The sequence below is a fragment of the Rana temporaria genome, chromosome 6, assembly GCF_905171775.1.
Source record: "Rana temporaria chromosome 6, aRanTem1.1, whole genome shotgun sequence".
In the NCBI taxonomy this organism is placed as follows: domain Eukaryota; kingdom Metazoa; phylum Chordata; class Amphibia; order Anura; family Ranidae; genus Rana; species Rana temporaria.
Genome location: NC_053494.1, coordinates 72,236,817 through 72,308,905, shown reverse-complemented (window position 1 = coordinate 72,308,905; position 72,089 = coordinate 72,236,817). Strand labels below are relative to the sequence as shown.

General features: G+C 46.5%; 3 long non-coding RNA genes across 3 annotated transcripts; all 3 read right to left on the bottom strand.

Moving 5' to 3' along the window:
- Window positions 1–10,310: 10,310 nt before the first annotated feature.
- Window positions 10,311–12,594, bottom strand: LOC120944476. Its single transcript, XR_005750388.1, has 4 exons — window positions 12,457–12,594; window positions 12,236–12,365; window positions 10,753–10,987; window positions 10,311–10,541 (listed from the first exon to the last, which is right to left on the bottom strand). It is a non-coding gene; the product is annotated as an uncharacterized LOC120944476 (long non-coding RNA).
- A 13,345-nt stretch (window positions 12,595–25,939) lies between these two features.
- LOC120944479 lies at window positions 25,940–28,731 on the bottom strand. The gene is made up of 3 exons (XR_005750391.1): window positions 28,491–28,731; window positions 27,117–27,194; window positions 25,940–26,001 (listed from the first exon to the last, which is right to left on the bottom strand). It is a non-coding gene; the product is annotated as an uncharacterized LOC120944479 (long non-coding RNA).
- An 8,676-nt stretch (window positions 28,732–37,407) lies between these two features.
- On the bottom strand, window positions 37,408–40,133 carry LOC120944475. Its single transcript, XR_005750387.1, has 4 exons — window positions 40,022–40,133; window positions 39,792–39,862; window positions 39,594–39,699; window positions 37,408–37,534 (listed from the first exon to the last, which is right to left on the bottom strand). It is a non-coding gene; the product is annotated as an uncharacterized LOC120944475 (long non-coding RNA).
- Between the last annotated feature and the right edge of the window lie 31,956 nt (window positions 40,134–72,089).

Sequence of the window (72,089 nt, the reverse complement as noted above, 5' to 3'; positions counted from 1 at the left end):
TCCAGCGCTGCTATGCCTCCTGGGATATGTGTGTCATCAATCCCAGGAGGCTGGCCTCAACATCGCAGCCGTGGATGAACATCTTGGGGGGCGGGAGGGAGGGCAGTGCCGCCCATAGAGGTGGTGTCCTTCCTCTTCTCCCTCTCCAACTCCTCCCCCGTCCTAGCACCGCCCCCGTCCGTCCGTCACCGCCGCCCTCCACCTAAGCCGCACCCCCCCCGCCGTCTGTCTCCGGTGCACGGAGATACAGATCATCAGACAGACAGAGCGGATCTCACTCTGTCTGATAGATCTGTATGTGAGAGCACCGAATGTAGTACAGCCCCGCCTCCCTGTACATAGAAACATCGCTCTGCACTGTGTGTTACAAGTCTAGTGCAGGGAGGCGGGGCTGTACTACGATCACTGTACTCACATACAGATCTACACAGACCGAGATGCGCTCTGTATGCCTGATCATCTGTACCTCCCCCACTCTGCACTGGGCACTAATGTCACCGCACTGATGGGCACTAATGTCACCACACTGATGTCACCGCACTGATGGGCACTAATGTCACCGCACTGATGGGCACTAATTGTCACCGCACTGATGTCACCGCACTGATGGGCACTAATTGTCACCGCACTGATGGGCACTAATTGTCACCGCACTGATGGGCACTAATGTCACCGCACTGATGGGCACTAATGTCACCGCACTGATGGGCACTAATTGTCACCGCACTGATGGGCACTAATGTCACCGCACTGATGGGCACTAATTGTCACCGCACTGATGGGCACTAATGTCACCGCACTGATGGGCACTGTCACCGCACTGATGGGCACTAATGTCACCGCACTGATGGGCACTAATGTCACCGCACTGATGGGCACTAATTGTCACCGCACTGATGGGCACTAATGTCACCGCACTGATGGGCACTAATGTCACCGCACTGATGGGCACTAATTGTCACCGCACTGATGGGCACTAATTGTCACCGCACTGATGGGCACTAATTGTCACCGCACTGATGGGCACTAATGTCACCCCACTGATGGGCACTAATGTTGTCACCGCACTGATGGGCACTAATGTTGTCACCGCACTGATGGGCACTAATAATGTTGTCACCGCACTGATGGGCACTAATAATGTTGTCACCGCACTGATGGGCACTAATGTTGTCACCGCACTGATGGGCGCTAATAATGTTGTCACCGCACTGATGGGCACTAATGTTGTCACCGCACTGATGGGCACTAATGTTGTCACCGCACTGATGGGCACTAATAATGTTGTCACCACACTGATGGGCACTAATGTTGTCACCGCACTGATGGGCACTAATAATGTTGTCACCGCACTGATGGGCACTAATGTTGTCACCGCACTGATGGGCACTAATGTTGTCACCGCACTGATGGGCACTAATAATGTTGTCACCGCACTGATGGGCACTAATAATGTTGTCACCGCACTGATGGGCACTAATGTTGTCACCGCACTGATGGGCACTAATGTTGTCACCGCACTGATGGGCACTAATAATGTTACCGCACTGATGGGCACTAATAATGTTGTCACCGCACTGATGGGCACTAATAATGTTGTCACCGCACTGATGGGCACTAATGTTGTCACCGCACTGATGGGCACTAATAATGTTGTCACCGCACTGATGGGCACTAATAATGTTGTCACCGCACTGATGGGCACTAATAGTGTTGTCACCGCACTGATGGGCACTAATAATGTTGTCACCGCACTGATGGGCACTAATGTTGTCACCGCACTGATGGGCACTAATAATGTTGTCACCGCACTGATATAAGGCACTGGTGCCACTGCACAGATAATCAACTGGTGTCACCGCACTAATGGGCACTGATAATGCACTGGTGGGCACTGACATTTGGGTCTGGTTGTGGTTCTGGGGCCGATGCGGGGTGCTGTGCCGGGGATGATGCGGTGGGCTGGGGCTGATGCGGGGTGCTGTGCCGGGGATGATGCGGTGGGCAATGTTATGGTGGCAATGTGCTGTGCTGGGGGAAGAAGGAAGCAGGAGTAACTCAGCACAGCACAGGGATGGTGGGAACCCCTCATAATGGGCACAGCGGGTGTACAGACCGAGGAACTCAGCACAGGGATGGTGGGAACCTCTCATAATGGGCACAGCAGGTGTACAGACCTGGGAACTCAGTGCAGGGATGGTGGGAACCTCTCATAATGGGCACAGCTGGTGTACAGACCCAGGAACTCAGCACAGGGATGGTGGGAACCTCTCATAATGGGCACAGCAGGTGTACAGACCCGGGAACTCAGTGCAGGGATGGTGGGAACCCCTCATAATGGGCACAGCTGGTGTACAGACCCGGGAACTCAGTACAGGGATGGAGGGAATCCCTCATAATGGAGCACAGCGGGTGTACAGACCCGGGAACTCAGTGCAGGGATGGTGGGAATCCCTCATGAAGGGTTCCCACCATCCCTGTTCTGTGCTGACTTCCTGTGCCTGTACTCCTGCTGTGCCCATTATGAGCGTACGAATCCGAATTGAGTTTCGGGCACAAAATACGAAATAACGGCTAATAATGCGAAACGGAACTAAACAAAATGAATTTATTGACAGTGCACATGTCTGGTATATGTATACACACCACATATATAACAAGAGATATATATCATCTTGTTATGTAGATATATCTGCACAGGAACAAATTATTTCGTATATTTACTGGTTCCTGGAAAAAGGAGGGGAGGAGAGGTTTGCATAGATAAGGGACGGCAACTTTCTCTGACACTCCCGTTGCTATTGAAACCTGATCTGAAACCATTACACTGCTTGTACAGCACTGAGCATGTGCGAGGCTGAAATCCAGGAAGTCATACAGTCTGGCTTCATGATGCCCACACTTAAGATGGCCCCAGTCAATTTCTGTTTTATAAAGTGTCTAAATGCTGTAACAACCTAACAAAACGGACCTTAGTTTACAGACTAACTGTGGTAGAATACAATAAGCTTGTGTATTACAGGGGTTTTCATATTTAAAACGTATTTATTTTTTAAATTGTGGCCGGAACTCCGCTTTAAGTCAATATACAGTAAAAGGAGAGTATGCTCAGCAGTTGGTTACACATATGGACTCAGTAGCAGAAGTGTTGGCATGGCCGATCCTCCCTATAGGCTCACTATGCAAGCCGATTAGGGCCCCGCAAAGCTGCGAAGGGCCCCCCAAATTACTAGAGGCCCCGCCTGGTAAGAAGTCATTTTCGCCCTCTCACCCCACTTCTCAACTCGTGGCTGCATGGGAGAAGAGGCAAGAAGTCAGCACCCCTTGCTTCTCAATTTAATGTAAGATGTCATTTCCGACAGCAGAACACAGCCTTCCCCCACTTCTCAACTTTCTTTAATGTGACATGTCACTGTCGTCAGCGCCTCCCGCTTCTCATTTTTAATGTTGTTATATCCTCTGTGTTGTGAGAGACACAAGACTCTGGTCTGGAACAATGGAGGTTTATTCAGTACAGGATGTACACTGCAACATGCATCTCAGGACAGTACAGGTTATCTGCTTCCTACATGTGATCTCTCTAAGATGGCTACTATACCCCTTAACCCTTGTCATCACTGCTGGGTGGAGCCAGCCTTAAAGTGCCAGTACATGTGTAACCCTTCAGGTATAACACCTTCCATCCATCCCTAAAAAAAAAAAACACAACAAAACAATAACAGGCACAAAACATTAACTGATAACTGTCCAATAACAGTCCTCCAAACATAGGAGAATTACGGGACTTCAAGCTTCCAGGAACAGTTGCTGGGTTAATATGTCATCGGATCACTTCCGTCGGCCCGGTCGAAAGTCTCGTAACCGCTCTTGCAACTGAAACCGGTCAGGAGGGCGACAGTGTCGTTGAGGCCGGGCATCCAGCGATTCGGGACCGGAGGAAACAGGGCTGGCCGGAATGGTTAGCGGCAGGGCCAAGAAGGGATCCCCCAGCTCAGAGGGTAAACAGACCTCCGGACCAAAGCTGGAGGGCTCTGTTGGAGCTGAGTTCAAAAGTTCAGAGTCCCCACAATCATCAGTCTCTGTGCATCCTGATTCGCTGGGAGCAGATCCTTGAGATACTGGTCGTTCAGCCAGCATCAGGGATTCAGGCAGTTGAGAACGAGGACGCAGTTGGTCCGCATGACGTCTGCAAATGGAACCATCTTCCAGGCAGACCTTGTACATCTTGGGTCCCAAAGTCTCTGCAATGACAGCAGGAAGCCAACGGGTGTTGGAAGCCCCATAAGATCGGGCCCATACCTTTTGTTGGGCTGTGAATCGGGGGAGCTCATTGTATTTGACCATCTTGTCTTGGGACTGTAGTACATGTTCCTGGACTGTTTGAGGGCGGAGCATATCCAAAACAGTCCATGGCTGCCGCCCCAGAAGGAGTTCTGCTGGAGTTTTTCCAGTGGTTGCATGTGGTGTGTTTCTGTAAGCAGAAAGGAAGGAGTCTAGCTGCTGGGGTGACAGGAACTGTTGTTTACTTGCAGCCACTGTAGCTTTGAAATAGCGTTTAAAAGTCTGCACAAACTGCTCTGCTTGACCATTTGTAGCCGGGTGGTAAGGTGCGGTCAACTTGTGCTTGATGTTGTGGGCAGTCAGGAAACGCTGAAACTCCTGACTGGTGAATTGTGCACCGTTGTCTGTGACGATTTCTCTGGGGTATCCAAACGTAGCAGCGAGATGTAACAGTATGGAAACCGTTGCCTTAGTCATTGGCTGAGTAACAGGAATGACCTCAGGCCACTTTGAATGGGCATCCAGTATGATCAAGAAGGTGTGTCCTCTGATCGGGCCTGCAAAGTCTAAGTGTAGGCGAAACCAAGGAACCGTGGGCCAAGTCCAGGGCTGGACGCACCCTCGAGGAGGGTCTCTTGCCATTTGTGCACATCCAGCACAAGCATTCACATATGTTGTGATATCTGAGTCTAGGTTTGGCCACCACACATAGCCTCTGGCCTTTTGTTTCATACGTGTGCCCCCGGGATGACCAGTATGTAGCAAGTCCAGAATGTGTCTCGGGAGGGTCTGTGGAATGATCACTCGGTCTCCCCATAAAACACAGTTGCCAGCCACAGTTAATTCCATACGCCTACGGAAATAAGGTTCATACTCCTGTGTGACAATTGCAGGCCAACCGGAAAGTACCCAGGAGAGTATTGTTTTCAGAAAGGTATCCTTGGTTGTATGGGCTGCTATCTCCACAGAAGACAAGGACATGCTGGTGTAACGACAACTCTTCACCAGTGGAGAAGAGTCCATAACAAATGTGCCATGTCATTTTGCTTAGGGCCCCAGGGAGGGCAGGATCGGCACTGAGTGTTGGCCACAAGAACAACCTAGTTAGGGTGTAACAAAGAGGTGATCCGGTGTATACTTGTTGTTTTTCCATGTAGGAAATTTGGCCAAAGATAGAGAAATGCAGCAGCTTTGGTAATGGATAAAATCCTGTGTTAAGCTTAGAAGGATTGTAAAAACAGACAATTGTACCACACTTTATAAAAATAATGATTGATATTCCTCTTTCAGGCCTCTAATCTTTTTGATTCATGTATCCCTTTTTTTACAATCTCATTGGGCGCAATCAAGCCCACACAGAGCCATGCCCCACCCTCGCCGGATGTGCAGGAAGTGGAAAATGCCACCACATCAGGTCAGTGTCATACAGCACAGCTTCAGGTAATACATGTTTTTTTTCCCAAATTTCAGGAGGAGTTCGAGCTGTTGGGGGCAGATTGGACACCTACAGTGCCCATGTCCTAATTGGGGAGATCATGTCCTGCAGGGCAGAAATAGAGGACACAAACATCGCCTTAGAGAAGCTTATAAAGAAAAACCAAAAGGTGGACCAAAAACTAAAGAATCTCATTGATGTGCTGGGGAGGGTTTAAAAAAAAAATAGATGTATACAAGTATTTCAAAGCAAAATATATTTTTCTTGACAAAAAAAATAATTAAAGAATTTCTATTAAGATATTTTTTGAAAAAATAAAAATTACACATTTTAAGTGTGATACAATAAATATTTTTGGATACTCAACAATGTGTGACTTCTTATTATATCAATGCTGCCTAAAAGAACACATCTAGATTTGTGGTGTTTACATTGCCAATGATGAGTATTTAGTACAGGAAAATAAACATGACACTATGATAACGTAGGAGACAGCTAGAATGAACTCAAATTAGAAAATAATCAAACAAAGAAAAGTACTAGAACAGGGGCAGAAAAATTGGGCCTTAGGCACTGGTGGCGGTGTCACAACACTGCAACCCCTCACAGATAATGTAATTGGAGCTCAGCAAAGAGCCACATGCAAAGTATTGCATCAAAAATTGTTATTATATACCCCTGTTAATCAGGGGCAGGAAAATTGGGCCTTAGACACAACACTGCAACCCCTCACAGATACTGTAATTGGAGCGCAGCAAAGAGCCACTTGCAAAGTATTGCATCAAAAATTGTTATTAGATGCCCCTGTTAAACAGGGGCAGACAAATTGGGCCTTAGACACAACACTGCAACCCCTCACAGATACTGTAATTGGAGCGCAGCAAAGAGCCACATGAAAAGTATTGCATCAAAAATTGTTATTAGATGCCCCTGTTAAACAGGGGCAGACAAATTGGGCCTTAGACACAACACAACACTGCAACCCCTCACAGATACTGAAGTTGGAGCGCAGCAAAGAGCCACATACAAAGTACTGCATCAAAAAAATTTTATTAGACGCCCCTGTTAAACGGGCAGAAAAATTGGGCCTTAGGCACAACACAACACTGAGCGCAGCAAAGCGCAACATGCAAAGTATTGCTTCAAAAATTTTATTAGACGCCCCTGTTAAACAGGGGCAGAAAAATTGGGCCTTAGGCACTGGTGGCGGAGCCCAGAAACGAAAATTTTCTTACTAGCTATCAGCAAGATCAGTGAGGAGGAAAAGGATATTCAGTCAGCAGCATAACAGGACAGTCACTCAGCATCAGCATAGGCAGTCTCCAAGGGATCTGTCATTTAAAAAAAATATTCAGTTACATCAGCATCAGGTGCTTGGTAGCTGGTGTTGATCCAAGCCTGATTCATTTTTATGAAGGTCAGTCGATCAACGGAGTCAGTGGAGAGGCGCACCCTGTGATCGGTCACAAAGCCTCCAGCAGCACTGAATGTGCGTTCTGAAAGAACGCTGGATGCAGGACAACCCAGTAGCTTAATTGCGTACTGTGCAAGCTTTGGCCAGTGATCCATCCTCAAGACCCAGTAAGCCAGAGGATTTTCGGTGGGGAAGGTGTCCAAGTCTGATCTTGCCCCTAGGTATTCACGCACCATGTAAACCAAATGCTGGCAATGGTTTTGCTGGAACCGGTCATACCTTGGGGCTGCGGACTAAAAAATTGTCTGAACACATCGGTCAGATGGCCAACTTCTCCACCGCTCCTTCTGTGACTCACCGAAGCCTCAGCAACACGTTGTCCAGGAACAGGATTTGGTAATCCCCCAGGTTCTGGGAACACGTTGCACAGACCCTTCTGCAAGGCCTCCCAAAGATGTTTCATCTTCTGCTCCCTCTGCGACGGCAAGATAAGCTCCGCAACCTTACTCTTGTAACGTGGATCAAGGAGAGTTGCCAGCCAGTAATGATTCCTCTCCTTGATACCACGAACACGAGGATCCTTATGCAGGCTTTGTAGGATCAAGGAGGCCATGCAGCGTAGGTTTGCTGAGGCATTCGGAGCACAGTCCTCTGGGTCACTGAGGATGACAGGATCCGCAGCCACCTCATCCCAGCCATGTAAAAGTCCATGGGTTCCTTGGGACTGTAAGTGATCCCTTGAAGACTGCTGCTGCTGATGCTGAGTGCTAGGCTCCACCTCCATGCTGCTGATACAATCATCCTCCTTCTCCTCCTCCACCTCGTCCTCCTCGTCCTCTTCCTGTGTGCTAGGCAAGCATGCAGGACCACTGTCTGGATAAAGGGGGCCTTGAGAGGTAAGGAAGTCCTCCTCGATCTTCCTTCCTCTGTTCTGCCTCAAGGGCCCTGTCCATTATTCCACGTAGCGTGTGCTCCAACAGGTGAATAAGAGGGACAGTCTCACTGATGCATGCACTGTCACTGCTCACCATCCTCGTGGCCTCCTCAAATGGTGACAGGACAGTGCATGCATCCCTGATCAAGGCTAGGGATGAGCCAAATATACCCGCATTCGGTTTGCACCAGAACTTTCGAACGGACCGATCGTTCGTGCCAACATTTAGAACCCCATTGAAGTCTATGGGACTCGAACGTTCGAATTCAAAAGTGCTCATTTTAAAGACCAATATTGTTGGAAAACATCTTTGAGAACCCGGGTCTTGCCCCAGGGAACATGTATCAATGGAAAAAAAAGTTTTACAAACTGTAGTTTTTTCTGGAGCAGCGATTTTAATGATGCTTAAAGTGAAAAAACAAAAATTCCTTTAAATATCGTACCTGCTGGGTGTCTATAGTAGTGGCACGCGTTTAGAAATGTCCCTGCACAACATGAAAAAAGTAATTTAATACTGCTTGCGGCTTTAATGTAATGTTTGGTCCCTGCAATATGGATAAAAATCATTGAAGAATATAGCATGAGTTTCCCCGCCACCACTCCCCCAGGTCATTACAAGACCCAGTGCCGATCCTGACCTCCCTGGGGCCCTAAGCAAAATGACATGGCACATTAAAAATGAGAAGCGGGGGGCGCTGACGACAGTGACATGTTGCATTAAAGAAAGTTGAGAAGCGGGAGGAGGGAGTGTTCTTCTGCTGTCGGAAATTACTCAGCCAGCGAGTTTAGAAGCAGGGTGAGGGGGCGAAAATACCTGAAGGGTTATACCTGAAGGGTTACACATGTACTGGCACTTTAAGGCTGGCTCCACCCAGCAGTGATGACAAGGGTTAAGGGGTATAGTAGCCATCTTAGAGAGATCACATGTAGGAAGCAGATAACCTGTACTGTCCTGAGATGCATGTTGCAGTGTACATCCTGTACTGAATAAACCTCCATTGTTCCAGACCAGAGTCTTGTGTCTCTCACAACACAGAGGATATAACAACATTAAAAATGAGAAGCGGGAGGCGCTGACGACAGTGACATGTCACATTAAAGAAAGTTGAGAAGTGGGGGAAGGCTGTGTTCTGCTGTCGGAAATGACATCTTACATTAAATTGAGAAGCAAGGGGTGCTGACTTCTTGCCTCTTCTCCCATGCAGCCACGAGTTGAGAAGTGGGGTGAGAGGGCGAAAATGACTTCTTACCAGGCGGGGCCTCTAGTAATTTGGGGGGCCCTTCGCAGCTTTGCGGGGCCCTAAGCAGCTTTCATAGTGAGCCTATAGGGAGGATCGGCCCTGACAAGACCCTTTGGCCCTATATACTTTGATAATGTAATTGGAGCTCAGCAAAGAGCCACATGCAAATAATTGCATCCAAAAAACAGCACACGTGCAGTAAGAGCGACTGCGTTTATGTACAATTAAATAGCCCACGTGCAGTAACAGCAACTGTGTTTATGTGCAATTAAATAGCACACGTGCAGTAAGAGCGACTGCGTTTATGGGCAAAAAAACAGCACACGTGCAGTAAGAGCAACTGCGTTTATGGGCAAAAAAACAGCACACGTACAGTAAGAGCGATTGCGTTTATGTGCAATTAAATAGCCCACGTGCAGTAACAGCAACTGCGTTTTTTGTGCAAATAAATAGCCCAGGTGCAGTAACAGCAACTGCGTTTACGTGCAAATAAATAGCACCCGTGCAGTAACAGCTAATGCGCTTATGTGCAATTAAATAGCACACGTGCAGTAACAGCAACTGCGTTTATGTGCAATTAAATAGCACACGTGCAGTAACAGCAACTGCGTGTATGTTCAATTAAATAGCACACGTGCACTAACAGCAACTGCGTTTATGTGCAATTAAAAAGCACACGTGCAGTAACAGCTAATGTGTTTATGTGCAATTAAATAGCACACGTGCACTAACAGCAACTGCGTTTATGTGCAATTAAATAGCACACGTCCACTAACACTGAGTACTATGTTTAGGTGTAAACTAAACAGCATACAGGCAATACAACACGTTAGAGTACTGCAGCTAGCACAATCTACTGCCTAACAAATAGGAATAGCTGATCTAGCTAGAAAGGACTAGACACTGAAGTGGAGAGAATGGGGCTGCTCACCCCGAAAAATATAACAAAAAGAGTTTTCCCAGATGGGGTTGTTGCGCAGCTCTGATAGAGAAAGGTGTAAACCATGTAGTAAAAAATATATATTTTATTTGATTCACATGTAAAAAATGGGAACAAGGAGGGATGGCGCAATGGATGGAACATGAGTTATAGCAGGTACACAAACAGCGTTTACATGAATGTATAAAACGGTACACAAATGGTGTTTATACGATCAAAAATATGCATCATAATATAAACAATTCTAACGAACGTTTTGACCTGTTAAAGGTCTTCTTCAGAGAAATTTTGTGTAGCTGAAAGGGAACAGATAGTGGTTAGACATCTCATGATTGTAATTTTAAATATTAGAAAATACATTATTACGTTTTAAGTTTGTGTCTGCTAATACAAAGGGCCTGGATATGGAGAAGCAGTAAGCTACAATACAATATAGGCAGTTCATATGTGTTTAATACAGAACAATAATATTAAATGTATTTTTTGGGGGATTTGTAGTCCCCTTACCTTGATGCGGTGTCACAGGTGAGTCCTGCGGGCCGGACGCTTAGATCAAATGGCCCACCCAAGAGCGCCCCCCATCCCAGGGAGTGTGGCAGCCAGCCACGCCGTGTGGAGCGCCTCGCTCGACACCACAAGAGGTCACCCCCAAAATAGGTAGGGCGGGTGGTGGAAGGACCGTGCGAAAGCCCGGGAGGGATGGGGGAGATTGGAGGTGATGGGAAGGAAAACTTAAAAAAGCCTGAAAGCAAGATAATACGGTGGTATTATGGACTGTATCTTTATACACATGCATAACAGGTAATTGAATGATATGAACATTGGTCCTTGAGGATGGGTGGGTAAGAGAACAGGACACAGATAGGACCGACATGAACTGTCGGTAACAGGGAAAAAGGCCAAGGGATGCCGGTATAAAGATTATAAAGCAGTGTGTCTCTAAAGAAAGGGTGCGTAGGTCTCCCTATGGCACGGAAAAAAGACAGAAAAGAAGGGGAATGGGGAAAAAGGGAAAGAGGGAAGAGAGGAGGAAAGGAAAAGGGGAGGGGAAGTGGAGGGAGGAAATGGAGAATGGGAGAAAGAAAAGGAAAGAGAAGGAAGGAAAGGAAAAGAAAAAAGGGGGAGTGGGGTAAAGATGCTGGGAAAATCCAGAAAAAGAAAAAGAAAAAGAAAAAAGGAGGGAAGAAAAAGGAGAGGGAGGAAGGAAGCAATGAGGGAATAAGGAAGGGAGGCTAAGGAAATTAAAGGGGAAAGGAAGGAAGGAAAGAAGAAAAGGAGGGGATGGGGGAGGGGAGATGGCAAGGGAGTGAAGGGAGAAGGGAAGCTGGGGATGAATGGAGAGTGAGAAAAAGTGAAAAAAGATGTGTGAACAAAGGTGCTAAGTGCAAAGTGAAAGAGGTAGTGACAGCAAAAACCAATTGAATAAAAAGAGTGTGGGAGTGATGAGTGAATGAGTGAAGGCGGGGAAAAAAGGAGAAAAAAAAAAAAAGAGAGACAGGGGGGGAAAATGAGAATAAGAGTGGGGGGTGTGCAAGAAGTGAGAGGGAAAGGAAGAAGAGTGAGGGTGGATAACAGAAGTGAAGAAACAAGGAAAGTGAAAAAAGGAAAAGGAGGAGTGAGGGGAGGTGTTGAAAGAGGGGGAGGGGGGGTAGGTGTGAAAGCGGCAAAGGGAAGCAAAAAGAGGGTGAGGAAGAAGGAAAGGGAGAATGTGAAGGGGGGAAAAAAAGGGAAGAAAAGGGAAAAAAGGAAAAACAAAAAATGAAATGAAAACGTGTGGAGACATATGAAGGAGGAAAAGGTGATTGGAAGGGGGGGATGGGATGTGAAAAGTGAGGATGGGTGCTGTGATGTTAGAGGGATGATAGGAAATTGGTGATATGAGTGTAAAAGGGTGAAGCTGCAAAAGAAGGGGGGGGTGATGGGACAGGAGCATGAGTGATGAAAGATGGGAAAGGCGATAAACGTAGGGAGAGGATCGGGAGAGTAGTACCTTTAAAATGTAGAGAGATGTTGGAGAATTTGAAAACAAATTCGCAGGCTTCCTAGGCATGGATCACAATGTTGGATCAGAATGCTGCTGGTGTAAAAGTAGCAACAGCAAGCAGACAATGTGGTTTTCTCTGTAAGGGGAGATAATATAGTATTGCATTGAGAGAAAGCCTGGCCAAAAACGGCAGGGAGAGGTTGGGAAATTGTGCAGCCTAATCTTACCCACAGCGCAGGATGAGCGGTGTGCCGTGTATGAAGGTGCCAATGTGATCCTAACAGTGAGCCATAGAGAGCATAGCTATATATGGTGCACCTGGCCTAATTAGGGGGTGGGAGAGGAATCAATCTGGATCTGATTGATCACGGTCCGCCCCTAGGCCCCATTGATCCAAAAATTAACCATCACCCTCCCAGGGCAATCAATGTACCCTACACATACCTGGTGAGTGGCCAGGACTAAGGCGGCGGTGGCCTCCTCGGCGTGTGCGCGCGCCTGCGGCGTGGACTCCGCCCGTCGCCCCCACACTACCGTGTGATCGAGTGACGTCATCGCATGCACGCGAGCCAGCCGCGCACGCGCGATGCAAGCCACTGGGTGTGGAGGCGGTGCACACATGCCACCAGCAGGGGGAGAGTGCATTCCCCATACATGAGGCGACTGCGCGCTGTCGCCATCATGCGGGGAAATGCTATAGCGCAAGTGATCGCGCTAATCTCTCACCCTGCTGGGTGGTGGACGGGAGAATCCAGGGAGCGGCGGCTGGGAACACACCTGGGGGAGGGAGAGCGTCAAAGAGGGGCCAGTGGAGGCGCCGTTCAAACTACACAGCAATGACACAATACAACAAGGAAGAGGGATCATTATAGAAAAAAAGCCACACAGAAATATTTACATATATACATGAGAGCCATACACAGATCATCAAGGGAATGCAGTTCCACTTATTGTTATGCAAATTCATATAGGCAGTAGTGGCCAGCTGAAACATACATGTTTTTGGTCCAGAACCATGGCCATCATATAATTACCCTGTAAACCTGTGTACTACAGGTGTGAGGATTGTATATGGTATTCTTCTAAAAGAACATGGGATGTGGCAAATGACTGATAGCGGGGGGCAAGTGGCAGTAGTTTACATGGAGAATTGGTGATCCCTACCATGGTATATGGGGGCCACATATCCGAGTGCGGGGAAGAGACCATATTTGAAACTTTTGGTATATTCGTTAAACCACCGACAGAGTATTCACATTTTAAACATTCTGAGGGGGGTCTGGGAACTAGTATAGTGGTGTAGTTCTAGATGTTGTCAAAATTGATTGTAAAAATTAATTGTGAAAATCAATTTCTACAAAAATTGAAGTTAAACACAAACAGTACAGTGGAATTGAATCTGAAAAATGGCAATTTTTAAAGGTTATGGGGAGAAAAACGCAGGTATGAATTACTGCGTTTTCCCGGATACAAATCCCTTAAGAAAGGGAGCATAAGAGACTGACTCATTAAGACCTGGCAAGGTGGTAGCTTGCAGTCGAAAAAACCATCGCTGCTCGTATTGCAACAAGGTTTTGTTCCAATCTCCGCCTCTATCCGGAATATGGATTCTGTAGAGCGCGGTGAAAGTCACCTTTGGTACTGTATAGTTGTGTTGAAAAACTGCATGTCTCCCAATGGGGAGGTGAAAATTGCCTATTTTCATACTGTAGGTGTGTTTGGCTATCCTTCGCCAGACCTCCTGTTTTGTCTTCCCAATGTAGAAAGCACCATGTTCGCATTCCATGAGGTAGACAATGCCCTTGGTTTGACAGTTGACAAATTGGGAGGGTTTGAAGACATCCCCATTTGGAAGTCGAAAGTTTTTTTTTATTTTCTAATGAGTGGGCAGTGGGAACAATGCCCACAAAGAAAGGTGCCTGATACGGGGCAGCGTGTAGTCTTTTTGGCAGCATCCCTATATTCACTTTGTACCAGACGGTCATGGAGCGAACTGGCACGTTTGAAAGTAACAGAGGGATGGCCTGCAATCAAAGCTCAAATGAGGATTCATACCCCTGCATGAGGTTGGCCCATTCATTGCCCTGATATTGGCTCATATCTCACTCCTCCTTTTCCTTTTTTCCTTTTTTCACTTTCCTTGTTTCTTCACTTCTGTTATCCACCCTCACTCTTCTTCCTTTCCCTCTCACTTCTTGCACACCCCCCACTCTTATCCTCATTTTCCCCCCCTTTCTCTCTTTTTTTTTTTCTCCTTTTTTCCCCGCCTTCACTCATTCACTCATCACTCCCACACTCTTTTTATTCAATTGGTTTTGCTGTCACTACCTCTTTCACTTTGCACTTAGCACCTTTGTTCACACATCTTTTTTCACTTTTTCTCACTCTCCATTCATCCCCAGCTTCCCTTCTCCCTTCACTCCCTTGCCATCTCCCCTCCCCCATCCCCTCCTTTTCTTCTTTCCTTCCTTCCTTTCCCCTTTAATTTCCTTAGCCTCCCTTCCTTATTCCCTCATTGCTTCCTTCCTCCCTCTCCTTTTTCTTCCCTCCTTTTTTCTTTTTCTTTTTCTGGATTTTCCCAGCATCTTTACCCCACTCCCCCTTTTTTCTTTTCCTTTCCTTCCTTCTCTTTCCTTTTCTTTCTCCCATTCTCCATTTCCTCCCTCCACTTCCCCTCCCCTTTTCCTTTCCTCCTCTCTTCCCTCTTTCCCTTTTCCCCCATTCCCCTTCTTTTCTGTATTTTTTCCGTGCCATAGGGAGACCTACGCACCCTTTCTTTAGAGACACACTGCTTTATAATCTTTATACCGGCATCCCTTGGCCTTTTTCCCTGTTACCGACAGTTCATGTCGGTCCAATCTGTGTCCTGTTCTCTTACCCACCCATCCTCAAGGACCAATGTTCATATCATTCAATTACCTGTTATGCATGTGTATAACGATACAGTCCATAATACCACCGTATTATCTTGCTTTCAGGCTTTTTTAAGTTTTCCTTCCCATCACCTCCAATCTCCCCCATCCCTCCCGGGCTTTCGCACGGTCCTTCCACCACCCGCCCTACCTATTTTGGGGGTGACCTCTTGTGGTGTCGAGCGAGGAGCTCCACACGGCGTGGCTGGCTGCCACACTCCCTGGGATGGGGGGCGCTCTTGGGTGGGCCATTTGATCTAAGCGTCCGGCCCGCAGCACTCACCTGTGACACCGCATCAAGGTAAGGGGACTACAAATCCCCCAAAAAATACATTTAATATTATTGTTCTGTATTAAACACATATGAACTGCCTATATTGTATTGTAGCTTACTGCTTCTCCATATCCAGGCCCTTTGTATTAGCAGACACAAACTTAAAACGTAATAATGTATTTTCTAATATTTAAAATTACAATCATGAGATGTCTAACCACTATCTGTTCCCTTTCAGCTACACAAAATTTCTCTGAAGAAGACCTTTAACAGGTCGAAACGTTCGTTAGAATTGTTTATATTATGATGCATATTTTTGATCGTATAAACACCATTTGTGTACCGTTTTATACATTCATGTAAACGCTGTTTGTGTACCTGCTATAACTCATGTTCCATCAATTGCGCCATCCCTCCTTGTTCCCATTTTTTACATGTGAATCAAATAAAATACATATTTTTTACTACATGGTTTACACCTTTCTCTATCAGAGCTGCGCAACAACCCCATCTGGGAAAACTATTTTTGTTAGCTGATCTAGCTAAGCTATACAGTGTACAACGCCTAGGATGTATATATATCCTCTACACACTGTACATTTAACTAAACTGACTAGCCTGCCTGCTCTATCTATCTATCTATCTATCTATCTGGTAGAAAAGACACTGGCCCGGATTCAGAAAGGAGATACGACGGCGTATCTCCGGTTACGCTGTTGTATCTCTGAGTGCGGGCTGTCGTATCTATGCGACTGATTCAGAGAATCAGTTACGTATAGATTTCCCTAAGATCCGACCAGCGTAAGTGTCTTATACTGTCGTATCTTAGGCTGCATATTTACGCTGGCCGCTAGGTGGCGCTTCCGTATAGTTATGCGATGAATATGCTAATTAGGTAGATACGCCGATTCAGAAACGTACGTCCGGCCGGCGCATTTTTTTTACGTCATTTACGTTAGTCTTTTTTCGGCGTAAAGTTACCCCTGCTATATGAGGCGTAGCTAATGTTAAGTATGTAATGGAAGGGCTCTCGCGCTATCGATATTCTAAACCTAGGGGGCACTGCTGCAGTTACCTGAAATTGGTCCCAGCCAAAAATGAAAACAAATGAAATGAGTGATAATAACTGCGCTGTGTGGGTATGGAGGGATAGGGCAACAACCACAAAATAAATAAATAAATAAATAAAACTAAGCAGTGATCAAATAAGTCCCACCAAATGGGCGGGGTGAACTCTACAAGCAGTGTGCAATCTGAATTGTGAAGGTGGGTGATCTGGAAAAGGTTAACACTATGCAGCAAAATCCTTATAAGGAAATAAAATAAACATGGAAGTACAGTTATCAAAATAAATGTCCAAGATTGGTACTAAAGACCAAAGGTAAGTGATCCCAACACATAATAAAGGATAAAAATCCAGTGAAATCAAGTGCAAATACAAATCTCGCATCCAAAAAGCATATATTTAAAGGTGCAGTCCTTGATAGCTGTGAGTGATAAGTGATGAGAAACCAGGAAATCCAATATTTCAGAGAAGAGCAAGCTTCGGTGCGCACACCTCTAGTGGTATGGAATGCTCACCTCAAGGCCATAGCACGGATAGCCTGGATACCACTCAGGGTGTACTCAAAGATCCAGCAGGATGAGGGCTAGATGTAGTCTCCACTTTAAATGACCATATTGGAAGAAACAAGAAAAAGATATGGCGTAATACTGGAAGCAAGGGTCTAAAAAACGATCAATCACATGCACATGCACTCATGTCATGACTTCATCTGATGAAGTCATGTGACATGACGCCACTAGTAGGGACAGGAAGTACCAGACCTCACACACTCTGAAGAGAGAGATATGAGCTCGCTGCTCGTTTTGTTTGGATATTTCTGACATTTTAAATGTGAGTTTTTTATATGTTTTTATATTAAATACCTTTTGAAGCGGAGCTGTACTATGTGCCTTCTTCTCTCTTTGCCCATCTATACCTGCTGAGCATTTAGTGCCAGTATCCGTGGATTTTTAGGTGGAGGCCAAAGAGAGAGGATCAGCATACAATCAAGATCTCAGACTGGGTCGCACGAACTCGCCGTTCGTAGGAGATAGGCCCACTGCTCACGGCCTCCATGTGAGTGCATGTGCATGTGATTGATCGTTTTTTAGACCCTTGCTTCCAGTATTACGCCATATCTTTTTCTTGTTTCTTCCAATATGGTCATTTAATGTGGAGACTACATCTAGCCCTCATCCTGCTGGATCTTTGAGTACACCCTGAGTGGTATCCAGGCTATCCGTGCTATGGCGTTGAGGTGAGCATTCCATACCACTAGAGGTGTGCGCACCGAAGCTTGCTCTTCTCTGAAATATTGGATTTCCTGGTTTCTCATCACTTATCACTCACAGCTATCAAGGACTGCACCTTTAAACATATGCTTTTTGGATGCGAGATTTGTATTTGCACTTGATTTCACTGGATTTTTATCCTTTATTATGTGTTGGGATCACTTACCTTTGGTCTTTAGTACCAATCTTGGACATTTATTTTGATAACTGTACTTCCATGTTTATTTTATTTCCTTATAAGGATTTTGCTGCATAGTGTTAACCTTTTCCAGATCACCCACCTTCACAATTCAGATTGCACACTGCTTGTAGAGTTCACCCCGCCCATTTGGTGGGACTTATTTGATCACTGTTTAGTTTTATTTATTTATTTATTTATTTTGTGGTTGTTGCCCTATCCCTCCATACCCACACAGCGCAGTTATTATCACTCATTTCTAATGTTAAGCATGGACGTCGTTCCCGGGTCGAGTTTTGAAAATTTTACGTAGTTTGCGTAAGTCGTTCGTGAATAGGGCTGTACGTGAGTTACGTTCACGTCTAAAGCAATGACGACTTGCGGCGTAATTTTCGAGCATGCGCACTGGGATTTTTTCACGAATGGCGCATGCGCCGTTCGTAAAATACGTCAAAAACGTGGGGTCACAGTGAATTAACATAAAACACGCCCACATCATCCCCATTTGAATTAGGCGGGCTTACGCCGACACAAATACGTTACGCCGCCGTAACTAAGGGCTTAAGTTGTTTCTGCATACGGAACTTGCGCCCTAAGTTACGGCGGCGTACCGTATATGTGATACGTTACGCCGCGCCGACAGATACTGCAATGTATCTGAATCCGACCCACTGTGTCTCTCTCTCTCTCTCTCTCTCTAACTGACTGACTGACTTTTATTTAACAACGCCGCAACACACTACACGCGTGTGGGGCGTGTACTAAACCCCCTGAGCCATTATTGGCCAAAGCCACCCTGGCCAATTATGGTTCTTCGTTTTTTGCGTGCTGTGATTGGCCAAGCATGTAGGGTCATGGTGCATGCTTGACCAATCATCAGCGCGCAATACCGCAGTGAATTATGGGCCGTTGCGCATCATTCGAATTTGGCGCGAACGACCCGTTTTGTTCGAAATTCGACGAACGTACAAACAGACAATGTTCGAGTCGAACATACGTTCGAATCGAACACAAAGCTCATCCCTAATCAAGGCCCACTGGCGTGGGGAAAAAACCCAAGCTCCCCTGACCCAGTTCTGCTGCCATATTGGCACAGGTACTCATTGATGGCCCTCTGCTGCGTGTGCAGCCGCTGCAGCATGGCCAATGTAGAGTACCATCTGGTGGGCATGTCACAGATTAGGCGGTTCTTGGGCTGGTTGTATTCCCTTTGGAGGTCTGTCAGCCGAGCAGTGGCATTGTATGGAAAAAAGGAATATTGTTGCGCAGACCCAACCTAAAGTGCAAAAAAATATATTTGTGTCAGCCGCGTCTTAAGTGTGCCATACAGCACAAAACAAACATAGTAGAAAAAGGAAGTCGCGCTAATTTAGAGTGATATAATGAACCAAACGTGACTAACAGACAATAGATTAGAAACAGTTCAAAATATGGTGGTGAAAACCACCAGTAATGTGGGTATAGATTGTAAATGACTATTGAATATCATGAATGTCTCTGCAGTTGATATACACAATTTAACAAACTAGGCAAGCCAAGAAGTTGGAAGCAGTCCACAGGTGTAGTGATGAAAGAAATCTCAGGTAACAGTGATGGCAACCACGCTGTGTTCAAAACAAACAGGAGACCTCCACCACAGATAATACTGACTCTTACCAGAATACAGTAAATATACAGCATAAAAATCAGATCCAGCAGCAGCCCAAATGGTTATCTTCAACCAGCGATATCCCAATAGGGGAACTCTCCATTCATTAGTGATCACCATTTAAATCCAAGCTCCACAGATATGTAAAGAAACACCAAGAGGGGAATATAGCGTAATACTGCGCTGATTTATTTAAAACATAGAACAGCCGAATGCTTACTTACATTCCGAAGATATAAAATAGGCATCAAGCGGGCATAAAAAGTAGAAACAGCAGGGCAAAAAAACACAGTACGCCAACACACAGTCCGGCCGGCTGTGTTTTTTTGCCCTGCTGTTTCTACTTTTTATGCCCGCTTGATGCCTATTTTATATCTTCGGAATGTAAATAAGCATTCGGCTGTTCTATGTTTTAAATAAATCAGCGCAGTATTATGCTATATTCCCCTCTTGGTGTTTCTTTACATATCTGTGGAGCTTGGATTTAAATGGTGATCACTAATGAATGGAGAGTTCCCCTATTGCAGTGTTTCTCAATTCCAGTCCTCAGGCCCCCCCAACAGGTCAGGTTTTCAGGATTTCCCTCAGAAGAAAAGGCTGTGGTGATTACTAAGGCAGTGAAACTGATCAAATCACCTGTGCAAAATAATGGAAATCCTGAAAACCTGACCTGTTGGGGGGCCTGAGGACTGGAATTGAGAAACACTGCCCTATTGGGATATCGCTGGTTGAAGATAACCATTTGGGCTGCTGCTGGATCTGATTTTTATGCTGTATATTTACTGTATTCTGGTAAGAGTCAGTATTATCTGTGGTGGAGGTCTCCTGTTTGTTTTGAACACAGCGTGGTTGCCATCACTGTTACCTGAGATTTCTTTCATCACTACACCTGTGGACTGCTTCCAACTTCTTGGCTTGCCTAGTTTGTTAAATTGTGTATATCAACTGCAGAGACATTCATGATATCCAATAGTCATTTACAATCTATACCCACATTACTGGTGGTTTTCACCGCCAGTGGCATTGTATGACCTTTGGAAATGCACACAGACTTTCCAGGCCTGCTTCAGGACATCCTGTAAGCCCGGGTACCTGCCCAAGAACCGCTGCCCCACCAAATTCAGAACATGAGCAAAACAGGGCACATGGGTCAGTTTTCCCTGTCGCAGGGCAGAGAGGAGGTTGGTGCCATTGTCGCTAACCACCATTCCTGGCTTAAGGTGGTGTGGCGTCAACCACCTCTGAGCCTGCCCCTGTAGAGCTGACAGAACCTCTGCCCCAGTGTGGCTCCTGTCTCCCAAGCACACCAGCTCTAGGACCGCATGGCATCTCTCTGCCTGCATTCCTGCATAGCCCCTCGTACGCCTACAGAGCACGGCTGGTTCCGAGGAAACATCAGCACAGGAAGAGGCCACAGAGGAAGAAGAAGAGGAGGGGGTGGAGGGAGAGGTGTGTCACAACCAGTAGTAGTGTTTTGGAGGCGTGGTGGCGGAACAACCTCCAACACTACTGTACCTTGCCCTCTGTCCTTCCCAGCTGCCAGCAGAGTCACCCAATGCGCCGTGAAAGAGAGGTAACGTCCCTGTCCATGCCTGCTGGACCATGAGTCAGCAGTGATATGCACCTTACCACTGACCGCCCTGTCCAGCGAAGCATGGACATTGCCTTCCACATGCCGGTAGAGAGCGGGAATCGCCTTCCATGAGAAAAAGTGGCGTTTGGGTACTTGCCACTGAGGTACCGCACATTCCACAAACTCACGGAAGGGGGCAGAATCTACCAACTGAAAAGGTAGCAGTTGAAGTGCTAGCAATTTCGCTAAGCTAGCATTCAACGGCTGGGCATGTGGATGGCTGGGAGAGTACTTCTTTCGGCGCTGCAGCAGCTGGGGCAGGGAAATTTGTCTGCTACCATCAGTAGATTTCCTGCATGTACTACTAGGTTGTGACACACCTATTTCTACACCTTCAGTCCTATCAGTGCAGGCTTCAGAGAGGACTGAGGGTCTAGTGGGGTTGGAGGTTCCAGCTGATGAGGGGCAAGGGGAGGTCCGCTTTGTTCTTTGGTGTGGGTCTTTCAGGTATGCTTGCCAACGAACTGCATGGCAGGTCAACATATGGTTGTATAGGGTTGTAAGGGAACCCCCCCCCTACGCCGAAAAACCGACGTAGGGGGTCCCCCTACAATCCATACCAGACTTGTATCCAAAGCACGCTACCCGGCTGGCCAGGAAAGGAGTGGGGATGAGCGAGCACCCCCCCTCCTGAGCCGTACCAGGCCGCATGCCCTCAACATGGGGGGGTCGGGTGCTCTGGGGCAGGGGGGCGCACTGCGAGCCCCCCCCCACCCCAGAGCACCCTGTCCCCATGTTGATAAGGACAGGGCCTCATCCCGACAACCCTGGCCGTTGGTTGTCGGGGTCTGCGGGCGGGGGGCTTATCGGAATCTGGGAGCCCCCTCAAATAAGGGGGCCCCCCACCCTAAGTGAATGGATATGGGGTACATCGTACCCCTACCCATTCACCTGGATGCAAAGTGTTAAAGTTAATAAACACACGACACAGGGTTTTTAAAATAATTTATTAGTCTGCTCCGGGGCCCCCCTGTCTTTTTTAGCTCTTTTAGCAGGGGGGGCTTCTTCTTCCGCTCTCCGGGGGGGTCTTCTGCTCTCCGGGGGGTCTTCTCCGCTCTCCGGGGGGGTCTTCTCCGCTCTGGGGGGTCTTCTTCTATCTTCGCCGCTCTCCGCTGTTGACTCGGCGCACCCCGGTTCTTCTTGCGCTGTCCGGTGCCTTCTCCTTCGGTGCTGGCCGCCGCTAACTTCGTGTGTTAGCTCAGTTACTAGCAGGCGGCCAGCACGCTCTTCTGTGACGTCGTCTTCTTCTTTTCTCTTCTTCTCCCTTCTTCCGATGTTGACCCGACGGCTCTTCTCGCTGCAATGACAGGTGCGCGGCTTGCATCCGACTTATATAGGCCTCACAGTCCCATCATGCTCCGGTACCTACCCACGTGGCCGGCCGGGTAGCGTGCTTTGGATACAGGTCTGGTATGGGTTGTAAGGAGACCCCCCCTACGCCGAAAAACCGACGTAGGGGGGGGTCTCCTTACAACCCATACCAGACCTAAGGGCCTGGTATGCTCCTGGGGGGGGAACCTATGTCGGTTTTTTATTTAAAAATTGGTGTGGAGTTCTCCCTCTAAGGAATGCATACCAAATGCCGCACCTAGAATTGGCGGGAATCCAAGTCGGATCTCCCGTCGCTTCTATGATGGCTTTGTCTCCATCGCGGCAAGCCAGCTCGGCGCTGGCTCCCGCGATGAGGCTCGTAGGTGGTCAATCTCGCCAAGAAAGGGAGCAAGATTGACACAATATAGCGGTCACCCACTGTATGTTGCAAATAGCAACGGTGCGATCTGATGCACATGTCTCAAAAAAGGCCCACACCAAAGAACTTTTGCAGTACCGTTGAGACACAGCAGCACCCTGCATAGGCGTAGCTCTGCGATGTAATGCAGTTGGTGTGCTGCCCTTAAAGGGGAGTTCCACCCACAATTTCACTTTTTAAATATAAATACCCCTGTAATACACAAGCTTAATGTAGTCTAGTAAAGTTAGTCTGTAAACTAAGGTCCGTTTTGTTAGGTTGTTAGAGTATTTAGTTAGTTTATAATCTAGAAATAGCCCGTGGCCATCTTAAGTGTGGGCATCATGAAGCCAGACTGTATGACTTCCTGGATTTCTGCCTTGCAGATCTCGCACATGCTCAGTGCTGCACAAGCAATGTAATAGTTTCAGGTCAGGTTTCCATAGCAACGGGAGTGTCAGAGGAACCTCTCCTCCCCCCATCCTCCTTCCAGGAACCAGTAAATATACTAAATAATTTGTTTCTATGCAAATATATCTACATAACAAGTCTATCTATCTATCTATCTATCTATCTATCTATCTATCTATCTATCTATCTATCTATCTATCTATCTATCTATCTATCTATCTATCTATCTATCTATCTATCTATCTATCTATCTATCTATCTATCTATCTATCTATCTATCTATCTATCTATCTATCTATCTATCTATCTATCTATCTATCTATCTATCTATCTATCTATCTATCTATCTATCTATCTATCTATCTATCTATCTATCTATCTATCTATCTATCTATCTATCTATCTATCGTGGTGTGTATACATACTAAACGTGCGCCGTCAATAAATTAATTTTGTTTAGTTTCGCATTAGCCATTATTTCGTATTTCGTGCCCGAAACTCAATTTTCGTTAGATTCATTCACTTTTCATAAAAAATTACCAACATTCGTTATGATGAATTTAAAAAGCTGGATGCTCAAAAAGGACTAATAGTATCTGCTGTGATCATTATGAGGGGCTCCCACCATCACTGTGCTGTGCTGAGTTCCCGGATGCGATGCGCAATGTTATGGTGGCAATGTGCTTTGCTGGGGAAAGGAGGAAGCAGGAGGAACTCAGCACAGCACAGGGATGGTGGGAACCCCTCATAATGAACACAGGGATGGTGGGAACCCCTCATAATGAGCACAGGGATGGTGGGAACCCCTCATAATGAGCACAACGGGTGTACAGACCCAGGAACTTAGCACAGGGATGGTGGGAACCCCTCATAATGAGCACAGCACAGGGATGGTGGGAACCCCTCATAATAAGCACAGGGATGGTGGGAACCCCTCATAATGAACACAGGGATGGTGGGAACCCTTCATAGTGAGCACAGCACAGGGATGGTGGGAACCCCTCATAATGAGCACAGGGATGGTGGGAACCTCTCATAATGAGCACAGGGATGGTGGGAACCCCTCATAATGAGCACAGCGGGTGTACAGACCTAGGAACTCAGCACAGGGATGGTGGGAACCCCTCATAATGGGGCACAGCTGGTGTACAGACCCAGGAACTCAGCACAGGGATGGTGGGAACCCCTCATAATGGGGCACAGCGGGTGTACAGACCCAGGAACTCAGCACAGCACAGGGATGGTGGGAACCCCTCATAATGAGCACAGCACAGGGATGGTGCGAACCCCTCATAATGGGGCACAGCAGGTGTACAGACCCAGGAAGTCAGCACAGCACAGGGATGGTGGGAACCCCTCATAATGAGCAGAGGGATGCTGGGAACCCCTCATAATGAACACAGGGATGGTGGGAACCCCTCATAATGAGCACAGAGATGGTGGGAACCCCTCATAATGAGCACAGCGGTTGTACAGACCCAGGAACTCAGCACAGGGATGGTGGGAACCCCTCATAATGAGCACAGCACAGGGATGGTGCGAACCCCTCATAATGGGGCACAGCAGGTGTACAGACCCGGGAACTTAGCACAGTACAGGGATGGATGGATGGTGGGAACCCCTCATAATGAGCACAGGGATGGTGGGAACCCCTCATAATGGGTACAGCGGGTGTACAACTCCAGGAACTCAGCACAGGGATGGTGGGAACCCCTCATAATGAGCACAGCACATGGATACATTCATACAATGTATGAACAGCGATCAGTCATACCCCCCTTCAGTTAGAACACACAGGGAACATACTTAACCGCTTACCTGCCAGTGGCATTTTTATAGCACTGATCGCTATAAAAATGCCAATGGTCCCAAAAATGTGTCCGATGTGTCCGCCATAATGTCGCAGTAACGATAAAAAAAAGAAAAAAAATCGCTGATCACCGACATTACTAGTAAAAAAAAAAAATATTAATAAAAATGCCATAAAACTTTCCCTGATTTTGTAAACGCTATAACTTTTGCGCAAACCAAACGCTTATTGCGATTTTTTTTTTTTTAAGAAAAATATGTAGAAGAATACGTATCGGCCTAAACTGAGGAAATTTTTTTTTTTTTATATATATATATTTTTGGGGGATATTTATTATAGCAAAATGTAAAAAATATTAATTTTTTTAAAAAATTGACGCTCTATTTTTGTTTATAGTGTAAAAACTAAAAATCGCAGAGGTGATCAACTACCACCAAAAGAAAGCTCTATTTGTGTGAGAAAAAAAAATAAAAGCCAATTTTGTTTGGGAGCCACGTCGCACGACCGTGCAATATATATATAATATATAAGTAATATATTATAGAGAAAAAAGGGGTTTGGCAACCAAAAATTGTGCAAGAGAAAGAAGGCAAGAAAGAAATGTAGCACGAGAAAGCAGATTGCTGGCGTTTGCTCTAAATAATGAGCAATAGTATGTTGCACTGTAATAACTTTCATTATGAAGAAAGAAACAGCTAAGAAATTAAATTATTTAAAAAGGAGAAATTCTAAATACATTTTGTGAATAAAAACACGTTTTTATATATATTTTTATTGACACATGAATATACATTTTTATTATAATGACATTTTATAAGGTTTAGAGTTGTCCAAATATACCTAAAAAAAATATAGTATTTATAATACCGTATATAATTATCAAGGTGAAAATAGATGAGAGAGAGAGAGAGAGAGAACGCAGAGAGAGAGAGAGAGAGAACGCAGAGAGAGAGAGAGAGAACGCAGAGAGAGAGAACGCGAGAGAGAACGCAGAGAGAGAGAACGAGAGAGAACGCAGAGAGAGAGAACGAGAGAGAACGCAGAGAGAGAGAGAGAGAGAACGCAGAGAGAGAGGGCGAGAGAGAACGCAGAGAGAGAGAGAGAACGCAGAGAGAGAGGGCGAGAGAGAACGCAGAGAGAGAGAACGCATAGAGAGAGAGAGAACGCAAAGAGAGAGAGCAGAGAGAGAGCAGAGAGAGAACGCAGAGAGAGCGAGAGAGAACGCAGAGAGAGAGAGCGAGAGAGAACGCAGAGAGAGAGAGCGAGAGAGAACGCAGAGAGGGAGAGAGAGAACGCAGAGAAAGAGGGCGAGAGAGAACGCAGAGAGAGAGAGAACGCAGAGAGAGAGGGCGAGAGAGAACGCAGAGAGAGAGAACGCATAGAGAGAGAGAGAACGCAGAGAGAGAGAGCAGAGAGAGAGCAGAGAGAGAGCAGAGAGAGAACGCAGAGAGAGAGGAGAGAACGCAGAGTTAGGCCCCGTACACACGACAGAGGAACTCGACGTGCTTGGCACGTCGAGTTCCTCGTCGAGTTTTGGGATGAAGCCGCCGAGGAGCTCGGCGGGCCGCCTTCTCCCATAGAACAACGCGGACAACGAGAAAATAGAGAACATGTTCTCTATTTTCTCGTCGAGTTCCTCGGCGGCTCCATCGAGCCAAAACTGTACAGACGACAGAGTTTCTCGGCAGAATCCGGGTTTTGACCGAGTTTCTCGGTGAATTCTGCCGAGAAACTCTGTCGTGTGTACGAGGCCAGAGAGAGAGAGAAGAGAGAATGCAGAGAGAGAGAGAGAGAACGCAGAGAGAGAGAGAGAACGCAGAGAGAGAGAGAGAGAACGCAGAGAGAGAGAGAACGCAGAGAGAGAGAGAACGCAGAGAGAGAGAGAGAGAACGCAGAGAGAGAGAGAGAGAGAACGCAGAGAGAGAGAGCGAGCAGAGAGAAATGTTTTACAATACCTGAAAATAATGGTTTTAGAGTATGGAGGAAACCGAATCGGATGTCGATCCTCTGCTCAAAAGCCAAATTCTTAGTTCCTGCAAGAAAAAGCAATAGTCAATATGTTTGTGAGAGAACGAGGGGGAGAGGGATAGGGGGAGGAAGAGAATTCGGACAATACCTGAAAATAATGGGTTTAGACTAGAGTATCCAGGAACACCTCACAGAACAGAACACCGCACAGAACAGAACACCGCACCGCACAGAACAGAACACCGCACCGCACAGAACAGAACACCGCACCGAACAGAACAGAACACCGCACCGCACAGAACAGAACACCGAACCGCACAGAACACCGCACAGAACACCGCACCGCACAGAACACCGCACCCCACAAAACAGAACACTGCACAAAACAGAACACCACACCGCACAAAACAGAACACCACAACGCACAAAACAGAACACCGCACAGAACACCGCACCGCACAGAACAGAACACCGCACCGCACCGCACAGAGCAGAACACCGCACCGCACAAAACAGAACGGAACACCGCACAAAACAGAACACCGCACAGCACAAAACAGAACACCACACTGCACAAAACAGAACACCACACTGCACAAAACAGAACACCACACAGAAGAGAACACCGCACAGAAGAGAACACCGCACAGAACAGAACACCGCACAGAACAGAACACCGCACAGAACAGGACACCACACAGCACAGGACACCACACAGCACAGGACACCACACAGCACAGGACACCACACAGCACAGGACACCACACAGCACAGGACACCACACAGCACAGGACACCACACAGCACAGGACACCTCACAGCCCAGGACATCACACAGGACAGCACACCACCACTGAGCACCCACCTGCCATAAGGACAGTCACAGAGGACATTTGGATTCACACCAAGCCAAAGGACATGTGGATTTAGATCGTGCAGCATAGAGATGTCACCAGGGAGCTGCACACAGCTAAATGGCTCAGTGCAAACCCCCCCCCCCCCTTAGTGCAAACCAGGCTTAGTGCAAACCAGGCTCAGTGCAACCCCCCCCCATTCAGTACCTCAGATCAGCGCAGCGACAGCACATGGACAGAAGGTCCCCTCCCCCTCCTCTGTACACATACACAGAGAGGAGGGGGAGGCGGCTTCACTCAGTATGTCAGGTCAAGTGCCGAGCACCACTCACACAGTCCGTGGCCGTGAGAGGAGGGGATGGATGGGGGGGTTGCACTGAGCCTGGTTTGCACTAAGGGGGGGGGGGGTTTGCACTGAGCCATTCAGCTGTGTGCAGCTCCCTGGTGACATCCCCCCTCCTCTGTTCGCCCAAATTCACCGCTTAGTACGCCTCTATCTCTTACTTACCCTTCCTCACGGCTGCTGTAGAACCCTTGCAAATCACCTTATTCCTTAATCGCCTAGGTGATTAAGCCAGGAAGCTGACTTTTAAAACGGCAGAAAAGGTATTTACTATACAAAAAAAGAAAAGAGATTGTCCATTATGAAATCTAGGCACTAAGGACATGCAGCACAGCCAAACATGAAAAAATGGGTGGAACTCCACTTTAAGCTGGCCCCTGGAGGGCATACTTCCTCTTTGGAGATGTGCCTGTGCCTCTTCCTCCTCCTCCTCCTCCTCCTCTTCCTCCTCCTCTCTCCTATCAGGCACCCACGTAGAGTCAGTGACCTCATCATCCCCTCCCTCCTCATCACTGTCGAAAACCTGGCAGTATGCTGCAGCTGGGGGAACATGACTGCCAGATTGCTGTCCCTCTCGGGCACCCGCTCTCTATGGGCTCACATCAATGCCTTCCTCTATCTGTGTTCCGTCATCGGAGCCTTCAAAACGGTGCGCATCTTCATGCAGCATGTACCCAACACTGTGTTGAAACAGTTCGGGGGACTCCTCAGGAGGACATGGTGGGACTAGGGAAGGATTGTGTGATGCCATTGTGCAGAGGGAAGAGGACGCCTTGGCAGCTGCTTTGCCAGACAAACTAAGCTCAGCCTGGGTGAGAGAGGATGAGGAGGATGAGGACGGCTTGGTCATCCACTCTACTAATTTATCAACACGGCCAGCTCCCGAAAAGAAGGACGAGCGTGTCAGACGGCCACCGTGTCCACCACCAGTGTTGCCTCTAGATGTAGAGCCTGCTTGCCCTCGTGACTCTCTGCCTCTCTTTGTTGTCCTTCCAGACATTTTAATGGCCTGCACAGGACAAAATCAGAAATAAACAGCACACATGCAGTAAGAGCGACTGCGTTTATGTGCAATTAAAAAGCACACGTGCACTAACAGCAACTGCATTTATGTGCAAATAAATAGCACACGTGCAGTAAAAGCTAATGCGTTTATGTGCAATTAAATAGCACACGTGCACTAACAGCAACTGCGTTTATGGGCAAATAAACAGCACACGTGCAGTAAGAGCGACTGCGTTTATGGGCAAAAAAACAGCACACGTGCAGTAAGAGCGACTGCGTTTATGGCCAAAAAAACAGCACACGTGCAGTAAGAGTGACTGTGTTTATGTGCAATTAAATAGCACACGTGCACTAACAGCAACTGCGTTTATGTGCAAATTAATAGCACATGTGCAGTAACAGCTAATGCGTTTATGTGCAATTAAATAGAACACGTGCACTAACAGCAACTGTGTTTATGGGCAATTAAATAGCACACGTGTAGTAACAGCAACTGCGTTTATGTGCAATTAAATAGCACACATGCACTAACAGCAACTGCGTTTATGTGCAATTAAATAGCACACGTGCACTAACAGCAACTGCGTTTATGTGCAATTAAATAGCACACGTGCAGTAACAGCTAATGCGTTTATGTGCAATTAAATAGCACACGTGCACTAACAGCAACTGAGTGTATGTGCAATTAAATAGCACACGTGAACTAACAGCAACTGCGTTTATGTGCAATCAAATAGCACACGTGCAGTAACAGCTAATGCGTTTATATGTGCAATTAAATAGCACACGTGCACTAACAGCAACTGCGTGTATGTGCAATTAAATAGCACACGTGCACTAACAGCAACTGCGTTTATGTGCAATTAAATAGCACACGTGCACTAACAGCAACAGCGTTTATGTGCAATTAAATAGCACACGTGCACTAACAGCAACTGCGTTTATGTGCAATTAAATAGCACACGTGCACTAACACTGAGTACTATGTTTAAGTGTAAACTAAACAGCATGCAGGCAATACACCACGTTAGAGCACTGCAGCTAACACAATCTACTGCCTGACAAATAGGAATAGCTAACCTAGCTAAGCTATACAGTGTATAAATATATGTACAACGCCTAGGATGTATATATATCCTCTACACACTGTGGGCCGGATTCAGATACATTGGCGTATCTGTCCGATCCACGTAACGTATCTCCGGTGCGTTACGCCGCTTTAACTTTGGGCGCAAGTTCTTCATGGGGAATTCAAATGGGGATGTAGGGGGCGTGTTTTATTTAAATTTTGTTTGACCCCGCGTTTTTGACGTATTATTTGAACGGCGCATGTGCCGTCCGTAAAATATCCCAGTGTGCATTGCTCTAAATGATGTCGCAAGGACGTCATTGTTTTCAACGTGAACATAAATTATGTCCAGCCGTATTCGCGAACGACTTACGCAAACAGCGTAAAATTTCAAAACTTGGCGCGGGAACGACTGCCATACTTAACATTATAAAAAAACGGGAAAAACACTGCGCTAAACAAAAAATTTAAAATGCTGCTAGTACCAAAAATATAGATACAAATATTTAAGCAAAATAAAGAAAAGAAGAGGTACAGCGCAAATTCTAGTGTATAGAAATTCTGATGTGACACCAAAAATTTCCTGGCGTGACACAAATAAGTGAAGGTGACACAAAATCGTAAGGTCAATTGCTATGCATCACTGAAACTAAACAATTGACTATAAATAAAAATGCACGTGAAAAACAAAAATAACTTGTAAATGAAAATAATATATGAATGTGTATAAAGTCTGTGAATGAATGAGATTGTGCAAGCAAAAAAGACTACAGGTGAGGTATTAGTCCATATGCTCCTAGATATATTAAAGAAAACTTCTTTAAAAGAGTGAACTTCACAGCGAATGTCTTCAGAGAAAAGGATAGTACAGGGCTGACACAACCTTCCACCAAGGCACACCTGAGTGACAAAACAATGCCCTTACCAGATGTGGAGACCACAACGGTGGTCAGACTGGACCCGGGTATAATTAGAGTCACCCAAATGACTGTATGTAGCACACTGGATCTGCTTCAAGCTATTTCCTATCGGTCAGAACGGATGAATGGCTCAGATGCAAAAAGAAAAGAAAAGGGCCCATAGTGCAACTTTGCAAAACAATTTAATGATCGAAGTAAAATATTGCACTTACAGATAGGTGGAGAATCATATTTTGCGTGGCCTGCATTCTGACGTTTTTTACGCTAACCTGAACTGACCCAGGAAGGGGAAGCCATAGAGGACGCCGAGATCCAGCTTTTGAAACCGCACTTTGTGCACCTTATTGGGCTTATGATTCATATATTCATATATATTCATATATATTCATATATTCATATATTGTTTTCATTTACAAGTTATTTTTGTTTTTCACGGGCATTTTTAGTTAAAGTCAATTGTTTAGTTTCAGTGATGCATAGCAATTGACCTTACGATTTTGTGTCACCTTCACTTATTTGTGTCACGCCAGGAATTTTTTGGTATCACATCAGAATTTCTATACACTAGAATTTGCGCTGTACCTCTTCTTTTCTTTATCATACTTAACATTAGCTACCCCTCATATAGCAGGGGTAACTATACGCCGGAAAAAGCCGAACGCAAACGACGTAAAAAAAAAACGCCGGGCGGTCGTTCGTTTCTGAATCGGCGTAAATGCTCATTTACATATTCGTCGCGTAAAGTTACGGAAGCGCCACCTAGCAGCCAGCCGGGAATTGCAGCCTAAGATCCGACGGTGTAAGACACTTACACCTGTCGGATCTTAGGGATATCTATGCGTAACCTGATTCTATGAATCAGGCGCATAGATACGACGGCCGGACTCAGAGATACGACGGCGTATTAGGAGATACGCCGCTATATCTTCTTTCTGAATCCGGGCCTCTAAATTTAACTAAACTGACTAGCCTGCCTGCTCTATCTATCTATCTATCTATCTATCTATCTATCTATCTATCTATCTGGTAGAAAAGACACTGGCCCAGATTCTCGTAGATTGGCGTATCTTTGTGCGGGAGTAACGTATCCTATTTATGTTACGCCTCCGCAACTTAGACGGGCAAGTGCAGTATTCTCAAAGCACTTGCTCCATAAGTTGCGGCGGCGTAGCGTAAATAGGCCGGCGTAAGCCCGCCTAATTCAAATTTGGAAGATGTGGGCATGTGTTATGTAAATGTTATGTGACCCCACGTAAATTACGCTTTTTACGAACGGCGCATGCGCCGTCCGTGGACATATCCCAGTGTGCATTGCTCCAAAGTATGCCGCAAGGATGTATTGGTTTCGACGTGAACGTAAATGACGTCCAGCCCTATTCACGGACGACTTACGCAAACAACGTAAAATTTTCAAAATTCAACGTGGGAACGACGTCCATACTTAACATTGGTACGCCGCATGTACGCCTCATATAGCAGGGGTAACTTTACGCCGGGAAAAGCCTAACGTAAATGGTGTATCTGTACTGCGTCGGCCCGGGCGTACGTTCGTGAATTCGCGTATCTAGCTGATTTACATATTTCTAGGCGTAAATCAGAGTACACGCCCCTAGTGGCCAGCGTAAATATGCAGTTAAGATCCGACGGCGTAAGAGACTTACGCCGGTCGGATCTAATACAAATCTATGCGTAACTGATTCTATGAATCAGGCGCATAGATACGACGGCTCAGACTCAGAGATACGACGGCGTATCTGGAGATACGCCATCGTATCTCCTTTGAGAATCTGGGCCACTGTGTCTCTCTCTAGCTCTCTTTCTCTAACTGACTGACTGTCTGCTGTGGTCTGTAACAACGCCGCAACACACTACACGCGGCCGCCTTGCAGGCGGCCTTATATAGTGTGGCGCTTGTACTAAACCCCCTGGGCCATAATTGGCCAAAGCCACCCTGGCTTTGGCCAATTATGGTTCTCCGTTTTTTGCGCGCTGTGATTGGCCAAGCATGCAGGGTCATAGTGCATGCTTGACCAATCATCAGCGCGTACGGGCCTTGAGTGAAACTGGGTGTAAGGGACAGCCTTGAATGAGGCTACCATCTTTTCCAATAATCTCACGCATAGACGGATGGAAGACCTTTTCTTTGCCTTTATCACTCGGACCAAGTCTCCTATGGCTTCTGCCTTTGGCTTGGAAAGTAATACCTTGCTTTGGGACGTGTCTATAATCATGCCCAAATACTCCAGCCTTCTTTGAGGCTGCAAGGAGGATTTTTCCAGATTGAGGACCCAGCTTAGGGACTCTAAATATTCCATGGTGCTGTGCACATTGTGGCCCAAGCGTGCAGCGGACTGATCGATGATCAACAGATAGTCAAGATAGGCTGTTACTGCTATACCTCGTGCCCTTATGCCGCGTACAGACGGTCATTTTTTGTGATGAAAAAAAATGACGTTTTGAAAAACGACACAAAAAATTTGAGCATGTTCGAATTTTTTTTGGTTGTTTTTCTGAAGACATAAAACAACGTTTTCCCCACACACTGTCATTTTGAATGACGTTTTCAAAAACGTCATTTTTTTTCATCACAAAAAATGACCGTCTGTATGCGGCATTAGTCTTGCTAGGGCCAGGGTCAGTATCTTTGTGAACACTAAAGGTGCTGTGTGCCAGCCCGAAAGGAACGGCCACAAACTGAAAGTGGCACTGATCCACCGCAAACCTTAGAAACCTTTGGTGAGCGGGGAATATTGTCACATGTACAGTGGGTGACCGCGATATTGTGTCAATCTCGCTCCCTTTCTCGGCGAGATTGACCACCTACGAGCCCCATCGCTGGAGCCAGCGCCGAGCCGACTTGCCGCGATGGAGACAAAGCCGTCATAGAAGCGACGGGGATCTGACTTGGATTCCCGCCAATTTTAGCCGCGGCTTTTGGTATGAATCTTGAGGGGGAACTCCATGCCAAATTTTAAATAAAAAAACGGCATGGGGTCCCCCCCCCCAGGGGCATACCAGGCCCTTAGGTCTGGTATGGGTTGTAATGGAGAACACCCCTATGCCGAAAAACCGGCATGGGGGTCCCCCCACAACCCATACCAGACCCGTATCCAAAGCATGCTGCCCCGGCCGGTCAGGAAAGGAGTGGGGACGAGCGAGCGCCCCCCTCCTGAGCCGTACCAGGCCGCATGCCCTCAACATGGGGGGGTTGGGTGCTCTGGGGCAGGGGGGGCGCACTGCGGCCCCCCCACCCCAGAGCACCCTGTCCCCATGTTGATAAGGACTTCTATGTCCTCTGTTTCTTCTTTGGGATCTCGGAAATCCCCGCAGGCTGAATGCTCCTTTCCAGTTCATCCCTTGCTGGATAAACTGATGTATGATGACTGGGTTCACCCAGATAAACAGTTTTCACCTCCTAAGCATTTTTCCCTCTTTTACCCTATGGAGGAAGGTTTCACTAAGAAATGGGGGGTACCTGCTATTGATGAAGCTATTTCTTGTGCAAACAAAAACCTGACCTGTCCTATAGACAATGCACAGGGTTTTAAGGATCCAACTGTTAAAAAGCTGGAGTCCCTATTAAAAGCCTCTTGCTCCATGGCTGGGGCTGTAGTACAACCTGCAATTGCAGCTATACAGTGTCCTCAGGCTACAAGCTAGAATTCAGAAAACTTTTGCCACCCCGTTTTCTGAGATCAAGAGTTGCCAAAGATCCAGAAAAAAGAAGGCCTTTACTGTTGGCCTTGGAACACCTGTTGTCCCAAGGGGGCTCACTGCACAACCTGATGCCGTATAGGAGTCTTAGGTTTCCCTGGTTCAATCCACAGGAATGCTTACAGCCCACAGCTCTGTGTCCATGCCGCTTTACAGAAGGCTTCTGGCGTGCTGGGCTATAAATCAGCCTATTGGCGCCTAAACACAGATGATCCGTGTCTGTGCACGGGCACTAGCAACCACGGCCCTTCCCCTCTCCATCTCTCTTTAAGACAGCTAAAAGTGTGCTCCCGGTTTGTGCATGCGCGCCGCTGTCATAGCGGCGCCCAGAGTGACGAGGAAAGGGGGGAGAGATTACTGGGGGCATCATCGGGGACCCCTGTATGCGTTTTGTGGCAGAGCCTGCAGCGGAGGAGGTGAGTGGCGTTTAAATTGACCGACTTCACTGAGCTTGTTCCTGGATATGTAACGATATGTAAGAATACACCAGGTATGCACTTACTCCCTCCAGTGGTGAAAACCAGGAAAGACATCCTACTCACAGAAGATACATATAAAATTAATTATCCTCTTATCTTATCCACAAAAAAGATACCTGCTCCTGCCAGGGATGTGGATGGGCGGATCTAGACTCATAAATGTACTCCTTTAATGTTCCCCGCCCAAACTCTGTTAATGGAAAGATTCTCCCAAAAGGGACTTTGGCTCCTGGAAGGAGCTCAAAGGGACAGTCGTAGGCCCAGTGGGGCTGAAGGGTCTCCGCTCCCTTTTTAGTAAAAATGTCCGTAAAGTCATGATAGGCTTTCGGGACAGATTGGCATATTTCTGTGTCGGTTTCTAGGCACAACAGGGTAGGTGGTTCACAGGCATTTTTCCCCAGTGGCCAAATTGATATGTGGATTGTGGGACTGCAGGCGCAGCATGCCAAGGATGACTGAGAACAAGGGTGAGGCAATGATATCCAAGCGTAACAGTTCTTGGTGTAAACTAGCAATGGTGACAGGTAGTGGAGTGGTTTCCTGCATAACTTGTCCAGACTTAAGAGCTGATCCGTCAGCTAGATAAATAGAAAGGGCCAAATCCACAAAGATCGTGCCTAACGTAATTTTTTCCATTTAGGTTACACTGCCTTAAAATTTCTACCTAAGTGCCCGATCCACAAAGCACTTACCTAGAAATTTTGGGCTGTGTAACTTAAATTCCGCCGTCGCAAGGCGTTCCTATTCAAATGGGGGCGATTCCCATTTAAATTAGGCGCGCTCCCACGCCGGCCGTACTGCGCATGCTCGTGACATCATTTTCCCGACGTGCATAGCGCAAAATTACGTTACACCGAGCTTTGTGGATTGCGACGGGTCAATAAAGTTGCGTCGGGAAAAAAAAAAATATACGGCGGGAATATTTTTTTTTTAAATTTTAAAAAAATCGCGTCGCTGGACAGAAAGGTCTGCTTTTACATGGTGTACTAACTTTACACCATGTAAAAGCAGCCCTAATTTTGCATATGCAACTTAGTACTTACGGAGAAAAAACTAAGCTGAAAAGGTTTGTGGATCTCCGTAAGTGCTAATTTGCATTCCCGAGGCGGCATTTCGACACGAAATGCCCCCAGCGGCGGATGCGGTACTGCATCCTAAGATCCGGCAGTGTAAGTCCCTTACACATGCCGGATCTTCTCCCTAACTATGGAAAACTGATTCTGTGGATCAGTTCCATAGTTAGGAACAGGGATACGACGGCGTTACAGCAATTACGCCGTCGTATCCCTTTTGTGGATTTGGCCCAAAGTCCTTATTACTTGAACAGTAAAGAAATCTGGTGTTTGGCTGCAAAGCATGAGTTCATGAAGTAGCTACAGGCTCCAGACTCAATAATGGCGGAGACTTGTAAAGTCCTTCATTATATAAAAGTAGAAAATATATATAGAGCTTGCACAGATGGAACTTAAAGTGGAAGTTCACCTAAAAATAAACTTTTAACATTGCATTTATGAGATTAATGACATCATACCCGGAAGCGGCAGTGAGAACACATATAGGAAACGGTATGTACGGATGTATTTTTTAAAAAAAAACAGCCGATTCTAATTGTCATTAATCTCATAAATGCAATGTTAAAAGTTTATTTTTAGGTGAACTTCCACTTTAACAAAGTAGCCAAAAGCATTACCGTCCCTGGTAGAAAAATGAATATGTGTTCCCAATTAAGGGATAGGGCGTGGGACTATGCGAATGCAAATTGGGTATGTCTAAAGAATTATCAGAAGGTCAAAGGTAATAGCTCTGGAACCACAGAAACCATATAGCAAGGACAAAATTTGTATATAAAAAATATATAATTTGAATAATACACATTAACTAAGTACAAACAGAGCTAAAAAACATGATCATATGAAAGATTTAATTTCACCATTGGTTGATTTATATAATGTTATTTACAGTTCTTCCTACATGTTTCGCCCATTCGGGCTTCCTCAGGGAAACGTATGTATATAAAACAATCTATAAATAAACAGATAAAGATTTAATGAGACATTGCAAAAATATAAACATTTATATCATACTGGTCAAAACATTGAAGTCACAGTTACTCAGCGGGTAAACGTGACCAGTAAATTGGTCATATAATACAATATGCATAGACTTATGTGACAAAAATAGTTATGACAAGAAAAGATTTACTCAAAAATTACAGCCTGAACAAAGGGAAGAAAAGTTATTTATGTCTGTCATTATTCTCTTAACGCACATTCACACAGAGCACATAAGGACCTCAATGATGATCGTGATTCGCAGGCCACAGAGTAATCTATCAAAGTTGCTGGGTGGTATTGCAACATGCGACTGGATAAAGAAAAGTGGGTTATGTGAAGCCCGTCAGTCCTAATGGGGAGTATATAGAGGCAGATTTATGATATGATACTATTTGTGATCAGATCTTAGATCGCCAAAAAGAAAAGGAAAAGGTAAATAGGGAAATTGCATCTGGAGAAATGAAAAGGAGTATATAAAATTAGATTAAAGGTGCTTAATTTGAAGGATTAATATTAAAGAAGTTTACATTGTCAATAATTGAATAATCAAGTACAAAAGGGGAGTTACTGAGTGCTCCTAATACTGAGCATTGTCAAGAAATGTAAAAAATGTCCAAATAAAATAAATTAAATATATATTGTATACTATCTAGGGTTGTCCAGATACCGATACTAGTATCGGTATCGGGACCGATACCGAGTATTTGCGGGAGTACTCGTACTCGCACAAATGCTCCCGATACCTAAATAGAATACTTTTTTTGTATTTATCAACATGTTCTATGAAAATTCTTTGAGTTTTTTACTACTGCGTGACAAGCAAATAAAACATGTTTATTCATTTTTACTCATTTTTATTCTTTTATAATGTCTTGAGTTAGAGTTCTTCATAATTCTAAAGAAAATATCCTTAGTCTGTATTGTGGTTTGAAAACTGTCACATGACATTTAAAAAAAGTATCGGTATTCGGTATCGGCGACTACATGAAAAAAAGTATCGGTACTTGTACTCGGTCCTAAAAAAGTGGTATCGGGACAACCCTAATACTATCGCTTATATATTTATTATTGACTATGTTCAATCAGTATTAAACGGACAATGACCAAAAAAGGTTCCTCCCTAATTAACCACATTGATTGCAATAGTGATTGACTCAATGGATAACAGACAATGGAGAATCTAAATGTCTGCTACTTGTAAATGTAAATAATTGCAAATATAGGGCCAGATCCACAAATAGCGGGCGTAACTTAACTTTTCCCATTTAAGTAACTGCTGCAAATTGTCCAAGTTAGTGCCCGATCCCCAAAGCACTTACCTAGAAATTTGCAGCTGTGTAACTTAAATCTGTCCGGCGCAAGGCGTGCCCAATCTAATGGGGCGAGTCCCATTTAAATTAGGCGCGCTCCCGCGCCGGACGTACTGCGCATGCTCCCGACACGATTTTCCCGACGTGCTTTACGTTGCGCCGAGTTTTGAGAATCGCGACGGGTGTAAAAGAAAAAAAAAGAGTTGCGGCGGGAATTTTTTTTTTTTTTTTTAAATTTGACAGCGATGCGGGAAAGAAGGGTCTACTTTTACATGGTGTACTAAGTTTACACTTTGTAAAAGCAGCCCTAATTTTGCGACGGCAAACTAACACTTACGGAAAAAAAACGAAGGGAAAAAGCTTTGTGGATCTCCGTAAGTGCTAATTTGCATACCCGACGCAAAATTTCGACAAGAAATGCCCCCAGCGGCGGCCGAGGTACTGCATCCTAAGATCCGACAGTGTAAAAGTATTACACCTGCCGGATCTTAGGAATATCTATGCGTAACTGATTCTGTGAATCAGCCGCATAGATAGAAACAGGGATACGACGGCGTATCAGTAGATACGCCTGCATATCCCTTTTGTGGATCTGGCCCATAGATTCTATGATTTTTCAACAATATAATATATATAGTGTGGCCTGTTGCTCACAAAAGGCATGAAAAAAGGAAATATATTAAGCAGAAATAGGTAGGGTATACCAGATGGACTTACATGGGAAAATTTTCAATAGCATGGATATAGTTGGGGAAGCCGATAATAAGCTAGCGCACACAGCGATATAATATTTGCCACCTGGTGAATGAGCCAAATCGGCAGTCTAGAAAATATATATATTTATATCCATGATGTAAAATAGGTTACAGTCAAATGGGGTTTAGATAATGCAATAGTGTGTGCAAAATAAAGTACCTCTTATTTTGTCTCCGAAGGGAGAGTGTTAATGAACACTCAAATCCTCAATGGAAGGTGAAGAGAGGCAGCTGAAGCAGAAATCGGTAAACAGTGCCAGATGAAAGGAAAATAAAAAGAAAGAAAATGCATTGAATTGCAAGTGTCATATGAAACTGTGTATCACTCTCAAAGATGAAAAGTATGAACGAAAATTAGTGGGTTGCAAGGAGAAAAGGGAAAACTGTTACCTTTAATCTCAGCTAGTGTGCGCACGGTCTTCCCCTAATGGCCTGAGCGGCTTGTATGTGCTTGCAGGGCTCATATATAGTCCCCCAGCGCTCTGATGTAGCACACGTCAGAGCGCTTTAGTGGGCGGATTATGTGCGTCATAGGGGGTGTCCGTTGTCCACCTCCCATGAAAGCCGCGCCGGAGTCCCGCCCATGTTCACACAAACAGGGCGTGATAACATGCCCCGTGGGCGGGGGCATGAGAGCAGTAATTGGTCTCAATACTGATGTAAGGTCAGCGCGGCATAAAAGCACTATGCGATCGGGTGAGCACAGCACCATAGCCTCCGCTATGGTCCAGCGACTGGTGGTCACCCCTAGGCGCCCAACTACTAGGGCTGACAGGCAGTGTCACACACACACACGTAACTGATCCAAGGAAGGCCGCTGATAGAAATAGGTCTGGGCATATGTGTAGTGTGGATACGAATGAATGCGATCATCAGAGGATACAAGGGATGTCTCTCTGTCTGTAAGAAAAGATAAATGACAGAGATATATCAATACAGTGAATACTAATATAGGCTTACATCATCAAAAATGAGGATCACAGAACTTCCCAAAGGGGACAGCGCCAGAAATGCAATGGATGTATACCATATGCTGGCGATATCTCTTTAGAATGGATAATGTATTAACCCTTTAAAAAGAAGATAATATATTAACCCTTACCAAATTACGAAATGGTCTTGTTATAGGCATAATGTTTTCTCGTCTTCATGATGTTGGCTATTAATGAAGACTAAGATTGAACTAAATAAAAACATTAAAAGTAAAACCAAACCAACCCTCTTTGTGATAGGGGCAGTGGATTGGAGCCTAGAAACATCATAGGTGAATCCGTTAAAGTTACACCAAACTGGGGAAGTGGAAAGATGACATATGGCAGGTAAAGAATGGCACAGAAGGACAAGATATGAATATATTATAAACCAACACCCTGAGGTGTGGTTCATAGTAGGGAGGAGCAGAGATTAACTGTGTTGACTCAGATGTTAGAGTCTGAAACGCAGAAATAAATAAACAATGTGTGGTATAGTGGGCCATCTAAGGTGGAGATGACTATTACAAATTACAAAAAAGGTTTGTAACTTATACTTTCGTTGAGGCCAGGATGTAAGGTGGCCTTGAGGGTATAAATCCATCGGGCTTCTATTTGTAAAAGGCATTTGTCCACCTCGCCCCCTCTATCATTGGGTGCGATGTGGGAGAGAGCAAAAAAGCCCATCATCCTTAGATCATGGCCATGAAAAAGGCCCATGTGTCTACTGATCGGGGTTTCCAATAGTTTTTTAGTTACAGCTGATACATGGTCGCGTATTCGACAGAAGAAATTACGCTTGGTTTTACCAATGTAAAACGCACTGCAATTGCATTTCATCATATAGATGATACCTATGGTTTGACATGTGGCTCTAAACCTGGGTGTGCATATGTCACCATTAGGTAAGCATATACTGTTCCCTTTAATGATGTATCGACAGTAATTGCACTTAGTGCAGGGAAAGGTACCGGTGTGTGTAGGTTTAGGTCCTATCTGAATGTAATAGTGGCTGGACACTGCACTATCGCGTATTGATCGAGAACGTTTAAACGTAATTTCTGGGTAGCTATTGATGGATCTACTGATTTTGCTATCAGAAGTTAAAATATACCAGAATTGATTATATATCTTTCTTATTTTATTATGTTGTCTGTTGTCCCGAGTAAATACTCTAGTAGTGTTGGAATTCTTTTTGTCTTTTGGCATGTATAGAAGTGCATTATGGTCTTGGCAGTTTACCCTGTTAAAGGCTTTTCGCAAACAGCTCTAGCGTATAGTTGTTTTGCTTCCTGCAAAAAGTCACTTTGCTTAGAGCAGTTTCAATCGCAAGTATTGAATGTATGGTATACTGGCAACCAGCGATTTTGGGTGCGAGCTAGAAGCGTGGAGCATGCTATTCCCTGCTCTGGGTTTTCTGTATAGTGTTGAACATAGGCGACCATTGATGTCAACATAAAGTTCCACGTCAAGAAAAGTAATCTTTTTCTGGCTGCAATTATGGGTGAATTTGAGATTATAAGTGTTCACTTGTAGCTGGTTCAAAAAGATATCCAGACCCTCCTTTGATCCAGCCCAAACCATAAAAACGTTGTCAATATATCTATGCCACGTCAGCACATTTGCCAGAGGTACATCATTGTCTTCACCTCCAAAGAGGTCGCGCTCCCACCCCCCCAGGTACAGGTTGGCATTGGAGGGGGCACAGCCCGCCCCCATAGCCACACCCTGCACCTGGAGGTAGTGGGAGCGCTTGAAGAGAAATACATTACTTGTTAAAATAAATTCCAACATTTCAGCAATGAAGTTATTATACTTCTTTGAATCTTTGTCTTGTTCACTGAGAAAGCTTCTGATAACTTGTATCCCATGTGAATGAGGGATGGAATTATAGAGGGCTTCGATATCTATAGCAACTAGCCAAGCATCCATGGGGATTACAAGCAAGTCTGTAATTTTCAAGAGATCTATGGTGTCTTTCACATAGGAAAAAAGTCCCCATACATGAGGATATAAGTACTCATCAATAATTCTACTCGCATTCTCAGTTAGTGAACCACAGCCTGAGAAGATGGGTCGTCCTGGTGGTGGAGAGACGCCCTTATGCACCTTAGGGAGTGCGTAAAAGTCCTTCCTGGAAGCTGCAACAAGATAGAGAGCGCAATACAGGCACAGGTTATTCAACCTATGACCAACGTTCTTCCACTGTAAGGGCAGAGTACCCCCAATTGCATGGGTTCAGTTGTGTCAGGTGCGGAAGCTGGCTGTGCTGAAGGAGCCAGGTGAGCGTAACGGGTCCTGTTGCCCTCTCCGATCTTCACTCCTTCAGGCGCCGGTCAATCTGTATGGATAAATTGACTAGTGCATCCAAGGTCTGGGGTACCCCAACTTAGCGACGTAGTCTTCCGCCACCCTGTGTTTTTTGCTGTAGGGTATGCAGCGTAGCTTCTGCGGTTGCAGAAAGCTGAGGGTCCTCGAAAAACTGGGCCATAGCATCAAAAAGGTGGTCAGGTTAGTTAAAGCTTCTGATTTCTGTTCCAGAAGGTGGTGAGCCCAGGTTTGGAAGCAGGGAAACTATGAAGCCCACTTTAGTGGCTTCTAGGGAGAAGGTACGTGGCTGTAGAACGATATATAGTGCACATGCATTGCGGAACGCAACGATATATAGTGCCCTACTTTCAGTACGGGCACTACCCAAAAGTTAGTGGGGATTGGGAGGCTTAGTTTTACTCCCATTCACAAATTATGGAAATTTAGGCTGCTGTCCATTCCAGAATTTGTCCTGTAGGTCAGTCTGCGCTCCAGGGGTACGTTGACACCCCTGGGCGGCAGTTGGTGCTAGAGGGATTCTGGCAGACCCACCTGCTCCCAGCAGCCTTTTAGAGGAGTCTTCCGTTGTTGGGCATGCTGGGGGGGATATATCTGGGGCAGCCGCTTTTGGCGGGCTCTGTTTTGCGGAACCCGAGTTCCAGGCGCGGTACCCACCTTCAGGGTACGCGCATCCATGGGCCCTGCCACCGTGTCCTGCCATGCTGAGGCCGGGTACAATGCTGAGCCTCTTCCTACTATTGAAAGGGGCCCCAGCGACTTGCTGGGTCCCTACCTTCTGCTGAGAGGATCCTAAGCTGGGAGCTGTGCGATGGGTGATTGGCCCGGGAGAACCTAGAACCAGAGGTTATTCAGGAGGCCCAGACGAACCATCGGGGATCCGTTTACCACACCGTATGACAGGTATGCTCAAGCTGTCAGTGGGTGACATTGACTGAACTGACTGGGAGCATTTGCTTAAACTGTTTTATCACAAATCCAAAATTATCCAGCCTGTGGCAGAGGCCCTAAGTCAGGCCTGTGGCAGAGGTCTGTTTCCTCCCAGTGATTTATAAGTGACGCTCCGGCTGCCAGGCCTGAGATAGCTGCCTGTCCGGGGGCACTTTACCCACCTGGATTGGGGTGGCGACGAATTGAGCTACACTATTGCTGAGAGCAGGCTTGCTCTCTCTGAATATCCAAGGCCTGATACTAAAAGTTCCTCTACGCTCATCAACCTTCTCTATCATGTGCCATGTTTATGTTGGCCAGGTTGGGCCTTGGAGTAAAGCATTGAAAAACTGAATTGGTGTCTGGACACTTGCTCTTTGCTCACACTCACAGAAATAACCCCTAGACCAAGTCAAGAAGGTAACTTAGAATGCCGGTCCCAAAACTAATCAGCGGCTTTTTCGGGGGTGAGTGCTACACGTGGGGGCTCGTCCGGGATTGTGGCTGTTGCTACTGACAACCAGAGAAAGTATGAGTGCGATTTAAAAAGGGACGAATAGCGTTAAGTGTCCTGTAAAAACTGTCCGGCAGCGAGGGGGTTAACCTCGCACCGCTGAGCCTGGGCGTACGTACAAATTGGTGCGCGCCAGCAACGTGCCTGGACAGGTTTTCCAAGTGGGAGGAGCCACCCTCCCCTGCGTGCATTTTTCCCCAGTGATTTTGCGCCACCTAGAGAGGGAACGCCCATTGGCATGCCAAATTGCCAGAACCACCCTCTCCTTTGACCGGAACGGTTCGCTGCTGAGAATGACCGAGACTTTGAAGGCCACAGCTGCATTAAGGCGCCTTACTACTGCGCCAAGGTTACATACTGAGCCTGTGGGACTTGGAATGTCTGTGAAAGACACAGGGATCCGACTGTCCACAGCGGGACAGTTTGTTTTGCTGTCCTCCGGAGGAACTGAGATGCTGGGCCTCCTGTGTCCCCGGTGCGGGGGACTGGCCATTCATTTTTTGCCATTCGTCCGATGCCTGCAATGTCGGGCGCCCTTGTTCGCCACCATGTCGGTGGCTGGACCCCCGCAGGAATATCGGGTGAACCTATCCTCGGGAGCTGTTGCCGCGGAGGAGGAGGAGAAGGCCTCATGGCCGGAGACCTTTCTCACCGAGGTGAGCGGGGAGCCAGAGGCCCTTGATGACGAGAGTACCGTCGCCTCCTCTAGGAAAGTTTTACCGTCGGCTGCCAAGATTGTCTACTCCCAGGGGGTGAGCACATTGAATGAATCGGGGAGGCTGAGCGATGTTGTGGCCCGCGCGGCCAGCTTACCCATGAGGCCAACCACACAGATGCAACCCCCGTGCGGAGCATGACTGTTGCGGAGAAATCCCCTGGACGGATTGACTTTAGGTTGGCCTAGCCTAGCCTGTTTAGGCTACACCGGCCTAATCTGTAGAGCAAAGTTGATGATTCACCAAGATTTTGCACTCCAATGTGCACCGGCCAAACCTAAAGTTGGAGGCTTAAGTCGGTGCAAGTGGAAGTGGGTGTCAACTTATGTAAATGATTGTCTGAGCGTGGTGCAGTGGCTTACGCCCGGCCTAACTTCAACGGAGCATGCTCAGTGATGTTTTATCCGAACTTCCTGTTGTAGGCCGGCCTAATGGCTAGGCTCGAGTGTACAAGTACAGCTGGGCCAGACATGCATCTGGTCTTTGCAAAATTACATCCTGCTTTCCACCCCCCCCCCCTGAGCTTGGTAATTTTGCCCCTTGCGTTCAGTTTCTGAATGACTATGTCTGCTCCAGTGGCAGCTCCCGTGTCAGCTCCTGTCACCCACAGGAAAAAAAACTTTAAACTCCAGGAGAGGGCCATTATTATTGATGGGATGGAGGAGTTCTATGAGTCCCTCCATGGCCCTTCCATCCGCAATACGACGCGTGCCAGGAGGCAGGAGATTTATGATACTATTGCCACCAGGGTCAATGCCCTTGGCAATGTCCCCCGCCTTGGCCATCATATATTACAAAAAATTTACGATCTGCGGCTTCGGGTGCGGGAGAAGGTGGCCAAAATCAGAAAGCACCGGATTGGCACTGGGGGTGGCCCACCCTGCGATTTCGTGCTGACCCCGGAGGAGGAGAGGATCGCCCGGTGTCTGCACAGGGAGCAGATTGAGGGGTTTGATTCCCGGGAAGATGTCTTGAGGACAGGTAAGTGTGTTTTATATTTCCTATCTGGTGTGTAACATGTGTGGGTGGGGGAAGGGAACATGTGACAAGTGTGTGGGTCCCCCAACATGTGACTGCTTTATGTCATCCACAGATGTGCAGGAAGGGGCGGGCCCATCTGGGCCTGTTGGCCCTCCCACCACCTCTTCTGAGGAGCCACATGAACACCCCCAAGATGTTGTGGAGGAGGGGACAGTCCACACCAGGTCTATTGAGGTGGTCTTGGACGACTCGGTGGACCTTGGCCAGATCGGGCACATTATAGATGAGTGCATTGTGATGGTTGGGCCCTCCACCACCTCCACCCCCATTATAAGAAGCCCCTCACCCTCACCCACCAGCAGGGCCACCACCACCAGGGGCTCCCCCTACACCCGCTCTGTTGCCTTTTCTGGCCACAGGAAGGCGACCAAGAAGACCAGGGGTGTAGTGGGCGACGTGCAGGAGCAGATTGCCCAGGACCAAACCCTCCAGACCCAGCATATGGGGGATCTAGCTGGGAATATGAAGAAAATCGCACAGGATGCTGGCCATCTGAGGGAGGCTGTGCAGGATTTGAGCTGCAACAGCTCTGCAGTGGCCACCTGTATGGTCGACCTGGCCACCAAGGTGGATTGCCTTTGTGAGGCTGTTAAGGTCAACACCACCGCGGTGCAGGAGGAGGGGAGACAGAGGCAGCAGAGTGAGAGGGCCAACCTCACCCGCCAGCTCAGGATGCAGGCCCAAACTAACCTGGTCCTCACCAGGATTGCCGCTGCCTTGGAGGCCAGGCAGCCGTCACCTGGCAGGAGTGGGCCACCTCCTGATCTCCCACCCCCCCACCACAGGCTCCGCCCAGGCAGCCGTCACCTAGCAGGAGTGGTCCACCTGCTGATGAGCCTCCTGCTGATCAACCACCCCCCACCACCCCAGGCTCCGCCCAGGCAGCTGAGGAGCCAATCTGCTGCCACCAGGCGAAGCCAAAGAAAGGCAAAATAAAAGCTGGATTATGTTTTTTTTTTGCTCAGGTCATGAGCTGTTTTTGAGTTATGCCAGCACACGGTGAGGAGTGCTGCTTCAGTGTGACTGGTGTGTGAATGGGGGGGGGGGTGTCACTCCTGCTGGCAAAGGGGTGTCACCCCTCATGCTGGTTTGTGACATCCCAGACAAATTTCCACTTGTTCGCTGAAAAGATCCACTGGCCAGGAAATTCAGTGTTGCTAATACCTTGACCAGTGGCTGCACTGCATGTGAGCGGTGTGTTGGGCTGGTGAGGTCATCCTGCAGGGTTCTGGTTAAATCCAGGATGGCTTCATGGCTGAATCTGTAGATGCGATACACCTCTGCTTCCCCCATGGCAAAGATGTTCATGCGTGTGCTGTATATCCTCTCCCGTGCCCTCCTACGAGTCCGTGGACCCATTAGTAGTGCTAGGAGCACGCCTGCCCCTGGCATGTTGGCACACAGATGTGTTGTCCTGCAAGTGTGGGTGCCCGGCTTGCTCAGCTCGTCCGTAACGCTGCTGATGGAGCTGCTCTCCAGCTGACCTGTGTCCTGGTGCAAAGTTATTCCACCTTTTTGGTGGAATAACTTTAGGCCTGATGTAACACTTGATTGCACCGGGCTTAGCCTAAATCTGGTGCACTTTCATTCGTGAATCGGCCTATCTCCCTAATTTGCATATTTAAATAGGAAATCAATGCAAGCGGAAGATGCATCGGGCCTAAATATGCACCTGGCTTAGCAAAGTTGCGTCGGTCGGAAAAAGCCTATTTTCAGGCTTATCTTGTTCTGTGAGTAAGGTGCAAAAGCGCGCCGGAGCATATCTACACCTACGCCGCCTATCTGGAGATAAGCCGGCCTAACTCTTTGTGAATCTACCTAATAGTGTATGTATGATGGATGGGAGTCGGTTCATTTTTATATAATAATGAGAAATATTCCTGTTCTAATACAGTGGTGTTAAACTGCCAATCAGAAGAGGCCTAGTGAGTCACAATTTAAAACCAGACCTTTGTATATTTCACACAACAACCATACCCGCACAAGGTATCAGTTTGCCATGACTTGGTTCAGATATAGAAAAGTATCAACTTAGTATTTTATACCATATTGTCCTGAAGTCTGGCAGCATATACTGTAACAGCTAGTCTTTGTTGCCATGGATATGAAAATATGGTAAGGATCAGAAAGAAATTGAGCCCCTTAGAACATTATAACTAATATCAGTAATTCTCAATTGATAGCTAGAGCTATCCTACTTTCTTGCTTCTTTACATAATTTTGCATTTTGTGAAGACAGTTTAATGGATCTGCACACCATGGACCAGATTCAGATAGGAGATACGACGGCGTATCTCTAAGGCCGGCCGGTCGTATCTATGCCTAAGATCCGACAGGTGTAAGTGACTTACACCGTCAGATCTTAGGCTGCAATTCCAGGCTGGCCGCTAGGTGCCGCTTCCGTGTCTTTTACGCGTCGAATATGCTAATGAGCATTTACGCCGATTCAGAAACGTTTTTTTTACGTCGTTTGCGTTCGGCTTTTTCCGGCGGAAAGTTACCCCTGCTATAGCAGGGGTAAGTGCGGCGTATCCTATGTTAAGTATGGCCGTCGTTCCCGCGCCGAGTTTTGAATTTTTTACGTCGTTTGCGTAAGTCGTTCGCGAATACGGCCGGACGTAATTGCGACGTCATTTGGAGAAATGCACACTGGGAACATTTGCGGACGGCAAATGCGCTGTTGGATCGGCGCGGGAAAGCGCCTGATTTAAATAGTACACTCCCCCTAGCTGCGGAATTTGAATTCCGCCGGGGGATTTACGATACGCCGCCGCAAGTTTTGAGGTAAGTGCTTTCTAAATTAAGCACTCGCCTCAAATACTTGCGGCGGCGGATCGTAAATCAGATAGGTTACGCGGATCTAAAGATCTATCTAACCTATCTGAATCCGCCCCCATATCTACAGATATCTGTTTTAGCATTAAGTCTGAGGCCCCATACACACGAGAGGATTTATCCGCGGATACGGTCCAGCGATGGCGGATTTCAGCAGATTTCTATGCGATGGCGTGTACACACCATCGCATTGAAATCCGCGCCGAAATCCTCTGGCGATGACGTGTCGCGCCGTCGCCGTGATTATGACGCGGCGACGGGCGCGACGCTGTCATATAAGGAATTCCACGCATGCGTCAAATCATTACGACGCGTGCGGGGAATCCCTTTGGACGGATGGATCCGGTGAGTCTGTACAGACGAGCGGATCCATCCGTTGGGATGGACTTCAGCAGATGGATTTGTTGAGCATGTCAGCAAATATTCATCTGCTGGAAATCCATCCCAGGGGAGATTTATCCGCGGATAAATATCCGCCGGAGTGTACACACCATAGAATCTATCCGCTGAAACCCATTCGATGGGATTTATCTGCGGATAGATTCTATGGTGTGTACGGGGCCTCAGAGATGAACTCAGATTTTGGTTCTAATGACAATCTAATACGCACATTCAAGTGTTCCATTAAATAAGGTTTAGCTATGGGACTGCAGGCGCCAGGCTAAACCTGAAAACATACATAGACAGTAAATGAACAAAAAACACACCACACATAAAAACTTGGATCAAAATAGGCCACAGCCTGCTTTATTGGTTTAAATCCAAAAAAATGTATAACATCATAAACATTCTAGTATAATTAAAGTGCTACCCCGTTTTGCCCACATGGGACCGCAGGCACATAAACACATAAAACACACCACACATAAAAATAGAAATGGATCAAAATAGGCTGTGGCCTGGTTAATTGGTTTAACCACTTCCCGTATGGCCTATAGCAGAATGACGGCTGTTATGTCTCCAGGATACCTTTCAGGTTCAAAAAGGACAATTCACTGTGTGTACAATGTATTATTGCATTAGTAAGCCAGAATTGTGGTTTGTCTCAGGTTAGCTGTTACGCTTGCGCCATCTACTGGCCAAACATTAATATAGTTGTAAATATTCTTATCTAGCTTCTATAGGACGTGACATCAGAATCATCATATCCTCTTTAGCCAGGAAGTGAAGGTCTTTTAGTATCTCCATGTTTAAGATCAAGGCAGCAAGGCATGCTTGCAATATGTCCCCATCCATGGCATCGGAGGTAAGCAATCTCCTTCTTCTTCCTCCACAGGCTTTTATGGAGGTAGTTAGCCACCTCTGATAATGTTTGTATGATGTGTTTATTATCGTATAGTAATGTTATACCATTCTTGTTATTTCTAGTTTTACCGCATATCACGTGTGTCATCCACATGTATATTGAAATCTGCAACGTGCCAATAAAGACACAAGATAAGAAACAGCAGTCTATTATTGTGTGCGCAGAGAAAGGTCATCTGCCTAGATAGCTACCCATAGACTCCGGGAGTACGGGAAGCGAGTCCAGGACAGTAAAACTCTGATTCGGTAAAACTCTGTCCAGTAACACTACGGATAGTGCAGAGGGGAAAAGGTTTAGCCACACGGAAGAGCTACAGTCTGCAACCGACTATACAGCCACTTCCATACAGCCAAGCAGCATACAGAGAATGCAGCCTTATACGCTTACTGCACCCACAGGCCGCTACTCAGTCAAACAGCCATGTCACACAGTAGCTAATCCTTGCTCAAAACCAGATCACAAGTTTATGGTTCCGGGAAGTCGATGACAGCCAGCCTCGCAGCCGCCATTGCCCGATGGAAAGCCGAAGCGGCAAAGACCCGAGCAGTCTTTGCTGAGCAAGAAATGCAGATTAAAAAGGAGAAAGTGAGGCTAAAGACAGAGAAAGTGCAGCAACAGGCACAGTTAGAGGCACAGAAGGCACAGCAAGAGGCACAGAAAGTGCAGCAACATGGCACAGTTAGAGCCCGAGGAAGCCCTCCTAGATGTCGCTCTGGAGAAGCTCACTGCAGAAAAAGAAGCTGCAACCGCCATAGCTGAAGCAGAAGCCCTGGAAGCAGCCGTGAGCCTCAGTGGTGAACGCATCAATGTGCTTGGCTCAGAACAAGGAGAGCCGAATACCTCGCAACTCACGTCAGAGTACTTGCACCAACACTTCAAATCAACCTATGAGACCTCTCCTCTACAGGGAATAGACGGTGTCCTAGAAGAAGCAGACCAAACACAAAAGGTAACAGAGCATGAGAACCAAACTCCTCAGATCTGCAAGCAGCAGAACCCTGGTCAGCACGTTATAGCTCAAGCTTATGTTTCTACACGCCACGACCTTCGACCTCCAAGCCAACATCAGGATAACCCCTTGTCTACACAACAGTATGAGACAAGAAAGCTTAAAGTAGAGACAGGTATGGTCGCACACCACACTCCCACTACAGTAGTACATCACCAACATGCTCTGAAACCTACCAAGTTATAACAGACTTTGCCAAGTTCCTTGCCAGTCGCGATCTAATCATAAAGGGACTTGTAAAGTTCAACGATCGGCCAGAAAATTACAGAGCCTGGCGGTCGTCCTTTCAAAATACCATAAAAGGTCTAAACCTGTCTCATGACAATAAAATAAACCTCCTAGTCCAATGGCTTTGGAAAGACTCTGCCGAACATGCCAGTAGAATCAGGAACATTTACATAAAACAACCAGAGATTGGTCTCAAAAAGATTTGGAGCAGATTAGAAGAGTGCTATGGTTCAACAGAGGCTATGGAGCATGCACGTTTTAAAAGGATTGAGGACTTTCCCAGAATACCTAGCAGAGGTTATCACAAACTACGAGAATTAGCCGACTTGCTAGAAGAATTACTTCTTGCTAAAGAAGAGGGAGACCTGCCGGGTCTCGCCTCCCTGGATGCAGCCAGAGGGATTAAACCTTTGATTCTGAAGCTTCCTTACGACCTACAACAAAGGTGGGTCACATATGGTTCTAAACACAAGGAAAGGTTCCAGGTACCATTTCCACCATTTAACGTTTTTGTAGACTTTGTTTCAAAGCAAGTCAAGTTCTTGAATGATCCCAGCTTTGACTTTATACTGCCATCAACCACGCCCCCTAGCTTCAAACAGCATAGGATGACAGTGAACAAGTCTCATGTTTCTTCTACAGATTTCTCCTATAGGTCTTCCAACATCGTTCACCCAGAGGACAAAGTCAGATAGTAAAAAAGAAAATATTGCACTTGTTAAAGTGAAAATAAAGCAGCGATCAAAAAGTGTTATACCACACAAACAGTAATGCAAAAAAGGGAAGAGATCGCGCTAAATGATGATAGGTGAACATAAATAGTGACAAAAGTTCAAATAAGTAGTCAGTCCCGCCACAAAGGCAAGTAAATCAATTCTCCCAAGTGATGAACTCAATCCACAAAAGAAAGTGCTTGACAGAAAAGATCCTCCACCAACGATATAAAAGCCTCTTACCAGATGGAATTGATCTCCAAGTTATAAGAGATCAGATGGCGCATGGTAAGAGACATGGATGGATACTATCCCATAAACAGCAACAGCGATGGAATCTTGATAACTGTGTCTTTACAGGTATATGCTCTCGGTATGTCATCCAAGGGGTATATAAAGACAGAAAGGACTCACATAGCGTAAAACTGTCTTGTTTAATGAAGAATAAAAACGAAAATGCACTTACATAGTACAGCAGGTAAGAAGCATGTAAGATAAGCTGGCCAGCTCGATACACAGCCCGTATCCGGGTAGAAGATGCGCGGTGACGTCAGAACGCCACCTCCCTATGTTTCGTCACGACAGGACTTGGTCACGGGATACAGGCGGCGCTCTGAATCACCGCGTAAATACAGCGGACGTCGGAAGCAGCCTCGATGTGGTGAAACATTCGAACGTCCGTCGGACATCTTGACTAAGGGAAAACCTGATCTAAGTCAAGGGAAAACCGACGCCAAGTAAGGGCAACCAACACGGAAGGACCGGATTGGAGGAAAAAATAAACAAACATAAAAAAAGTTTATATAAACTGACTAAAAGTGAATGAAGTGCCTGCAATAATATGGGTGATACTAATAGCACCACGGGAGTCAGACAACCTGCTAAGGTCTAAGACATATAACATAAGGTTTATATAGGCTGACTCTAAGTGAATGAAGTGCCTGCAATAATATAGGTGGTATTAATAGCACCAACAAAGGTCTAAGAACCTGCTATGGTCTCAGACATATAAAAGCACATTCCGACAGTAATTAAGCACCGTGACAATATGCACAGATGCTTTTAAATATAATAAACAAAAACAACCGGTTATTTACAGAAATAAAAATACAAAATTAGCACAGGCAGCCATAGTGAAGAGAGTTAGTCCAATCACATGAACCAAAACCCTCCACAGGCACCTAGCTGTTTACATTTGTACATGAGCTGAACTATAAGGACTGCATCAAACTGATCCAGCATCCAGTGCAAAAAATAAAAAAATAAAAATATAATGTAAAATTATTTTTCATTTCATAAAATGATATGTGACCCGTAAGGACTACGCCATACTAGTCAGACATCAGTTAACCTATAGAGGTTAATAAATATTAAAAGATGAATTTAATAAAAAAGAGTGTTAATTGAAATAGGGGGTAATTTAAATTGCAAGCTTACCCATAAGGACTTCACCATACTGGTCAGGCATCAATTTAAATTAAGTCTCTTAGTGGGTGGTAAGCGTCAATAAATTATGTATAACCGCCCATATTAATGACCCAACTCTTTAATCACCACTTCGAGCTCACATTCCATCACTGCCCCCCGGGACGGCCTATAGTCAGCGGAATAGATTCCATCACCTCCCGGGTGGGCAAGTACATAGATTTTTACCTACAACCCTTGGTACGCAAAATGCCTTCTTACGTCAAAGATACGAGGCATATTATTAATCTGCTGAGGGATCTTACCCCTACTGCCAATCTGTGGATGGTAACAGCAGATGTTACCTCATTATACACTGTAATTCCCCCTCAATTAGGCTTGGAGGCAGTTTCGCATTTTTTGAAAAGAGATTCAGATTTGCCCAATAAACAGGTTTTGTACATCATAGAGTTGCTGGAATATGCGGCCTCTCACAACTATTTCTGGTTCAATGGCCAATTTTATAGGCAGGACAGAGGTGTCGCCATGGGGGCTAAATATGCCCCCAGTTTGGCGAACCTCTTTATGGCCAAATGGGAGGAGGATGTCGTTTGTGTCCGAACTAGGCCCCAGATTCTTCTGTGGGCCAGGTACATAGACGACATCCTCCTCCTATGGGATGGTACCGAGATCGACTTAATACAATTTTTGGATGCCTTGAATATCAATAATCGAGGTATCCATTTGAGTCGTGAGGTAAGCCAGGAGAGGGTCAACTTTCTGGACCTGACCATTTCTGTCATTAATGGTGCTTTTGTTACTGCAACATTTTTCAAAGCTACTGACAGGAATGCATTCATTCCCAAAAGCAGTTGCCATCACACATCATGGCTCAAATCTGTGCCCAAGAGCCAGTACCTCAGATTAAAGCGTAATTGCACTGAGGATACTACTTTCTTGGAACAGGCAGGGGTTCTTACCCAACGTTTTTTGGAAAAGGGTTATTCAAGTGCTTTTCTGTCTGACACTATGGCCGTAGTGCAGGAAGTCGATAGATGTGACCTTCTGACTGTTAGAACGGTTAAAGAAAAAGATAATAGGTTTCGCAACCCCTTTATTACTAACTATTCTTGCCAACATGCGAATGTCAAAAATCTGGTTGTGAAACACTGGCACATTCTCAAAAATGACAAGGTCTTAGGAGGTTTACTGCCAGATAGGCCACAGGTGGTGTTCAGAGGGGCCCCCTCACTTAAAGATAAACTGGCTCCAAATATCTTGAACCCACCTAGTATGGATTCGAAGTTCTTTTCTGGCCTCACAGGCTATTATAAGTGTGGTAAATGTCAGGTCTGTTCTCTTAACGGCTGCAATTCTAGACAAACTACTACCTTTAACTCTACCTGTACATCAAAAAGTTTTGCCATAAAACCGTTTATTACGTGCTCCACAACTGGAGTAGTATATATGCTCCAATGCCCTTGTGGGCTTCAATATGTAGGTAGGACCAAGCGTCCCCTACAGGTTCGCCTAAACGAGCATATTAATAATATACGTTTAGGTTACACCAAACACTCTGTGTCGAAGCACTATTTAACGGCGCACAATAGGAACCCCAAAAATACTATCTTTTTGGGGATAGATAAGTATAGCCCCCATTGGAGAGGAAGCCATCTTGTAAGATCCATCTCCAGGTTGGAGATGTCTTGGGTCTATAAGTTAAAATGTTATACTCCCTTTGGCTTAAACATAGAGGTGGACGTTAACTGTTTTATAGCCAATGCATAATTTCTGTTTTATTATCTAATTATTTTTTTATACATCCTGTTTTTGGTTAATTTGTACATCTTTTGTTTATTCCTTACCATGTTGCCTTCAGATGTTGATGTTTTGAACGGCCTTTCAGGCGTATGCCAGGAGGCCATATGTATGATTATTGTACTTATTGCTAATATTTTAGCTAATTTGAGTGTTGGGGACAGTGATGGAATGTGAGCTCGATGTGGTGATTAAAGAGTTGGGTCATTAATATGGGCGGTTATACATAATTTATTGACGCTTACCACCCACTAAGAGACTTAATTTAAATTGATGCCTGACCAGTATGGTGAAGTCCTTATGGGTAAGCTTGTAATTTAAATTACCTCCTATTTCAATTAACACTCTTTTTTATTAAATTCATCTTTTAATATTTATTAACCTCTATAGGTTAACTGATGTCTGACTAGTATGGCGTAGTCCTTACGGGTCACATATCATTTTATGAAATGAAAAATAATTTTACATTATATTTTTATTTTTTAATTTTTTGCACTGGACGCTGGATCAGTTTGGTGCAGTCCTTATAGTTCAGCTCATGTACAAATGTAAACAGCTAGGTGCCTGTGGAGGGTTTTGGTTCATGTGATTGGACTAACTCTCTTCACTATGGCTGCCTGTGCTAATTTTGTATTTTTATTTCTGTAAATAACCGGTTGTTTTTGTTTATTATATTTAAAAGCATCTGTGCATATTGTCACGGTGCTTAATTACTGTCGGAATGTGCTTTTATATGTCTGAGACCATAGCAGGTTCTTAGACCTTTGTTGGTGCTATTAATACCACCTATATTATTGCAGGCACTTCATTCACTTAGAGTCAGCCTATATAAACCTTATGTTATATGTCTTAGACCTTAGCAGGTTCTCTGACTCCCGTGGTGCTATTAGTATCACCCATATTATTGCAGGCACTTCATTCCTTCCGTGTTGGTTGCCCTTACTTGGCGTCGGTTTTCCCTTGACTTAGATCAGGTTTTCCCTTAGTCAAGATGTCCGACGGACGTTCGAATGTTTCACCACATCGAGGCTGCATCCGACGTCCGCTGTATTTACGCGGTGATTCAGAGCGCCGCCTGTATCCCGTGACCAAACGTAGGGAGGCGGCGTTCTGACGTCACCACGCATCTTCTACCCGGATACGGGCTGTGTATCGAGATGGCCAGCTTATCTTACATGCTTCTTACCTGCTGTGCTATGTAAGAGCATTTTCGTTTTTATTCTTCATTAAACAAGACAGTTTTACGCTATGTGAGTCCTTTCTGTCTTTATATACCCCCGGATGACATACCGAGAGCATATACCTGTAAAGACACAGTTATCAAGATTCCATCGCTGTTGCTGTTTATGGGATAGTATCCATCCATGTCTCTTACCATGCGCCATCTGATCTCTTATAACTTGGAGATCAATTCCAGCTGGTAAGAGGCTTTTATATCGTTGGTGGAGGATCTTTTCTGTCAAGCACTTTCTTTTGTGGATTGAGTTCATCACTTGGGAGAATTGATTTACTTGCCTTTGTGGTGGGACTGACTACTTATTTGAACTTTTGTCACTATTTATGTTCACCTATCATCATTTAGCGCGATCTCTTCCCTTTTTTGCATTTTTGACAAAGTCAGATACCCTAGCAAGCAATGCCCTCTACACAGGAAACCGCACCCTCTACTAAAATGCAGGACCTTCAGGGAGAAGTCTCTGGAAGTTGGCAAAGCTTTCCTAAGAGAGAACCGCATATGCTTCAGGTGCTGCTCATCCATATCACACTTTGCCAAGGACTGTAAGGTTAGTGTATCATGCACAGAGTGTGACAAATCAGACCACAACTCAGCACTACATCCAGGCCCTGCTCCTTGGACTGCCCAGCGAGCTAGCGATACCAACGAGCATGGCGGGGAGCAAGAGAACACTGGTTCAGACTCTCCAATGGTTACCACACAGTGTACTGAAGTATGCAAAGATCCTGCAGGCGGTAGGTCTTGTTCAAAGATCTGTCTTATTAGAGCTTATCCAATGGGTCAAAGAAACAAAGCTGTCAAGATGTATGCACTCTTAGATGACCAAAGCAACCACTCTAGGGCTAGATCCACATTCTTTGGCACCTTCGGTGTTAGGGGTCCAAGCTCCCCTTACTCTCTAAAGACTTGTACTGTTGAGACGGCGGGGAGAAGAGCCACCTCCTTCTGTGTAGAGTACATAGATGGTAGCAATGTCCTTTGAAGATAGACTTTTCTTGCAAATAATGGAAAAAGAGACAGCCAAGGAAGAGACAAACAATTGGGTCGCACCTCTCCCATTTAGACCCCATAGACAGCGTCTACCTAACAACAAGGAACAAGTCCTTAAACGCTTTGCCTCTCTTAAACATAATTTCCAGAGAAAACCAGACATGAGAGATCACTTCTTTACCTTCATGGGTAAGATATTTGAGAATAATCACGCAGAGTTAGCTCCTGCCCTTAAAGACAACGAGGAGTGCTGGTACTTTCCTATATTTGGAGTTTACCACCCCAAGAAACCAGGTCAGATTAGAGTGGTGTTTGACTCTAGCTCAAGAGAAGAAGGCGTGTCATTAAATTACGTTCTTCTCTCAGGACCGGATCTGAACAACAGACTCATTGGGGTGCTCCTCCGTTTCTGCAAAGACTCTGTTGCATTCATGGCGGACATCCAGCAGATATTCCACTGTTTTCTCGTTAAAAAGGAACACAGGAACTTTTTAAAATTGTTCTGGTTTAAAGATAACAACCCTTCCAAAGAAATCATAGAGTATCGCATGAAGGTCCACATATTTGGGAACAGCCCTTCCCCCGCAGTTGCCATTTACGGGCTTAGACGCTCGGCTCGCAAAGGCGAATCCATTTACGGGCCTGATGTGAAACACTTGGTAGAAAAGGACTTTTATGTAGATGATTTCTTAAAATCCCTACCCACCGCTGAAGCAGCTATCAGTCTCCTCAAGAGGGCGCAGGAGATGCTAGCCTGTTCTAACTTGAAGCTCCACAAGATCGCCTCTAACAGCGTAGAACTGATGAAGGCCTTCCCCTCTCAAGACCACTCTGGTGAGTTCAGAGACTTAGACTTAGGTTCTGACTCTATGCCAACGCAACGTAGCCTTGGACTACTCTGGGACTTAAGGTCAGACACCTTCACCTTCCAGATTAGTCGGGAAGGAAAGCCCTTTACACGCAGAGGCGTTCTGTCAACCATAAACTGTCTGTATGACCCTCTTGGGTTTGTAGCTCCAGTCACCATTGAGGGTAAAGCTCTCCTCAGAGACCTGACTCAAGAGACAGTGAATTGGGATGATCCACTTCCCCCCGAGAAAAGAGATCAGTGGACAGAGTGGAAAAATTCCTTGTCAGCCTTGTCTAACTTAAAGGTTCCTCGACCATATGCTCCTGTACCGTCTACAGAAGTCCAAGACCAAAGACTTTGTGTTTTCTGTGATGCTTCTGTCAAAGCAATCGCTGCTGTAGCCTACCTCAAGATCAGGGACAAGGAAGGACAGTGCCATATAGGTTTTGCCATGGGAAAAGCAAAACTTGCCCCACTCCCAGAACACACAATACCTAGGCTAGAACTTTGTGCCGCAGTGTTAGCTGTGGAGTTAGCCGACACTATCACTAGAGAGATGAACCTAGAAATCAAAGACACTGAGTTCTACACTGACAGTAAAGTAGTCCTGAGGTACATCTACAACAAAACCAGACGCTTCTACGTCTATGTCAGTAATCAAGTGTTGAGGATTAGGAGATCCACACACCCAAAGCAGTGGCACTTCGTTCCAACTAAACACAATCCCGCAGACCTAGCGACCAGATCTGTCCCAGCCAACTGTCTTAAGGACACAACATGGTTTACAGGCCCTGCATTCTTGTACAATTCAGAACAGAACACTTCTGAATCAGAGACTTTCAGCTTGATAGACGCAATCAAGGATGCTGAAGTTCGTCCACAAGTGTCTGCGTTAGTCACGGTGGCTACACAAAACCGACTCAAATCTCATCGGTTCTCCAGGTTTTCCACATGGAAATCACTCATTAGAGCTATTACTACCTTATCCCACATAGCCCGTTCCTTTGGGAAAAAGACTAATTGCAAAGGCTGTAAAAATACCTACTCAGTGACTGACCTAGAGCAATCAAAACATCTGATCATCTACACTGTGCAACAAGAGACCTTTGCTAGAGAAATTGACTGTATTCGCAACAAAGAAACAATCCCTAAAGACAGTGTCCTAAGGAAACTCGATCCATTCCTCAACAGCAGTGACCTGTTGAGAATAGGAGGTCGCCTTAAAGAAGCTACCTTGGAGCACCACGAGAAGCATCCTCTCATTCTCCCAGCTCAGCACCATGTCACTGCCCTGCTTGTACAGCACTATCACAGTCAAGTCAAACACCAAGGCCAGCTATTCACTGAAGGAGCTTTGAGGACTGCTGGACTCTGGATAATAGGAGCAAAAAGATGTGTGAGCAAGTGTGACAAACTCCGGGGACTCTTACAATCCCAAAAGATGGCTGACCTTCCATCTGACAAACTCAACTCAGACCCTCCCTTCACAAGTGTGGGCCTTGATGTATTCGGTCCTTGGTCCGTTACTACTCGCCGAACCAGAGGAGGTCACACCAGCAGCAAACGCTGGGCAGTTATATTTACTTGTATGACTGTTCGAGCTGTTCACATAGAGTTGATTGAATCAATGGACACTTCCAGCTTTATCAACGCTCTCAGGCGCTTCATTGCCATTAGAGGTCCTGTTAAGCGCATCCGCTCTGATAGGGGCACCTACTTTGTTGGAGCGGTCAAGGAACTTCAAATCCTTTCCAATCTAGACAACAACAAAGTAGAAAGGTATCTCAACCAACAGGGATGTACCTGGACATTTAACCCTCCTCACTCTTCTCATATGGGTGGTGTTTGGGAAAGAATGATAGGCGTAGCCCGCAAGATCCTGGATTCTATTTTCCTTCAAATGGAAAATGCTAGACTCACACATGAATGCCTGTCCACCTTTATGGCCGAAGTCTCAGCCATCATAAATGCTAGACCTCTGGTCCCACTTACTAATGATCCAGAGGAACCCATGCTGCTGACACCTGCAACTCTACTCACTCAAAAAACCAACACGGTCAGTACTCCAAGTGGAGAGTTTACAGATAAAGACCTTTTCAGACGTCAATGGAGACAGGTGCAATGCCTAGCCAACACCTCCTGGGACAGATGGAGGAGATATTACATCCAAACCCTACAACCCAGGAATAAGTGGCAAGTTAACAAACCAGACCTGAAGTCAGGAGATGTGGTGCTCGTTAAAAACTGTCAATCACACAGGAATGACTGGCCTTTGGGACTTATCACACAGACATTTACAAGCAAAGATGGACATGTCAGAAAGGTCGAAGTTAAGACTTCCAAACAGGGTGAAGTAAAGTCATTTTTCAGACCCATATCGGACTTGATTTTACTTGTGTCTAATGACGCTGGTAGTGGCGTTGGTTAACGCCAGACGGGGAGTGTTATGTCTCCAGGATACCTTTCAGGTTCAAAAAGGATAATTCACTGTGGGGTAGATTCAGGTAGGGGAGCGCACTGCTACGGTGGCGCAGCGTACCGTTTTTACGCTACGCCTCCGTAAATTACTGGAGCTATGCTTCATTCACGAAGCATTTGCTCCGTAATTTGCGGCGGCGTTTCGTAAAAGGGGCTGGCGTAAGCGCGCGTAATTGAAATGATCCCGTAGGGGGCGTGGATCATTTAAATTAGGCTCGTTCCCGCGCCGAACGTACTGCGCATGCCCCGTCGGGAAAATTTCCCGACGTGCATTGCGGTAAATGACGTCGCAAGGACGTCATTTGCTTCGACGTGAACGTAAATGGCGTCCAGCGGGAACGACGTGTATACTTACCATTAGCTGCGCCTCCTAATAGCAGTAGCAGCCTTACGATGAAAGCAAACGACGTAAAACACGACCGCCGGGCGCGCGTATGTTTGTGAATCGGAGTGAGTATGCAATTTGCATACTCTACGCTGACAACTACGGGAACGCCACCTAGCGGCCAGCGTCAGAATGCAGCCTAAGATACGACGGCATAAGAGCCTTATGCCAGTGGTATCTTAGGCTACAGTCGGCGTATCGAGCTTTCTGAATACAGAAAGTCGATACGCCGCGCTTCTTAGCAATTACGCTGCGTATCTATGGATACGCAGGCGTAATTGCTTCCTGAATCTACCCCAGTGTGTACAATGTATTATTGCATTAGTAAGCCAGAATTGTGGTTTGTCTCAGGTTAGCTGTTACGCTTGCGCCATATAATGGCCAAACATTAATATAGTCGTAAATATTCTTATCTAGCTTCTATAGGACGTGACATCAGAATCGTCATATCATCTTTAGCCAGAAAGTGAAGGTCTTTTAGTATCTCCATGTTTAAGATCAAGGCAGCAAGGCCTGCATGCAATCTGTCCCCATCCATGGCATCGGAGGTAAGCAATCTCCTTCTTCTTCCTCCACAGGCTTTTAGGTAGGTAGTTAGCCATCTCTGATAATGTTTATATGATGTGTTTATTATCGTATAGTAATGTTATACCATTCTTGTTATTTCTAGTTTTACCGCATATCACGTGTGTCATCCACATGTATATTGAAATCTGCAACGTGCCAGTAAAGACACAAGATAAGAAACAGCAGTCTATTATTGTGTGCGCAGAGAAAGGTCATCTGCCTAGATAGCTACCCATAGACTCCGGGGGGCAGATTCAGATAGAGATACAACGGCGTATCTCATGATACGCCATCGTATCTCTGAGATCCGACGGTCGGATCTATGCGACTGATTCATAAGAATCAGTTACGCATAGATCTCCCTTAGATCCAACAGGTGTAAGTGACTTACACCGTCGGATCTTAAGCTGCAATCTCCCGCCGGCCGCTAGGTGGCGCTTCCATTTGTATACGCGACGAATATGCAAATGAGGAGATTCGCCGATTTAGAAACGAACGCCCGCCCGTCGCTTTTTTTTTACGTCGTTTGCGTTCGGCTTTTTCCGGTGGATAGTTACCCCTGCTATATGCTGCGTATCCTATGTTAAGTATGGCCATCGTTCCCTCGCCGAGTTTTGCATTTTTACATCGTTTGCGTAAGTCGGTCGCGAATACGGATGGATGTAATTTACGTTCACGACGAAACCAATGACGTCCTAGCGACGTCATTTGGAGCAATGCACGTCGGAAAAATTTGCGGACGGCGCATGCGCAGTTAAATCGGCACGGGGATGCGCCTGATTTAAATACTACACTCCCCCTAGCCGCGGAATTTGAATTCTGCCGGGGGATTTACGATCCGCCGGCGCAAGTTTCAAGGTAAGTGCTTTCTGAATACTGCACTAGCCTCTCAAACTTGCGCAGGCAGATCGTAAATCAGATAGATTACGCGGATCTAAAGATCTGGTAATCTATCTGAATCTGGTTCAGTTATCCTGACTGGGTGTCATATGACGTCCAGCATGGGGGCACACAGAAAGGCGATCGGTGGTGCTGTGTGTCACTCTGACATACTGCATCTCCGATCATGGTAAAGAGGATCTGATGGAGGCTCTTTACCATGTGATCAGCTAGGTGGACAATAATAATTCTTGAAATTAGCAGGAGGTATAAAAATCTCTAAGAGAGGATATGAGTAGAGTTGAGCGGACACCTGGATGTTCGGGTTCGACGGGTTCGACCAAACTTCGGAAAAAAGTCCGGGTTTGGGACCCGAACTTGACCCAAACTTGACCCCGAACCCCATTGAAGTCAATGGGGACCTGAACTTTTGACTACTAAAATGTCTCTAAAAAACTAATGGAAAGGGCTAGAGGGCTGCAAATGGCAGCAAAATGTTGGTAAATAAATGTGGATAGGGAAATAACAAATAACTTAAAATAACATAAAAAAATAAAGATAAAAATAATCTTGACCTAGGAGGACGAGGTCCATATGGAGTAGGAGGTTGAGGTGGCGGTGGATGTGGCGGTGTAGGTGGAAGCGGCTGTGGAGGAGGACGAGGTAGCCAACACAGGTTTTTTTTAATTAGGGTACACCCCAAAAGAGTGAGAAAGATCTAGGGTTAATAATATATAAACTACAGCGCTACTAGATCCAAAATTACACCACACAATTAATAATCAAATGTAAAAAGCTGCAGTATGTGAAAAAAGGTGACCAAACCATAAACAATGTAAATAATGTACATATGCGCTAAAAACAACTAATTAACCACTTGCCCACCAGGTAAATTCTGGCACTTCTCTCCTTCATGTGAAAATCACAATTTTTTTGCTAGAAAATTAATCAGAACCCCCAAACATTATATATTTTTTTTTAGCAGACATCCTAGGGAATAAAATGGCAGTCATTGCAATACTTTTTGTCACACCGTATTTGCGCAGCGGTCTTACAAGCGCACTTTTTTTGGATAAAAATCACTTTTTTTAATTAAAAAATAAGACAACAATACATTTTGCCCAATTTTTTTATATATTGTGAAAGATAATGTTACGCCGAGTAAAATGATACCCAACATGTCACGCTTAAAAATTGCGCCCGCTCGTGTCATGGCGTCAAACTTTTACCCTTAAAAATCTCGATAGGCGACGTTTAAAAAATTCTACAGGTTGCATTTTTTGAGTTGCAGAGTAGGTCTAGGGCTAGAATTATTGCTCTCACTCTAACGATCGCGGCGATACCTCACTTGTGTGGTTTGAATACCGTTTTCATATGCGGGCGCTACTCGCGTATGCGTTTGCTTCTGCGCGCGAGCTCGTCGGGACGGGGCGCTTTAAAAAAAATTTTTTTGGTTTTCTTATTTATTTTTATTTAGTTTTATAATTTTTTACACTGAAAAAAAAAAAAAAAAAAAAATTGATCACTTTTATTCCTATTACAAGGAATGTAAACATCCCTTGTAATAGAAAAAAGCATGACAGGTCCTCTTAAATATGAGATCTGGGGTCAAAAAGACCTCAGATCTCATAATTAGACTTAAATGCAAAAAAAAAAATTAAAAAAAAAAAATGTAATTTTTTCAAATGACAAAAAAAAAAATGTTTCTTTAAGAGGCTGGGCGGGACTGACGTTTTGACGTCACTTCCGCCCAGCAGAGCTAGGAGGACGGGTGAAGGAGATTTCTCCTTCAGTCCCGTCCCCGCTCAGCTGCCGGACACATCGGATCCCCTCCGCCGCTACCGACGGCTCCGGTAAGCGGCGGAGGGCGCGGGAGAGCGGCGGGAGGGGGGGGGGCCCCTCTCCCGCCACCGATAACGGCGATCTCGCGGCGAATCCGCCGCGGAGACCGCCGTTATCGTGTACACCACCGCCCCCTGAAAAGATGAATATCTCGGTTGTGGCAGCAGCTGCTGCCGTTATCGAGATATTCAACTTTAAAAAGGAGGACGTCTTTTTGACATGGGGCGGTGGTCAAGAGGTTAATGTGATATCTACTACAAAAGATCAGATGCCAAATGTGATAAAAAACAAACAAAAATTGCTAATACTGATGAGTGAACTCGGTATTGTTATCACCGCAAACAAATGTGATAAAATCAAAAAAGCATCGACTGCATAAGGTTTCCAATAACCGTCCCTATAGTTGAATGGATATTGCTCTGAAGGGTTAACAGTGCGTGTTTAATCAGCAGAGAGTGTATTTTAGTGCAATCAAACCAACACAGCCTAGGATGGCTATTAAGCACTACAAATGGATACAGACCCGCTTCAGTGTGATGATACCACACAGCCTTGTTGAATAATATGCAATGCAGTTACTTCAGATCCACTCCACACAAATCACGGCAGGATGTGAAATATATGAGGGAGAGAAAGAAACACACAATAGTGTAATGCTGCAAAACTCCAAAGCAGAATCAGTGGCGCTGTGCGCTGATACACTCACGATTTTCCCCCTCTTTGTGAAAGCCGCTCAGTAACGAATTGTAGAGATCCTCACTCGGGAACTTCCGACAGGTCTCGTATGGCAGGCTCCTCCCCCACGCATAGCGTCACTTGCCACGTGACTTAATCATGGGTAATGTCCATAGAGCATTGCCAGCTATGCTTTATAGTGCTCAGACTGGACATGTGACCAGATGGAGACACACGGGGAGAGCACACTAAATGTTACATCATTGTGGCACCAGAAAGCGGGTTTAAATCAAAAACAATACTCAAACTTTAATACATATGTGCTAAAAATATTGTTATTAAAATAAGATATATATCTAGATACTTTCGATCACTAGAAAACTAAGCCTGCCGACCTAAATAATTTTAGACCGATAACCTCGATACCATTCCTTGCCAAGATCCTCGAGCGTGTGGTCTACAATCAGCTACAATATCACATGGAAATAAACAATCTTTTCCACGACACCCAATCGGGATTTAGGCCGGGTCGAGGCACAGAAGTATGTGCGTTAGCCATGCGTGAAAGACTCCTTATGATTAAGGACGCTGGAGGATCAGCCGCATGGAATTCCTGTTCGGAATAAAAGGCAAAGTGCTGAACTGGCTAAAGTCCTTTCTCTCAAATCGCACACACGTAGTTCGCTTAGGAGATTATTGATCTCTCCCTCGCCAGCTACATTGTGGAGTTCCTCAAGGCAGTGCCATCTCACCACTGGCCTTTAACTGTTACATGCGGCCATTGCCAGACATTATACTGAAATATGGCTTGGAGGTTCAAATATACGCAGATGACACACAAATACTGGTAGATATGGCTAGTGGTACAGATATGCAATTGAAACTCTAACTTTGTTTATCTGAAATACATCAATGGATGCTTTCTAGTAGACTTGGTATTAACACTGCTAAGACCGAAGTTCTTTTAATTGGAAAAATTACACCTATATCACCAATTTCTAACTGGCCCATATCATTTGGCACTACTCCAACGCCTACCAAAAAGATTAAGAACTTAGGGGTCTGGTTCGACTCGGTACTCACATTTATACCACATGTCTTAAATATTGTGAAAAATGCAAGCTACTATTTATATTTCCTTCGGAAGCTGAAAAATCTGTTTACCGAAGTGAATCGGAAAAAAACTTGTACAAGCACTCATACTTTCTAGGTTGGATTATACAAATGTTTTCTTATTAAATCTCCCAAAGAAATGGATTGCTAAGTTGCAGTTGGTTCAAAACCATGCCGCTCGCCTGATCAAAGGACTGAATCACAGAGAACGTTACAAGCTCCCTTCGAGAGCTTCACTGGCTACCCATTGCCAAAAGAGCTGAATTCAAGGCCCTCTGCCTTGTTTTTAAGGCATATTGGAGTCAGGGTCCAATATATTTATCGAGTATAGTTTCCCACTATACCCCAAAAAGATCTTTACGGGGGCGTGGCCTGGACATGGCTGAGTGAGGACGCAGGAACTTGGAGCTCCCGGCCCTGTCCCTTCTTGTACCGGCCAAACTCAGCGAATTTAGGCATGCAATCTGTCAAAAAGACCAAAAGAAGATCTACAACCCGCACCACCCGCTCCAGCACGAAATCGGGGGATTTACACCGCTTTTTTAGCCCCTCTGTGGCGATTCCTCCGGGCGCGAGAGTGGCGGCGCCAAGAGTAGGCCCACGTGGCGGACCAGCGGGGGATCTCGAACTAGACCTCTGGACATTTCAACAGGAGGAAGCGGCAGTACACCCCGCCACTCCGGGCACACCCGAGGACCTATACCCAACTATGGAGGCCCTCTCCCCCCCGGCCGGGGGTTCTTCCGCGGAACAGGAGATACGGGCACTGCTGCAGGCCCTCCCCACAAGACAAGACATAGAGTCTCTCATCCTTAAGCTGGAGGAGACTCATAGGAGAGACGTCCAGGAGGTACGGGCGGAGATATCCACGTTGGCAGACAGAGTGACCACCGGGGAGGGATCGCTGTCGACCCTGGAGCGGAGAGTGGCGGATCTGGAGCGGGACCGTGACCACCATAGAGAGGCGGCTACAACGCTCCAACTGCACCTGGAAGAGGTCGAGGACAGGAGCCGCCGCAACAACCTTCGTTTGCGGGGGATTCCTGAGACGGTGGAACCCGAGGCCTTGGACGAGGTCCTGCTGGGCCTATTCCGCGACTTGCTGGGCAGCCCGACGGAGGTCGTCGAGGTGGACCGCGCACACCGCGCCTTGGGCCCGAGGTCGGCTGATCCGGACAGGCCGCGAGATGTTGTGTGTCGGCTGCTGCGCTATACGCAGAAGGAGCGCATCATCCGCGGTGCGTGGGACAGAGGGGAGATCCTCCTGGAGGGGGCAACGGTGAAGGTACTCCCGGATCTTTCAAGAGCAACTCTCCGCAGAAGGGCGATGCTGAAGCCCGTCCTGGACCTAGCGAGACAGCGAGAATTCACCTACCGTTGGGGCTACCCGTTGGCGGTGACCTTCAGGAAGGATGGAGCAGCCTTCACAGTCCAGTCGCCAGCGGACCTACCGGCCCTCTTCCGTTTCCTGGATGCGGACCAGATACCGATTCCCGACTGGCTGCAGATACTACCCCGCGCAGCGGGAAGATCAGGCCCCTCAAACTACAGACCGGGAATAGAGAACAGACAGAGAGGACGCGGACGGAGGAGACAGCGCGCCCCCTCAGGAGAGGAACGCCGTGAGTAGGCCTTGGGCCAAGATTCCCTGACCCCCCCCGAGCTCCCACCTAATCCGCTCTCCCGACCCCTCTGTGCCCCTCATTTGACATCCAGGTGTCTCTCCCACGATGGTGGGATACGAGCCCCAGAACATTGAACACTGCTCTTTGCAGCCCCCCTGGGACTGGACAGACACGGGCCACTTAGACTCCTGTTGGAACCCTCATTCACCTCGCACCCTGACCCGGACATTTGAAACTATGTCCTCCACACTACTGGGGCCCTGTGTTCTATGATTCAGGCCTTGGAGGTATACTGCAAGAATGGGGCTCCCGCGCTGTTAGAGCGTGCCCCGGCCTACCCTGTAGATGCATGAGTGCCCCCCGCGGGAGGGGGATCCCCCCTGCACCAAGGAAGTCTTTGCTATGCTGGGGATATGCACACGAGACACACGGGGCTCGTCTACCCTCCCCTGGCTTGGTTTTTAGGTCGCCTGATCGGTTTTTCATTTTTTTATTATTTTATTTTGTTTTGCACGGGCATGATCCTTTTTTTTCCTCACCATGCCGGCCCACCCGATGGCAACGCGGGCCACTGGAGGAAACTCCGAGGTCAGGGGAGGGGGACTACCCCACTGGACACTGCTCCTGTGGAGGACAGGGGGAGTCCACTGCTGGGACATGGTCATGTGTGTTGGGATGAGATGGAGGAGGGGAGGTGAAGCGGCTTCCCCGGAGGGAGGCATGTAGAGGGGAGGGGAGACTGGCCCTTTGCCATCCTGAGGAGGGAGATTAATCTGGGAGACGTCATGTACTATTGGGGCGCTATGGGGGAGGGAACGGGAGGAGTGATCTGACGTTACACGGGAGGGGTGTCAGGGGAGATGGGCCATATACATCCCTTACTGAGCCCACTGATCGGTCCCCTCTGCCGGGTGTGCCCCCTCGCTGATGGGTGGGGTCCCCCGGAGGGGTATCTTACGGGATATGTGTTCCTTATGTTATATGCCACTGTTTGCCACTTAAATGCTGTTATATGTCATATATGGTTTAAGACTGATTGCATTGCCATACTTATGTTATCTTATTTACGTTGGCCGGGGGGGGGGGTTGGATAGGGTCGGGGGCTCGCAGTGATAGCTCTGTCCAACCACCGACCCACATAGGCCCGCGCTCGAACTCCGGACTAGTTCTGGTGAGCGCTCTAGCTAGTTAAGCTAATTTAGATCTCTTTACTAGCCGCACTCTCTGGTGTTGGCCTTTCCTACTACACTCTGTATCTTCTCTATTCTCTCCTTTCTCTGTATCCTATAACTCTTCCATTCCTGGACTTTTCCGGGACACTTTCCACTACCTTTCCTTGACCCCCCCTAACACCCCCAATCCCCCCCTCCCCCCCCCCCCCCCCGCGAGCATGGACGCACTGACCATTGTTTCATTGAACGCTAAGGGCCTAAACACCCCCGAGAAACGCAAGATGATGCTACAGGAGGTGCGCAGCCTGAGAGCAGACGTGGTAATGCTACAGGAGACGCACTTCAGGGAAGACAAGCTTCCAATCCTAAGAAATAGATATTATCCGACGGTCTACCACTCCTCCTTCTCTGAGGCAAAGTCCCGAGGTGTCTCTATTCTGATCGCGGCCGGTGTACCTTGGACACTAGACGACATACAGAGAGACACCGGAGGACGCTTCCTGTTCCTAAAAGGACGGATAGGGTCGACAGGCGTTACCCTGGCGAGCTTCTACGCTCCTAATGACAACCAAGACACCTTCCTGACGAAACACCTAGAACGACTGACGAGATTTGCCACCGGGCAGCTGATAGTGGGGGGCGATTTTAATGTTCCACTATCTCCCTTAGAGGACACCTCCTCGGGGACATCCTCCACTTCGGGGAAAATGCGCGGACGCATACAAGCAGCACTTCACGCAAGCCAACTGGTGGACACATGGCGTCTATTGCACCCGGGAGAGAAAGACTTTACCTTTTTCTCCAGACCCCACCAGGTATACTCCCGGATAGACTATTTTTTGGTCCATCACAGGAACCTGATGGCGGTCAAAGAAGCTAAGATAGGCTCGATAACATGGTCAGACCACGCCCCGGTAATATTAGTATATACCCTGACGGATAGGGAGACAGAGAGGCGACATCCATGGCGGCTAAACGAATCCCTATTACAGGACCCCGAAATACTGGCAGACGTGGTTAAGGAAGTGGGACACTATTTCTCCGCCAACATTGTACCAGACATTGGTCCGGAAGTGGTGTGGGAAGCCCACAAGGCGGTCGTCCGCGGTATTTTTATCAAGCATGGGGCCAGACGGAAAAGACTTAGGACAGAACAACTGACGACATTAATGGCTAAACTAACATCCTTAGAGACGCAACACAAAATAACACCGACGAAACAATTGGGATTAGACCTGGACATAGTACGACGACAAGTGACGGACGTCCTTACGTACAAGGCCAAGGCGACCATCCAGATCTGTAGACGCAAGGTCTATGAGTCAGGGGACAAATGTGGGAGGATGTTAGCCCGCTCACTGAGGACACAAACTAGTGCAGCATATATACCCCACGTTGTTACCGCCGGCGGGCAGAGGGTGTCAATGCCACAAGAGATCGCCAGAGAATTCAGGGACTTCTATGACACACTATACAATATACCCTCGGCGACTCGGGACCCCGACGGAGGCCCTTCTCGAGACTATCTGACCACTTCAACCATGCCAACGCTCCCAGTCGAAACCAGAGAGGTACTAGAGGAACCCATTACCCTGCAGGAACTCCACGCCGCCCTTGGTAACACCAAACCGGGCAAGGCTCCGGGACCTGACGGCCTGACAGTGGCGTACTACAAAGCATTGCTCCCCACCCTGGGCACACATCTGGTTGAGTTATTTAACGGTCTAGGTCTGGGAGGGAGGCTACATGTATCCACCTTACAGGCGCAGATAGCCATCATCCCTAAGGAAGGGAAAGACCCCAGTCAATGTGGTAGTTACCGCCCTATCTCGCTCCTTAATGTAGACCTTAAACTCCTTACCAAAATTATAGCGACTAGAATCCAACAACACCTGACGAGCCTTATCCACCTGGACCAAGTGGGATTTGTTCCCACTAGGGAAGCTAGGGACAATACTGTCAAAGTCCTTAACCTATTGCACGCGGTGAACACCTCAAAGACGCCTTGCGTCTTGGTGAGTACAGACGCCGAAAAGGCGTTCGACCGGGTTAACTGGCGATTCATGTTTGACACTTTAAGACACATCGGCTTGGGACATAGGATGATGAACTGGATTTCGGCGATGTACACAGAACCGACGGCACGAGTCAGGGCTAACGGGGTGGTGTCAGAGACCTTTCAGATTAGGAACGGAACGAGACAGGGGTGTCCCTTGTCGCCACTATTATTTGCGTTGACCCTCGAGCCATTCCTGAGACATGTGAGATTGAATACGGACATATCAGGGGTCAAGGTGGGAGAGGGAGAATATAAAGTGTCTGCCTATGCAGACGACCTGATGTTCACACTGACTGACCCTGAGGTATCTCTACCGAATCTGATGAGAGAATTCGAGACTTATGGGAGACTGTCCAATATGAAAATCAATATAGGAAAGTCGGTAGCAATGGGAGTGGGTATCTCGAGCCCCCGCCTAGACCGACTGCGCCAAGGCTTCAGCCTACAGTGGACGGATACAGCCATAAGCTATCTGGGAACCCGTATCCCTCCGTCCCTCACCCAAATTTTTAAGCTCAACTTCCCACCACTATTGAAAACCACTCAGAAGCTACTAGACCAATGGACAACAGGCCTGCACTCCTGGTTCGGGAGGTGCGGAATACTTAAGATGTCCATTCTACCTAAATTTACTTACCTTCTTCAAGCCCTACCTATACGCATACCGGCGGAATACTTTAGACAGGTGCAATCCATGTTTAAAAAATTCCTGTGGGCTGGGAAACATCCCAGGATTCACAGAACAGTGTTGTCCCTACCCAAGGCAAATGGTG